General features: G+C 37.6%; 1 protein-coding gene and 1 non-coding gene across 2 annotated transcripts; one reads left to right on the top strand and one right to left on the bottom strand.

Moving 5' to 3' along the window:
- The first annotated feature begins 30,804 nt into the window (after positions 1-30,804).
- On the top strand, positions 30,805-62,985 carry DLEU7 (deleted in lymphocytic leukemia 7). The gene is made up of 2 exons (XM_049778849.1): positions 30,805-31,495; positions 62,400-62,985. The coding sequence occupies exons 1-2, from the start codon at positions 31,040-31,042 to the stop codon at positions 62,604-62,606; spliced, it is 663 nt and encodes a 220-aa protein (XP_049634806.1). The 5' UTR covers positions 30,805-31,039; the 3' UTR covers positions 62,607-62,985.
- Positions 34,956-35,062, bottom strand: LOC126016953 (U6 spliceosomal RNA). The gene has a single exon (XR_007498634.1). It is a non-coding gene; the product is annotated as a U6 spliceosomal RNA (small nuclear RNA).
- Positions 62,986-72,089: the final 9,104 nt, after the last annotated feature.

The raw sequence follows: 72,089 nt of genomic DNA, 5'->3' as shown, positions 1-72,089 counted from the left end.
AACATGAGACCTCTTTATAATGTCTATTGCTTTTCTGCATGGTGCTTTACCAGTTCTGATATTATCTCAGGAAATAAGTTCACTTCTCTGTTGCAGATCTTGCTTATGCACCTTAGTGCATTGTTGTTGCTAAGAGTTTACAATTGACTCTCACATAGCTATAGAATAATTTGTAGCATTTTCTCATCTCTGTAATATAAGTAGCCACAGTAAATGCCAATGTTAACCTACTAACTTATATCACTGAACCCCAAATTAAGAAAAGATATAAATAATGATGATGGAAGATCTATAAGTGACAATATACAACTGGTAATCCTCACCCCATAAGCCCAAAGTCTGAATGTTTTATCCCATATATGATAATAAAATTAAATTGCTTACTTTTCTAGAATAATCTCCCTCATCTGGACAGCAGTGATCTTTAAAAATCAACTCACTGATTTCTTTCTCATAGTCTTTTTAAATATCTCTGACAGTGTTGAGAAATTTCCTTTCCTTACATCAGCTTTCTTTGTTCGAGCTTTTACAGTAAAATTTACTAAATCTCATTTATTATTTTTCAACACTTTCTGTCATTAGATGATGAGTCTTTGAAAACCAATCGTTTTTTAAATTTATCTTTGTATTATTTGATCCTAACGTAATATAAATAGCATTCATGCTGGTGAATGATTAGTGCTGAGAACATCTATGATTTGAAGTGATCTTGACCTAATAATTCTTGTTATTCAGAGAAAACTACTGAATCAGAGTTTATTGAGAATCTATTTTTGTGCTCTCAACAGGATTAGCTATTATATGTGGATGTAACTTCAAAAATTCCATCATATAGATCTAAAATACTACATGATTCTACCTCTAGCCACCTATGAACCAACACAACTTATGTATAACTGGTAGATTTTTCTGGTGAACATAATTATATAATTCCAGTGTGTCTCACTTTTGCTCAGTGATTGGCACTCGACAATCCATAGACAAAAATAGCTTGCTATCTATCTTCTAAATAGTTTTATTGGAGCACAGCTATGCTCATGATTTATCTATTGCCTCAATGTTTCTCAAAAAAGATAGCCATGACCCTCCACAGCCCCTAGGGGGATAAAGGGGCACACGGGCACACTGTAATTTTTCCAGAGAGTGGTGGAAGCTTCTAGATTCCCTGGTAGTAGTGTTTTGTTTGTTTGTTTGTTTTGTTTTGTTCACTTAAAGATGGTAGATTTTCAAGGTGACACGGTGATTTTTTTCTTTTAAAAGGAGACAGTGACTCCAGAAAAATTTGATCAAATTATTTTTGTGCTACAGTAACAGAGAAGAGTAGTTGGAACAGACATTGTAAGGCTTTCAAAACTTAAACTACTATGTAGATCTTTAGAGAAAAGGTTTGTAGATCTTAATATAGTTGATAGGCTAAAATTTTGTAGATAAATATGGTTTCTTGAATTATGATATGATAGATTATTTTGGTTTAAAATTTGAACAATATTACCAAATAATGTCATTTAGTTTTCAGTGTCAGGTGTTTCAATGAAAGAAAATTCTATAACAGAATTCAGAATATTCCTATTTTTATATTAGTTCTTTACCTTCTGTTCTCAAACAAGTATACACAATACTCTTATAATTATAGATGATTAGTGCTGAGAACATCTATGCTTTGAAGTGATCTTGACCTAATAATTCTTGTTATTATATATTATTTTAGCTTTTATTAGTAATTATTGTTAAATTATACCAGATTGTTTATTGAGTGAATATTATAATCTACATTAAATCTGTCACCAGTGAAAATGTTACACACAGACAAGAGTGTAATCCCTTCATTAGCCAGGGACCCAGGGGCATTTCTGAATATGCACAAAGACCTCAATACTTACTTTTCCAATGATACTCTGACTTTACTGAAAGATGTCAGAAAGTGATGTAGTCAGGCAGTTCCCTGCTGACTGTACATCTGTACAGAACCCAGAAGCATTGTTTATTTCAGCAGAGAACTGGAATAAATTATCTTTAATAATTTGGCTTTTAAAATAGCTGTTGCAAATGATAAATTTGAAAATTGTCCGAGTGTTCACATCTAAATCACAATTCTTTAATTTTCCCTGAAGCCTACTAGATTGTAGGCTCTTTGGAAAAAGTGTCCTTTTTCTCTAAGCCCTGAAACAATTTTTAACACATATTGTGTACATTGTAAATATTTGCTGAAAATTATGGTCATTACATCATAAATGCAGAAGATTCTAGAGAGCATTTTTGAAAATCAAAGAAAATGTAAGTTCCTTCGCATTTAGTATGGATGCTTGGATGCTTTAAAGGATTGCACCATTTTGTTCCTTTAATTACCTTGTTATTTCATTTTTTATATATTTATGTGAGCACATATAGTTTTATTTCTATTTTTTACATTTTTTGGGAGTGTGACCTGTTCTGTTTTCTTCTTTTTCCACCCTCAAATGCACCGGCAATATAATGTAGCACCATTTCCCCCTGCAAAGACACACTAAAAAAAAAAAAAAAAAGGGAAATCTTACGTATAAAAACGAGCTCTTATCTACTAGGGATAAGAACTCATACTTGTTTACAATACAGGGACATCTCCCACCCTGAAAATATGTCACGTTGACCCAACTTAGACCCCAGGTGATTAGACGTCATCCATCCAGCCTTGAACCCTGGATCCCAGACATAGAAATGACACAGTTCTTCACAACAGCTACAGGAAACAAATCCCTTCTGGGACATTCTTAATACTGCTGGGACAACATCAAGTGCCAGCTCTAATATGATATCCTGACAATGAGGAAAATGGGAACAACTTGGCCTAAGAGCAGGTTATCCTACCCCACCAGCTAACGGTAAGACAAAATCAGAAGACTTGTCACCTTTTGGTCTGTCCAAAATCCAAGATTGCGATCTACAGATGACTGGCTGATAGAACCATGACCGGACTGTATGTATCCTGGGACCAATAAAAAAAAACCCTAGGCTAGAGTTTGAGGTATGGCCTACACAACAACCATGATCTCCAGTTGCAAAGGTCTGTCTGAGACAATTGCAATGGAATGGGTCTTCTGGAAACATCCTAGGATCAACGCAAAGACCAAGACTACCAACCATAGAAGATGGATTAAAATGACACTGAGGGAGCAGAACTTCTAGAATCACAAAGAAAGACTTCATCATAAGTTCCACCCCTTGACTTGTATAGATACCGAGATCTTTAGATACAGAGGTCTGATTTTATCACCAAGGATGGAGCAGAAGTCTTCCAAACAGCACAAAAGCACCAAGGGGAGAGTAAATGAACCTGTACGGAGTCTATAGTTAATCCCATGACAATATACTCCAAGGGTGGAGAAACCCTGTATCTCTTAGGCCAAGGGAATTCCTTTTTGAATGACCCCAATATTTACTGTGCCTGTGCAGGAGGGAAAAAAAAAGCACAAAACAATTTTTCTCCTTTTTTATTTATCTATCTAGTTTTTGTCGATTTATTTGTTTTGGTGTGGCTATTGAAGTTGTTGTCTACATTTATATTTATATATTTATTTTCTTCCTTTATTTTCTTTATGGGCTCTGCCATGTTTTTATCTCAAGATCATGGATTTTATGTGGTGCTTACCTTTATTGTTGGAGTGATCACTGGATATTTTATTTGACATTTCTTTTTGTATTGTTGGGGTGATTCACCTTTTTCCCCTTCATCTCTCAAACCGATGATGAGAGCCTCTAGAAGGACTCTGCCCATTTTTGGCGTATCTGATTTTTACCCCAGTTTATTACTTTTCTTCAAACAAAACCATGTAACTTGATTTATCTAGTCCCGCCTCCCAGTTACAGGAGGTAATAAGGGAGCTACCAAGACCAAACAGGTGTAAGACCACTAAGTAGCAAGTTAGGCACAGAGGAGACCACATATTCTTGCAGCCCCAGGGGTGAGGGAGGAAGATATGGGAGGTAGAATGGAAACGAAGGTGTAGAGAGAACAATTCGGTGATAAGAATCCTCCTGATACTAAGTTAACATGTACCTAAAATATTATTGTCAACAATATGTAAGCCACTGTGATCAAAATAAAAATTATATTATTAAAAAAAAGAAATATACCTATATAGTTGAGTATAAGCAGAATTTTTCTGGCACAAAATTTGTGCCCCAAAACCCGAACTCAGTTTATACTCTGGTCATAGTATGCACCAAATTAAATGTATGTAGTCTCCAGTCGTCTTCTGCCGTCTGCTGGAGGGGGTGGTGCATGCATCCCACCCTCTTTTACCCCTCGGGCTGCTAGTATAAGTGGTCCCCTCAGTGCCTAGCTTGTTGTAGATTGGGTATCTATTCTGTTATCATTGGCTTTAGATTTGGTGTTTAAGTCTGATCATTTTTTATTTCTACTTGATGTTCATACTACTGTTTGTTCTTGGTAGTCTCCATGATTTCCCTCTTAATTTATGAGGCAGAGAAAGGTGGTTCAAGTTATGTGGTTCTGTTTGAAGGAAGGAAAAAGATAAAATGGGGCAAAAATCAAACAAGCAAAAAATGGGAGGAGTTTTATAGGGAAAAAACTACCAAATTATTTAATTTTAGAAAAGATAAAATGCTTCCTAACTGAGTAGTTCATAGTGAATTGCATCCTGAAGGACATGCTGAAAGGATCATAGGCAGAAGGGAGAAGCCATATTTTCTTGGAACCAACATTCAGTGATCATTTATGGCACAACAGAGAAGAATCAAGGGCAACAGAGTAATAGAGCAATGAGTAACCACCCTGTGTCCAATCAAACTAAACTGAATTTATAGGAGTTGTATATAGAAAATTCCCCATGCAGGATTGCTGGGAAATAATCTTCAGAACTGAGAGAAATACCATCTGAGGTAAAGCAGGCCTTTATTGCATTGGTATAGCTGTCTATTGAACCCTGGGTAAGGGCACTGGAATGGAAAAATGTCCCAAACCTTTAACATGTGGAAGCAGAGTTGCTACAGCAAGCAAAAATACCACAAAGAAAATGCAAGCTACAAGGTTGGTGGAGGTTTCCCACAATTTGGAAAGTTGGGAACTGGGCTGTGAAGCTTGGAGAAATTTCCAGTCTTACTAACTCTAAGATTCCAAGACACACTGAAAGAAAAGTTCTGAAACCCACATTTAAAACTCACAAAACCTGCTCTGAACAGAATCTCAGTTACAGGCAACAAAGTTCATAACCAGTCTGACCATAGATCAGATAGACTAGTTCTTTAACCAAAGGAGTGTATATTAATTGCCTTCATCTCCATTGTTTTTTTAAGCTATATGGCCAGTATACAACCACAAGAGAACAAAACACAACTGTGAAATAATATGAATAGTTGGACAAAGCAGCTCATTGCTAGTAAGAAAGAATATCATGAAAACAGATCCACAGATGGAGCAGATTTTAGCAATAAGGAAACTGACTATGGGGCATATGGAAATATATCATCTTTGCAACGTTTTGTAATCTAATGCTATTGTTTTTAAAAGACTTATTTCAAACCACTTGTGAAATAATAGCAAAGCATATCATAGTCTATTGCATTTGAGTAAAAGGAACAGAAGAAATATTTGGAAAAAATAATGGCCAAGAATGACCAAAATTGTTAAAAGACACCAATCCACAAATTTAATTTAATAAGCTCAGTGAATATCAGGTGGTGCTAATATAAAAAATATACCCAAAACAAAGCAGATCATATTTAAGCAATTTATAGTCAAACTGATGAGAACAAAGGCAAAAAAAGCAAAATCCTAAAATGTCTCAAAGAAAAAAATGCCCACACTCAGAACATTGATAAGAAAGATAGTTGATTTTCTTGATAAAATTTAAGGCCAGGGACGGAGTGGAGGCACAGTGGTAGGGCGTTTGCCTTTCACTTGACTGACCTAGGACTGACTGCGGTTCAATCCCATATGGTCCCCTGAGCCAGGAAAAATTTCTGAGTGCATGCCGGAGTAATCCCTGAACATCACCGGGTGTGGCCCAAAAAGCAAGCAAACAAACAAAAAATCAACAAAAATTTAAAGTCAAAAGAAAATGGATTAATATTTTTATAGAGTAAAAATAAAACAAAAGAAAAAATCAACTCAGAAATTGATATTTATCTCAATAGTATTTATCGTTTTAACAATGTTTAATGTATGTGTATATCCACTGTAAAAAATAAGTATTTCATTTCTGAAACCCTGCTCATAGATAAGTTATAAGATATGTCAGTTATCTCCAAATTGATCTATTTATCACAATTCCAATAAAATTATTAGAATCTTACTTTTTGTGGGATGTGACAATATAATTTTAAAATACATATAAGAATTCAAAGAATACACTTTACATGGATGCAACTTATTATATATAACTTGATTTTGTTTAAAAGTGGCCTTTTAAGGGATTGGAGCGATAGCACAGTAAGTAGGGCAGTTGCCTTGCATGTGACTCACCTAGGTTCGATTCCTGGCATCCCATATGGTTGGTCCCCAAGCATGCCAGGAGCAATTTCTGAGTGCAGAGTCATGATGTTGTCCCAAAACAAAAAACAAAGAAACACTAAAGACAAAAACAATTTAAAATGGCCTTTTTATGAATATATACAAATACATATGTTAGTTAACTAAGAATGGTTTAGAGGACTATTTATTTATAGGGAAGTTGACTGGGAACTTTGATTTTTATTCTATATGATTTCAGAGTTAAAATTTTATTACAAATATATGTGTTGCCCAACAACCAGAGTGACAATGTTAATGAGTGAGAAGTAGAATGCACATCTTGAATACAGGCAGGAGTGGGGGAGAATATGGGGGGGCATTGGTGGTAGGAATGTTACACTGGTGAAGGGGGTGTTCTGTTTATGACTGAAACCCAACTACAATCATGCTTGTAATCATGGTGCTTAAAGATTTTATATAAAAAACACAAATATATGTGTTGCAAATATAAAATTAAAATACAAATATTTATAGCAAAAATGGAGAAAATATAGAAGCCTTTAAGAAAAAAGTAAACTACTCATAACTCTATCACTCACAAATCATCTTAATATTTTGGTTTAATTTAAGCAGCATTATCAATATATATTCTTGTGTGTATGACTGTACGGATGTACATAAGATTGAGAGTACTTTGTGAGTTTTATATTTGCATTTAAGTTGAATATTATAAGTATTTCCAAATATCTCTAGGTATTTTTAAAATGTTTTCATTTTTTTTGTTTTGTTTTGTTTTATGATCACACCTGCCTGTGCTCAGTACTTATTCCTGGTTCTATGCTCAAGGGATTGTATGTTGTACTAGGAATTAAATCTAACTCAGCAGTGTATAAAGCAGTACCTTACCCCTGCATTATCTTTCCAGTCCCAAAATGTATTTATTTTGAAAATTTACAGTTATACTATATGGAAGTAATATGATTTCCTTAACCAAATTCTTGTGGGATATGTAAACTATAAGAAAGACTCTCTAAATATGTTTTTATATTAATCCTTTTATGCATTTCTGTTTATTATCACAAAAAAATTCTGGGGGTGGAATTATCAAATCTAAATTACACAGACACTCTTCATTTTGCATGGTTGTTCTAAGTCTGAGTTTCAGTTAAACAGGGCCCCCTGCAAAGATAGCTGAGTATATTTTTAAGGTTATTGGTACATACAGTCATATATATTGCCAAAAATAGTGCCTGTTTTTATTTCTATTAGAAACTCATAATACATATCAGATAAAAATCTTTGATGATTTGAAAGTCAAAAAATATGACAACTAATATTTCTTTTTCTTGTGCTATGATGATGATTTTTTCTTGCCATATCTTTATTAGCCCTGCATTTCTTCTTTTGTAAACTGTCAGTGGCCTTAAATTATAAAACAAAATACTGAGCAAATTATTTATTTACTTTTGTTTATTTTTTAAGGGGGCATATCAAACTATACTCATAGGTTATTCCTAGCTCTGCACTTCAGAAAGTTTTTCTACTGGTGCTTTGAGTACCATCTGGGATGTAAGGGATTAAACCTGTGTCAGCTGCATACAAGGCAAATGTCCCACCCACTGAACTATCTCTGCAGAGTTATTGCTGACAGTTCTGGTGGTGGGGATGAGGTAGAGACCTATAGTGCCTAAGACTAAATTAAGGTTCTCACATATCTGAGGTCTATTCCTTGAAATATATCCCCAGCCTCCATTAAATTATTTTAAAGATTTATTTTATATTGATATACTATCCATTATACTTTATACCACCAAACATATTACAATGCATAGATATACTGCATTTCCCCCCCCCATCCCTTTTTGATAGACATTTGGTTAATCTCAACTTGGCATTAATATAAAATAAAGCTGCTATGAACAATGGTTCACAAGTCTTTATGTGGACAGTTTTCTTTTTAGGACAAACTCCTATGTGTGAAATTGTTGGGTTATGTGGGTAATATATATTTAACTTTATATGAAGCTGCCAAACAACTCTGTAAATTAGGTATTACTATTTTAGACTTTTACTAGCAAAACAAATGAATTCTAGTTGTTCCACATCTCTGCCAGCAACTATTGTCAGTAATTTTAAATTTTAGTGATTCTAGTAGGCATATCATGGTGTCATGTTATTTTGGTTTTTGGTGGAGATATAGAGTATAACAAATTATGACAATTGTACAGACCATGCAATCACCAAAAACAACACACAAAAAAATTCTATTATCCTAGAAATTTTCCTGTGCCCCTCTTAATTTTCTCTGATAGATAACTATTTTCTGATCACTATCATCATAGATTAACTATGCTTTTTCTGTTATTACAATAGATGGAATTATACAGAATGCTAGTTTTCTACTTCTTTTTAAAGTGCAACAAACTTAGAAACTTTGACAATAATTTCTTACAATTTCTTTAAACAAAAAATCTGGCAAAGCATGGTCCAATTCTCTGCTCCTGGTTTCTTATGCTAAAATAATGCATTAGTTAAAAAGAGTTTCTCCACCACCACCACCACCACCACCACCACCACCACCACCACCACCACCACCACCACCACCACCACCATCACCACCACCACCACCACCACCACCACCACCATAGAAAACCACCAAGAAACAAAGAAAAAAAAGGTTTTTTATCTGGGGCTCAGGGTCATCTTCCAACTGTTTTTGGCAAAGTCCATTTCCTTTCCATAGTTTCTGCATGATCTTCTACATCTTGAAGCTCTCTCACTTTTCTTTCAGGTTCTTTTTCTAAAGTTGAATCTGACTAATTGGACTTCCCAGGATAATCCTGATATTCTTCATTTATTTTGTTTGTTTTTGTTTTTGGGCCACACGTGGTGAATTCAGGGGTTACTCCTGGCTATGCGCTCAGAAATGGCTCCTGGCTTGGGGGACCATATGGGACACTGGTGCTGGAACAGAGATCTGTCCTGGATCTGCCGCGTGAAAGGCAAACTCCTTACCACTGCGCTATTGCTCAGGCCCCTATTCTTCATATTTTAAAGCAAATAGATGCGTAAATTGATTTACACGTGAGAAGTTCATTTTGTCAGGAAATGTGAAATATCACAGTCATAACAACATGCAGAAGGTCATGGGTCAAATCATGCAGTGGTCCTCAAACTATGGCCTGTGGGCCATATATTGTATTTGTATCTATTTTGTTTCTTCTTTGCAAAATAAGATATATGCAGTGTGCATAAGAATTCGTTCATAAGTTTTGTTTTTACTATAGTCAGACCCTCCAATGGTCTGAGGGACAGAGAACTGGACCCCTGTTTAAAAAGTTTTGCTACATTTAAATAAATATCTGTAAGATTCAAGCAGTATTTGCCATTATCATTAGTTTTAAACTCTTTTTATTTTGAGAGACCTTTGCTCTATAAAAGAATCATAGTTTCATAGTTTGTTTATCTACTTTTAGTTGACTGATGAATGTTTTTTCAGTTTTTGTCTATTAGGAATAAGAATGCTATGAATATTCGTTTACAATTTCTCTGTTAACATATGTTTGCATTTCACTTTTTAAGGACCTAGAAATATAATAGCTGAGTCATAGTGGTCATTTCTATTTACTTTTATTAACTGCCAAACAGTTTTCCAAGCTGCTTATGCCAGTTCTTACATTTTTACCATATATATATATATATATATATATATATATATATGTTTTAATTCCTCCATAGCATTGCTATATTTGCTATTGCCAATCTTTTTCCTTTTTAAATCCTTGTAGTGAGTATGAAATTTTATAACATTGTGGTTTGAATTTGTGATTTCCAGAAACTAATAATGTTCAGCTTCACTTTTCTTATGTTACTTGACTGTTCATAAATATCTCTTTTGGTAAAATGTTATTTAAGTTTTGTGCCTATTTTGAAAATAAGATCTTGAAGTTAGGAATATATTATAATATAATATAGGGTCGCCTTATAATGCGACCAGCCTCTGCTTGAATGTTGGTACTATGCTACAGATGGCCCTGAATACTGCCAGGAATAGCCCTTGGACCCTGCTAGGTTTGACGTCAAAAGTCCCACCATAAATAAGTAAAATAAACATTAACAAGGATTTCAATTATTAATTTATATATTAGGATATAGTTCTTTGTCCTAATTATTGCCAATTCATTTTCTCAACAATTTTTTACATTATTTTTTTCTTACTCAGACACCATGTTTAACAAAGTTGTTAGTAGCAGGTTATCAGATGTATAGTGTTCCCATATCCAATTCCTCCACCCTGCAACTCCATCTATCCACCAATGAATCATTTTCCTTAAACAGCAAAAAAATTTAATTTTGATCAAGTTTAACTTATTATTTTTTGCTTATTGTTTTAAGGGTCTTACTGAAGAATATCTATGCCACTTTCTTTTCTCTAGAATTTGTCTGGTTATACTTTCTTTTTATTTTGTAACCTATTTCCTTCTGTTGATACCCATCCTCAGTTTGTTCCCAGCTGTCTTCCCTATCCCTCAATTAAACTTAGTTCTTAGTGTCAGCTGAGTTGTTTATTTTTCAAACATCTTTATATGCCATTATCAATTTTATATTCTTTAGTTGCATAAAAAGGTGAAAGCATCTATTTTCCCTTTTATCCTGATTTATTTCATCTCTATAATCTTTAAAGATACAAAGATTCAAAAATCTTCCATTTTTCTGCAACTGGAAAAAATTAGATTTTTGTTATCATTTTTGTTACAGTTGTTGCATTGCTCAAAAGGCAAAATCTCACCATGTTCAGGAGGCAGTTCATTCTCTTGGTGGCATTCATGCACATTGCATTCCCAGGGATAAAACTCAGGGTCTTGTGCATTCAAGGCATATGATCTAAATTGTGAGGCACATCCTTTTAAATAGTTTAAATGTTGCACCTTCCTTTATCTAATAATCTGTCAATATGCAATTTCTTCACTTTTGCTATTCACTTCACTTCTTTGCTATTGAGAATAATGCTGCAATAAATAACACAATGGATGTTTAAGGCTGTGAAAATAGTTGCTGCATAAAATAAATTGGAAAAATTATATTTTCATTAGTTTTCTGGAAGAATTTGTATAAGATTGATATTGGATATTCCTTAGTGTTTGATAGAATATCTAAATTAAACCATTTGGGCAAAAATTTTTGTTTATAAAAATTTATAATCACGAAACTATGCCTGCCCAGTGGGGCCCGACTGTGAAAAATTGTGAGTGCTGCCTGTGTGTGTCTGTCTACTATTCTGTTGCATGAACCTCTTGGGAGTGGGCCAAAAAGAGGCTCCAGAAAACTCGCTCTCCCAGAGGCCAATGCTAGGGTGGGAATGCCAAGGAACTGCTCCATAACGGGAAAACAAGCTATTCTTTGCAGAAGCCAGGTCCCCTGTTAGTGACGTCAGGCTGGGAAAATCCACGAAACTATGCCTTTCCAGTGGGGCCCAACTGTGAAAAATTGTGAGTGCTGCCTGTGTGTGTCTGTCTACTATCTTGTTGCATAAACCTCTTGGGAGTGGGCCAAAAAGAGGCTCCAGAAAACTTGCTCTCCCAGAGGCCAATGCTAGGGCGGAACACCAAGGAACTGCTCCATAACATGAAAATTGGCTATACTTTGCAGAAGCCAGGTCCTCTGTTTGTGATGTCAGGCTGGGAAAATCCACAAAACTATGCCTGTCCAGTGGGGCCCGACTGTGAAAAATTGTGAGTGCTGCCTGTGTGTGTCTGTCTACTATTCTGTTGTGTGAACCTCTTGAGAGTGGGTGGAAAAGAAGCTCCAGAAAACTCGCTGTCCCAGATGCCAATGCTAGGGCGGGAACGCCAAGGAACTGCTCCATAACGTGAAAACTGGCTATACTTTGCAGAAGCCAGGTCCCCTGTTTGTGACGTCAGGCTTGGAAAATCCATGAAACTACACCTGTCCAGTGAGGCCCAACTGAAAAATTGTGAGTGCTGCCTGTGTGTGTCTATCTACTATCCTGTTGCGTGAACCTCTTGGGAGTGGGCCGAAAAGAGGCTCCAGAAGACCACTTTGGGTCTTAGCTATGCAGCCATGAGCTCTTTCTAAGAAAAGAACACCATCAAAACAATTCCATACAGCTGAAGAGATTGGAAAAAACCTTAAAGCAAATGAACAGACAATGGAAAAATTAGTCAAAGAATGGGAACAGATGAAAATAGAAGTCTATGATAAGCTCAACAGAAACAACTTAAGAATCATTGGAGTCCCAGAGACCCAGGAAGAAAATTTCCAGGAAGAATCAATGGTCAAGAACATCATTAAAGAGAAACTTCCAGAGCTAAAGAATACATGTGATCAAATCCTGTATGCTCGAAGAGTACCAACCAAAAGAGACCTTAGAAAAAATACCGCAAGACACATCCTAGTCACAATGACGAATCTCACAGATAGAGACAGAATTCTGAAAACAGCAAGATCAAAAGGGGAAATTACATTCAAGTGAGCATCCTAGAGATTTACAGCAGACCTGTCACCAGAAACACTCAATGCCAGAAAGCAGTGGTGGAATATTGTGACAAGACTGAATGAAATGGATGCTTCACCTAGAATACTGTACCCAGCAAAACTCACTTTCTGGTTTGACGGAAGAATACATAGTTTCACAGACAAAAAACAGCTCAGAAACTTTACAGACTCAAAACCAGAGTTTTTTTTCTTAAGAGAAAAACTGAAAGACCTAATTTAAGACAAGTCTAACCAAAAGACACACCAAATTTCAATATTAAGATGGCATTAAATCCCAGGACAATTCTTTCTCTCAATGTCAATGGACTAAATGCAACAGTTAAGAGACACAGAGTGGCTAAATGGATCACTACTGATACGACAGAGATTCAAAGGGTAATCGGAAACTACTTTGAGAAACTCTATGCCACTAACAATGAGAACCTGGAAGTAATGGATAAATTCTTGGACTCTTATAATCTGCCATGGTTGAAGCAAAAGGATGTAGCATATCTAAATACACCCATCACTATTAATGAAATTAAAATGGTAATCAAATGTTTGCCCAAAAACAAAAGCCCAGGCCCAGATGGATTCACTAATGAATTCTTTCAAACTTTCCAAGAGGAACTACTACCAATCTTGGCAAGACTCTTTCATGAAATTAAAGAAATGGAAACACTTCCAAATAGCTTTTATGAAGCAAACATCACCTTGATACATAAACCAGCCAGAAATGCTACGGAAAAAGAAAATTACAGACCAATATCGCTGATGAATACAGATGCAAAAATCCTCAACAAAATCCTGGCAAATAGTATTCAATGCCTCATTATGAAGATCATCCACTATGATCAAGTAGGTTTCATCCCAGGAATGCAAGGCTGGTTTAAGATCTGTAAATCTATCAACATAATACAAAACATCAACAACAAGAACAATAAAAACCACATGATCATATCAATAGATGCAGAGAAAGCATTTGATAAGGTCCAACACCCATTCTTGATCAAAACTCTCAGCAAGATGGGAATGGAAGAAACCTTTCTTCTGAGGAAACTGAGGACCTCAAGGGAGCCCTCTCCTGTGCTCTCTGTCTTTTCTGAATCCTTGAAGCTCTCCTCAGAGCCCTGGGAAGTGAACACCCAAAAAACTGAATTCTGAAGCTACTCAGCAAGCAAGTGAGTGAGTAAGAAAGAAATGGCTGACTGTGGGGACTGCCAGGTGAAGTGCTGATTGCTTCACCTGCAGAGTCTTCCCTCTGCTGTGCTTCTTCTGAGGAAACTGAGGACCTAAAGGGAGCCCTGTCCTGTGCTTCTCTGTCTTTTATGAATACTTGAAGCTCTCCTCAGAGCCCTGGGAAGGGAACCCCCCCAAAAAACTGCATTCTGAAGCTACCCAGCGAGCGAGTGAATGAGTAAGAAATGGCTGACTGTGGGGACTGCCAGGTGAAGTGCTGATTGCTTCACCTGCAGAGACTCCGCCCTGCTGTGCTTCTTCTGAGGAAACTGAGGAACTCAAGGGAGCCCTGTCCTGTGCTTCTCTGTCTTTTCTGAATACTTAAGATCTCCTCAGAACCCTGGGAAGCGAACCCCCCCAAAAACTACATTCTGAATCTACCCAGCGAGTGAGTGTGTAAAAAATGGCTGACTTTACATGCCCACAAAGGGGAAGCCGCTAAACTCTGCTGGAACTCAGATGCCAGCACCCCTCTCTGCCTGTCTTCTGTGCTGTGCTATATTTTAGGCCTGATTTCATCCTGTGTGTGGCTCATCTGTAGATGGCTCACCTTCCCTGGAACCTTCCCTGGAGGTGAGTTTACGAGCCCAGAAAGGGGAAGCCGCTGAACTCTGCTGGAACTCAGATGCCAGCACCCCTATCTGACTGTCTTCTGTGCTGTGCTCCATCTCGGCCTGATTTCATACTGTATGTGGCCCATCTGTGGACAGCTCACCTTCCCAGGAGTCTTTCCTGGAGGTGAGCTTACTAGCCCAGAAAGGGGAAACCACTGAACTCTGCTGGAACTCAGATGCCAACACCCCTATCTGCCTAACTTCTGTGCTGTGCTCCATTTTCAGCCTGATTTCATCCTGTGTGTGGCTCATCTGCAGAAGGCTCGCCTTCCCTGGAGCCTTTCCTGGAGGTGAGTTTACACACCAAATAAGGGTGGCACCAGAGGAGCACGGCCACTCCGCTTCGCTTCCTGGCTGTGCACATCATTTAACCAATGAATACAACCACAACACGTAGAAAAACCCACAATACAAGTGTGACAATGAGAAAACAATGCAGGCCAGTGCCAGACATAGAGAATGACAATGGCAATTCTGATGATTTGAACATGACCAAACAACTAGTCAGTCTCTCAGATAAGGAGTTTTGAGTCACAATAGGGAAGATGTTCAAAGACCTCAAAGAAAGTATAGAAGAGAACACTAATAAGAATCAAGAGAATATGAAGATAGAAATCAGAAAACTCCAAATTGAAATTTCAGGTCAAATAACAGGTTTGAAAAACTCAGTAGATGAATTGAAGAAAAACATGAATGAGCTTTCCCATGGGTTAACAGCAGCTGATGATAGAATTAGAACATTAAAGATGAGATGAATAACAATTCCATACAGCAGAAGAAATTGGAAAAAAGGCTTAAAGCAAACGATCAAACAATGGAAAACTTACTCAAAGGATGGGAACAGATGAAAATAGAAGTTTATGATAAGCTGAACAGAAACAACTTAAGAATCATTGGAGTCCCAGAGACCCAGGAAGAAAATCTCCAGGAAGAATCAACGGTCAAGAATATCATTAAAGAGAAACTACCAGAGCTAATGAATACATATGATCAAATTCTGCATGCGCGAAGGGTACCAACTAAAAGAGACCCCAGAAAAACAAACCAATACACATCCTACTCACAATGATGAATCCCACAGATAGAGACAGAATTCTGAAAGCAGCAAAATCAAAAATAGAAATTACATTCAAGAGAACATCCTTGAGATTTACTGCAGACCTGTCACCAGAAACACTCAAGGCCAGAAGGCAGTGATGGGACATAGTGACAAAACTCAATAAAATAAATGCTTCGCCTAGAATACTACACCCAGCAAAACTCTCTTTCAAATTGAAGGAACAATAAATGGTTTCACAGACAAATAAAAACTCATAAATTTTACAGACTCAAAACCATTCTTAAAAGAAAAACTGAAAGACCTACATTACGACAAGATTGACCAACAGACACACCAAACTTCGATATAAAGATGGCACTAACTCCCATGACAAATCTTTCTCTCAATGTAAATGGACTAATGCACCAGTTAAGAGACACAGAGTGGCTACATGGATCAAAAAACTCAATCCAACCTTCTGCTACAAGAAACGCACCTGAATAGTCAGAACAAACATAGACTCGAAATAAAAGGCTGGAGGATAATCATCCAAGAAAACAACGCCCATAAAAGAGCAGGAGTGGCCATACTAATATCAGATGGTGCAAACTTTATACTTAGAAAAGTAGTAAGGGACAAAGATGGACATTTTGTATTAATCAAGGAATACATGCAGCAGGAAGAAATAACTCTCATAAACATATATGTACCGAATGAGGGGCCAGCAAAATATTTTTTATAGATATTTCTGAAACTTGTGTTCTTTTTTTTTAAATTGATTTAAACACCTTAATTACATACATGATAGTGTTTGGGTTTCAGTCATGTAAAGAACACCACCCATCACCAGTGCAACATTCCCATCACCAATGTCCCAAGTCTCCCTTCGCCCCACCCGACCCCCGCCTGTACTCTAGACAGGCTCTCCATTTTCCTCATACATTCTCATTATTAGGACAGTTCAAAATGTAGTTATTTCCCTAACTAAATTCATCACTCTTAGTGGTGAGCTTCCTGAGGTGAGCTGGAACTTCCAGCTCTTTTCTCTTTTGTGTCTGAAAATTATTATTACAAGGGTGTCTTTCATTTTTCTTAATACCCATAGATGAGTGAGACCATTCTGCCTTTTTCTCTCTCTCTCTCTGACTTATTTCACTCAGCATAATAGATTCCGTGTACATCCATGTATAGGAAAATTTCATGACTTCATCTCTCCTGACAGCTGCATAATATTCCATTGTGTATATGTACCACAGTTTCTTTAGCCATTCGTCTGTTGAAGGGCATCTTGATTGTTTCCAGAGTCTTGCTATGGTAAATAGTGCTGCAATGAATATAGGTGTAAGGAAGGGGTTTTTGTATTGTATTTTTGTGTTCTTAGGGTATATTCTAGGAGTGGTATAGGTGGATCGTATGGGAGCTCGATTTCCAGTTTTTGAAGGAATCTCCATATCGCTTTCCATAAAGGTTGAACTAGACGGCATTCCTACCAGCAGTGGATAAGAGTTCCTTTCTCTCCACATCCCCGCCAACACTGTTTATTCTCATTCTTTGTGATGTGTGCCATTCTCTGGGGTGTGAGGTGGTATCTCATCGTTGTTTTGATTTGCATCTCCCTGATGATTAGTGATGTGGAACATTTTTTCATGTGTCTTTTGGCCATGTGTATTTCTTCTTTGTCAAAGTGTCTGTTCATTTCTTCTCCCCATTTTTTGATGGGGTTAGATGTTTTTTTCTTGTAAAGTTCTGTCAGTGCCTTGTATATTTTGGAGATTAGCCCCTTATCTGATGGGTATTGGGTGAATAGTTTCTCCCACTCAGTGGGGGGCTCTTGTATCCTGGGCACTATTTCCTTTGAGGTGCAGAAGCTTCTCAGCTTAATATATTCCCATCTGTTAATCTCTGCTTTCACTTGCTTGGAGAGTGCAGTTTCCTCTTTGAAGATGCCTGTAATGTCCTGGAGTGTTTTGCCTATGTGCTGTTCTATATATCTTATGGTTTGGGGGCTGATATCGAGGTCTTTAATCCATTTGGATTTTACCTTCGTACATGATGTTAGCTGGGGGTCTAAGTTCAATTTTTTGCAAGTGGCTATCCAATTGTGCCAACACCACTTGTTGAAGAGGCTTTCCCTGCTCCATTTAGGATTTCCTGCTCCTTTATCAAAAATTAGGTGGTTGTATGTCTGGGGAACATTTTCTGAGTATTCAAGCCTATTCCACTGATCTGAGGACCTATCCTTATTACAATACCATGCTGTTTTGATAACTGTTGCTTTGCAGTACAGTTTAAACTTGGGGAAAGTAATTCCTCCCATATTCTTTTTTCCCAATGTTTGCTTTAGCTATTCGAGGGTGTGTATTGTTCCAAATGAATTTCAAAAGTGTCTGATCCACTTCTTTGAAGAATGTCATGGGTATCTTTAGAGGGATGGCATTAAATCTGTATAATACCTTGGGGAGTATTGCCATTTTGATGATGTTAATCCTGCCAATCCATGAGCAGGGTATGCGTTTCCATTTCCGTGTGTCCTCTCTTATTTCTTGGAGCAGAGTTTTATAGTTTTCTTTGTATAGGTCCTTCACATATTTAGTCAAGTTGATTCCAAGATATTTGAGTTTGTGTGGCACTATTGTGAATGGGGTTGTTTTCTTAATGTCCGTTTCATCCTTATTACTATTGGTGTATAGAAAGGCCATTGATTTTTGTGTGTTAATTTTGTAGACTGCCACCTTGCTATATGAGTCTATTGTTTCTAGAAGCTTTTTGATAGAGTCTTTAGGGTTTTCTAAGTAAAGTATCATGTCATCTGCAAACAGTGAGAGCTTGACTTCTTCCTTTCCTATCTGGATTCCCTTGATATCCTTTTCTTGCCTAATCGCTATAGCAAGTACTTCCAGTGCTATGTTGAATAGGAGTGGTGAGAGAGGACAGCCTTGTCTTGTGCCAGAATTTAGAGGGAAGGCTTTCAGTTTTTCTCCATTGAGGATAATATTTGCCACTGGCTTGTGGTAGATGGCCTTCACTATATTGAGAAAGGTTCCTTCCATTCCCATCTTGCTGAGAGTTTTGATCAAGAATGGGTGTTGGACCTTATCAAATGCTTTCTCTGCATCTATTGATATGATCATGTGGTTTTTATTTTTCTGCTTATTGATGTTGTGTATTATGTTGATAGATTTACGGATGTTAAACCAGCCTTGCATTCCTGAGATGAAACCTACTTGATCGTAGTGGATGATCTTTTTAACGAGGCATTGAATCCTATTTGCCAGGATTTTGTTGAGGATCTTTGCATCTGCATTCATCAGTGATATTGGTCTGAAATTTTATTTTTGGTAGCGTTTCTGTCTGGTTTAGGTATCAAGGTGATGTTGGCTTCATAAAAGCTATTTGGAAGTGTTTCTGTTTGTTCAATGTCATGAAAGAGTCTTGCCAAGATTGGCAGTAGTTCCTCTTGGAAAGTTTGATAGAATTCATTAGTGAATCCATCTGGACCTGGGCTTTTGTTTTTCAACAGCCATTTGATTACTGTTTTAATTTCATCAATGGTGATGGGGCTGTTTATATATGCTACATCCTCTTCCTTCAACCTTGGAAGATTATAAGAGTCCAAGAATTTATCCATTTCTTCCAGGTTCTCATTTTTAGTGGCGTAGAGTTTTTCAAAGTAGTTTCTGATTACCCTTTGAATCCCTGTCATATCAGTAGTGATCTCTCCTTTTTCATTCCTGATACGAGTTATCAAGTTTCTCTCTCTCTCTTTCTTTGTTAGGTTTGCCAGTGGTCTATCAATCTTGTTTATTTTTTCAAAGAACCAACTTCTCCGTTCGTTGATCTTTTGGATTGTTTTTTGTGTTTCCACTTCGTTGATTTCTGCTCTCAGCTTTGTTATTTCCTTCTGTCTTCCTATTCTTGGGTCCTTTTGTTGAGCATTTTCTAGTTCTAATAGCTGTGTTATTACGCTACTCAGGTAAGCTCCTTCTTCCTTCCTGATGTGTGCTTGCAAAGCTATAAATTTTCCTCTCAGTACTGCTTTTGCTGTGTCCCATAAGTTCTGAGAGTTTGTGTCTTTATTGTCATTTATTTCCAGGAACCTTTTGATTTCCTTCTTGATTTCATGTCGGACCCACTGGTTATTGAGCATGAGGCTGTTTAACTTCCAGGTGTTAAAGTGTTTCTTCTGAGTCCCTTTGGAGTTCACAAAAAATTTCAGAGCCTTGTGGTCAGCGAAGGTAGTCTGCAAAATTTCTATCCTCTTGATCTTATGGAGGTATGTTTTCTGTGCCAGCATGTAGTCTATCCTGGAGAATGTCCCATGTACATTGGAGAAGAATGTGTATCCAGGTTTCTGGGGATGGAGTGTCCTATATATATCCACTAGGCCTCTTTCTTCCATTTATCTCCTCAGGTCTAGTATATTCTTGTTGGGTTTCAGTCTGGTTGACCTATCCAGTGTTGACAAAGCCGTGTTAATGTCCCCCACAATTATTGTGTTGTTGTTGATATTATTTTTCAGATTTGTCAATAGTTGTATTAAATATTTTGCTGGCCCCTCATTCGGTGCATATATGTTTAGGAGAGTGAATTCTTCCTGCTCTACATACCCCTTGATTAATATAAAATGTCCATCTTTGTCCCTTACAACCTTCCTGAGTATAAAGTTCGCATTATCTGATATTAGTATGGCCACTCCAGCTTTTTTATGGGTGTTGTTTGCTTGGATAATTTTTCTCCAGCCTTTTATTTTGAGTCTATGTTTGTTCTGACTATTCAGGTGCGTTTCTTGTAGGCAGCAGAAGGTTGGATTGAGTTTTTTGATCCATTTAGCCACTCTGTGTCTCTTAACTGGTGCATTTATTCCATTGACCTTGAGAGAAAGAATTGTCCTGGGATTTAACGCCATCTTTATTTCACAATTTGGTGTGTCTTTTGGGTAGTCTTGTCTTAGATTAGGTCTTTCAGTTTTTCTCTTAAGACTGGTTTTATGTCTGTGAAGTTTCTGAGCTGATTTTTTGTCTGTGAAGCCATGTATTCTTCCATCAAACCGGAAAGTGAGTTTTGCTGGGTATAGTATTCTGGGTGAAGCATTCATTTCATTCAGTCTTGTCACAATATCCCACCACTGCTTTCTGGCATTGAGTGTTTCTGGTGACAGGTCTGCTGTAAATCTCAGGGAAGCTTGCTTGAACGTGATTTCCCCTTTTGATCTTGCTGTTTTCAGAATTCTGTCTCTATCTGTGGGATTTGTCATTGTGACTAGGATGTGTCTTGGGGTGGTTTTTCTGGAGTCTCTATTGGTTGGTACTCTTCGGGCATGCAGGATTTGATCACATATATTCCTTAGCTCTGGAAGTTTCTCTTTAATGATGTTCTTGACCGTTGATTCTTCCTGGAAATTTTCTTCCTGGGTCTCTGGGACTTCAATGATTCTTAAGTTGTTTCTGTTGATCTTATAATAGACTTCTATTTTCATCTGTTCCCATTCTTTGACTAATTTTTCCATTGTCTGCTCATTTGCTTTAAGTTTTTTGTCCAATCTCTCCTGTTGTATGGAATTGTTATGTATCTCATCTTCCACAGCACCAAGTCTATTCTCAGCTTCTGATACCCTGTCCCAGAGCTTATCCATTTTGTCATTCACTTTGTTTACTGACTTTTTCAGTCCTGTTAGTTGACATGTTATTTTAGTTTGGAGTTTTGTGATTTCTGTCTTCATATTTTCTTGGTTCTTATTAGTGTTCTGTTCCACTCTATCCATGGTTTCTTGGAGTCCGTTGAGCATCTTCCATATTGCTAGTCTAAAGTCCTTATCTGAGAGGTTGATTAGTTGGTTGGCCATTATCTGGTCCTCAGAATTGTCATCTTCATTCTCTATGTTTGAGGCTGGCCTGCGTTGTTTCCCCATTGTCACACTTGTATTGTGGGTTTTTCTACGTGTTGTGGTGGTATTCATTGTCTATATGATGCAGGCAGCACACTCCTCTGGCTCCTCCCTTTCTGGATGGGCTGACTTGCCTCTAAGTGAGGGGAGTCCTCCGTGGATGAAGCCTCACACTGGGTCAAATCTTAGGCCCGAGCATGCAACAGAGAAGACAGTCCGGAGAGAAATGTTTGCTTCTATGATATAGCACCGTTCTTAGTGTGATTTTTTCTTCTTGTTGCAATGGAGTTCTTTCCTTAGAAAGAGTGCACGGCCGCATAGGAAGCGGAGCGTCCGTGCTCCGCTGGAGCCTCTTTTTGCCCCACTCGCAAGAGTTTCACGCAAGAGGACAGTAGACAGACATAGACAGGTCACACTCACAGTTTTTCACAGTTGGGCCCCACTGGGCCGGTGTACTTTCTAGGATTTTCCCCGCCTGATGTCACACACAGGGAGCCGGCTTTTGCAAAGCTTAGCCGGTTTTCATGCTTTGTAGTCCCTCCCTGAAAATGGCGTCTGGGCGAGCGAGGTTTCTGGAGCCTCTTTTTGCCCCACTCACAAGAGTTTCACGCAAGAGGACAGTAGACAGACATAGACAGGTCTCACTCACAGTTTTTCACAGTTGGGCCCCACTGGGCCAGTGTATTTTTGCGGATTTTCCCCGCCTGGTTTCACACACAGGGAGCCGGCTTTTGACCCAGCAAAATATTTAATAAAATTGTTGACAAATCTGAAAAATAATATCAATAACAACACAATAATTGTGGGGGACCTTAACACAGGTTTGTCAACACTGGATAGGTCAACCAGACTGAAACCCAACAAGAATATACTAGATCTGAAAAGTGAAATGGAAGAAAGAGACCTAGTACATATATACAGGACACTCCACCCCCAGAAGCCTGGATACACTTTCTTCTCTAATGTATATGGGACATTCTCCAGGATAGACTACATTCTAGCACATAAAACATACCTCTATATTATCAAGAGGATAAAAATTTTGCAGGCTACCTTCGCTGACAACAAGGCCCTGAAATTATATGTGAACCACAAAGGGACACAGAAGAAAACCATTAATACCTGGAAGTTAAACAGCCTCATACTGAATAACCAGTGGGTCCAAGATGAAATCAAAGAGGAAATCAAAACCTTCCTAGAAACAAATGACAATGGAGACACAAACTATCAGAACCTATGGGACACAGCAAAAGCAGTACTGAGAGGAAAATTTATAGCTGTGCAAGCACACATCAGTAAAGAAGAAGGTGCATACCTTAATAGCTTAATGATGCAGCTCATAGAATTAGAAAGTAGTAAACAAAAGGATTCAAAAATAGGGAGACAGAGGAAATAACTAAGCTGAGAGCAGAAAACAATAAAGTGGCAACCCAAAAAACAATCCAAAAGATCAACAAAAGCAGAAATTATTTCTTTGAAAAAATAAACAAGATTGATAGACCACTGGCAAAATTAACAAAGAAAGAGAGAGAGAGAAACTTGATAACTCTTATTAGGAATGAAAAAAGAGAGATCACTACTGATATGGTAGAGATCCAAAGGGTAATCAGAAACTACTTTGAGAATCTCTGTGCCACTAAAAATGAAAACCTGGTAGAAATGGATAAATTTTTGGACTCTTATAATCTTCCACGGTTGAAGGAAGAGGATGTTGCATATCTAAACATACCCATCACTATTGAGGAAATTAAGACAGTAATCAAATGTCTGCTCAAAAACAAAAGCCCAGGCCCAGATGGATTTACTAATGAATTCTTTCAAACATTTCAAGAGGAACTTCTGCCAATCCTGGTAAGACCCTTTCATGAAATCGAAAAAACAGGAACACTTTCAAATAGCTTTTATGAAGCCAACATCACCTTGATACCTAAACCAGACAGAAATGCTACGAAAAAAGAAAATTACAGACCAATATCGCTGATGAATACAGATGCAAAGATCCTCAACAAAATCCTGGCAAATAGAATTCAAGGCCTCATTAAGAAGATTATCCACTACGATCAAGTAGGTTTTATCACAGGAATGCAAGGCTGGTTTAACATCTGTAAATCTATCAACATAATACACAACATCAACAACAAGAAAAATAGAAATCACATGATTATATTAATAGATGCAGAGAAAGCATTTGATAAGGTCCAACACCCATTCTTGATCAAAACTCTCAGCAAGATGGGAATGGAAGGAACCTTTCTCAATATAGTTAAGACCATCTACCACAAGCCAGAGGCAAATATTGTCCTCAATGGAGAAAAACTGAAAGGCTTTGGGGCCGGCGAGGTGGCACTAGAGGTAAGGTGCCTGCCTTTCACGCGCTAGCCAAGGAAGGACCGCATTTTAATCCCCCGGTGTCCCATCTGGTCCCTCCAAGCCAGGGGCAATTTCTGAGCACTTAGCCAGAGCAACCTCTGAGCATCAAACGGGTGTGGCCAAAAAAAAAAAAACCTGAAAGCCTTTCCTCTAAATTCTGGTACAAGACAAGGCTGTTCTCTCTCACCACTCCTATTCAACATAGCACTGGAAGTCCTTGCTATAGCGATTAGGCAAGAAAAAGATATCAAGGGAATCCAGATAGGAAAGGACAAAGTCAAGCTCTCACTGTTTGCAGATGACATGACACTCTACTTAGAAAACCCTAACGTCTCTATGCAAAAGCTTCTAGAAACAATAAACTCATATAGGAAGATGGCAGGCTACAAAATTAACACAAAAAATTCAATGGCCTTTCTATACACCAATAGTAATAAGGAAGAAATGGACATTCAGAAAATAACCCCATTCACAATAGTGCCACACAAACTCAAATATCTTGGAATCAACTTGAGTAAAAATGTGAAGGACCTATACAAAGAAAACTATAAAACTCTGCTCCAAGAAATAAGAGAAGATACGTGGAAATGGAAGCATATACCCTGCTCATGGATTGGCAGGATTAACATCATTAAAATGGCAATACTCCCCAAAGCATTGTACAGATTTAATGCGATCCCTCTAAAGATACCCATGACATTCTTCAAAGAAGTGGATGAGGCACTTTTGAAATTCATTGGAAACAATAAACACCTTACAATAGCTAAAGCAATCATTGGGAAAAAGAATATGGGAGGAATTAGTTTCCCCAACTTTATACTTTACTACAAAGCAATAGTTATCAAAACAGCATGGTATTGCAATAAAGACAGGCCCTCCGATCAGTGGAATAGGCTTGAATACTCAGAGAATGTTCCCCAGACATACAACCACGTAATTTTTGATAAAGGAGCAAGAAATCCTAAATGGAGCAAAGAAAGCCTCTTTAACAAGTGGTATTGGCACAACTGGCTAGCCACTTGCAAAAAAATTGAACTTAGATTCCCAGCTAACATCATGTATGAAGGTTAAATCCAAATGGATGTAAGACCTCGATATCAGACCTGAAACCACAAGATATATAGAACAACACGTAGGTAAAACACTGCAAGACATTGAGACTAAAGGCATCTTCATGGAGGAAACTGCACTCTTCAAGCAAGTGAAAGCAGAGATTAACAGATTAACAGAATATATTACGCTGAGAAGCTTCTGCACCTCAAAAGAAATAGCGCCCAGGATACAAGAGCCACCCACTGAGTGGGAGAAACTATTCACCCAATACCATCAGATAAGGGGCTAATCTCCAAAATATACAAGGCACTGACAGAACTTTACAAGAAAAGAACATCTAATCCCATCAAAAAATGGGGAGAAGAAATGAACAGACACTTTGACAAAGAGGAAATACTAATGGCCAAAAGACACATGAAAAAATGCTCCACATAACTAATCATCAGCGAGATGCAAATCAAAACAACTATGAGGTACTACCTCACACCCCAGAGATTGATAGACATCACAAAGAATGAGAACAAGCAGTGTTGGCAAGGATGTGGAGAGAAAGGAACTCTTATCCACTGCTGGTGGGAATACCATGTAGTTCAATCTTTATGGAAAGCGATATGGAGATTCCTCCAAAAACTGGAAATTGAGCTCCTATACAACCCAGCTATACCACTCCTAGGAATATACCCTAGGATCACAAAAATACAATACAAAAACCCCTTCCTTACACGTATATTCATTGCAGCACTATTTACCATAGCAAGACTCTGGAAACAGCCAAGATACCCTTCAACAAAGGAATGGCTAAAGAAACAGGAATAATATGCAGCTGAAAGGAGAGATGAAGTCATGAAATTTTCCTATACATGGATGTACATGGGATCTATTATACTGAGTGAAATAAGTCAGAGAGAGAGAGAGAGAGAGAGAGAGAGAGAGAGAGAGAGAGAGAGAGAGAGAGAGAGATGCAGAATGGTCTTGCTCTACTATTAACCTAGATAAAGAATTGTTTTCTACCACAATGGAAGTACACCTTTAGAAATTGTGTAAGGAAAATCATGGAAAGTGATTAAATGGGTTTCATCATTTTCTCTAAGATTGAAGATCATGGCATTTAATTGCATTGAAAATGTTCTATGTTTATTTCTTTTTCATTTTCTTTTTATTTTTTCATTTATTTCTTCACTTATTTCTTCATTTTATTACAATCAGACCCTGCCATATTTTAGTATTATATACCATATACACAGATAAAAGAGCAAATGGTTGCTCTTCTGTTCGTTTTGGTTTGGGATCACATCTGATAGTGTTTATGGGGATCATATTTGTTGGCAGGAATAAAAGTCAGTTCATATGCAATACAATTTCATTTATCTACTGTGCCACCTTTTGGTCCAATCAAACAGTTTTAAATATTTTCACGACAAGAGGAAGGAAAATTTTCACGGATTGTATTTTGTAATTAGAAAAGGAGAAAAAAATGAAACAAAGTTGTTGAAACTATGGCAGAATGAGAATCTATAAACATTTTGTTACCCTTAAAAGCTAAATCATTTCCCAGAGCTACAAGTATTAGAAGAAATTCTATCTACTTGTTTTTTAAAATCACTTTTGTCTTTTACTGACATCGAGAATTCCTCCTGTAAATTTACTTGTTATTAAGATAACCCCCTCCAAAAGCTTTATGTGAAAGTTTTTGTATTTATTTATTTTTAGAAAGAATTGCATTTTATATTGAGGAGATGAATTGCATATTAGATCTTGCCTTTCATTTTATGTTTCTTATTTTTCCATATTAAATTTTCTTATGCTGTCCTTTTCTTCACCAGTTTAATATGATCTGGCCAGGAAGCTCATATATGATGTCCTGAAAACACTTTGTCATATGCAAACAATTGTTTTTGGCAACTCACAGGTTTGATGGCAGGATTGCATGAGAGTAAAATATTTAGGTCAAAGTTAGAATTGCATGTGCATTTTTATGACTTGGCATATTGCAATTTTGTTTAAAAAGGAAATTTGATCTTGTTTTGGCCATTTCTTCTCTGGACCCCCATCTTTTTTTAACTCTCTATTGTTTCATTTTTTATAGGACATTTTCCCACCTTGTATCTTTTCAGCATCTTTTATTGTCTTAATTATATTTTTATTTCAAGAATAATAATTCTTTGGCCTCTTTGGACCACTCATTTTTGACCTCGCCTATGAACTTCACCAGGGTGTGTTGAAAGGTTAACAGGTTCCATTTCTGGAATTCTCTTGGATCCCTTTTGGGAGTAAGTGCCAATGAATGTGAGGAGGATTCAATATATCTAGGCTCTGCCAAGTCCTTGGAGGAAGGTTCCACATAGCTATACTTTCTGCCAGCTCCTTTCTATTCTCTCTGTTCCTGGCTTCTTCATAATTGCACAGAAGAATTTGTATCTTTTTTTTTCATGTGAGGGAAATACCTTTGGATTAATGGAAAAATTAGAATATTTATTAGTCTAACATATTCATTAACAGATAGAATATTGCCTGTTGCTTTACTGAGTTTTCTAGCCTCTTTCCTAGCATCATAAATGCTTCCATTGCTTTTTTTCTAATACATATATCAATCATCAGCAATGACCAGTTTCTAAAAGAGCATCACACACAATTGTTGACTTAGGATAAAGAACAGAAGGGTGATGAAAACATTGCTGGAAATGGTGGGAAGGACCTTCTAGCAGCAGCTACTTAAGGAGTATTGGGCCACTCCATTGACTCCTCATGATTCTATAAAATATACCAAGCAGTGTGCTTTAATTGTGATGTTCTATCACAAAAAGTAAAAACCCAAAGTAACTGAAGCATCCGATATTTTAGCAAAGTATATAACTGAAAAACTCAGAACTAGGCTGTCTTCTATAACTACATGTGGGGTTCTGATCATTTAATGCTGCCACTGGTTTCTTTCTATAGTTCTCTTCTGACCAACTTAGTGTTTATTTAGTATTAGCTCATTCATAGGAAGGTTCTCTCCTCACATTTATAGGAAAGCTGTAGGAGTTCCAGGACGTTATATCTTCTCAGTTTTACAACCATAAGTTGTCTTTGCAGTCAACCATTTGATAATAGAAGGGTTAGCTGGATTCTAGCACATGACTGCATTGCCATTCCTGGAACTCTAGGGATTAACCAGGAGCTACGCTGTTGTTAAGACTTGTCATCTGAGAATAAAAACATATTCAAACTGATCAAGCTTTTAGAATATAAAAATAGTTTTCTTGTTAAAATGGAACTTATCTTTTTAGTGCTTTCACCTTTGTCATACACTAGTTCTATTCTTTTATACAATACATTCTGTTGGGACTTTCATAAAATACATTGCCTTTTGGCACTAGTAGGGTTGTATGCCCATTGCTCACTATTCACTATGGGAATATAATATGTAACTGACCTAGATATACTGCTCCAATTTTCTATGAAATCTTTTCTATGAAGGTTTATTTTACTTGACTACATTGATTGAGCATTGAAGAAGACGAAGACATACTGGAAATAGGTTATGCTTACCATAAAATATTGAAATAGATCATCCAAAGCAAAGATACCAAGTATCCAGAACTTTGCTCTTTTATTGTTTTGGTTTTATTGTTTTGCTTTGGGGCCACAACAGTGATGGTCAGGGGTCATTCCTGGCTTTGCACTTTGGAATTATTTCTGCTAGTATTAATTGTCGTGGGGATGAGGTGGAGGGTGGGGAGTGAGTATATGGGATGCCAGGGATTAAACCAGAGTCAGCCACCTAATAGGCAAGTGCCCTTTCTGCTTTTTTTTTTTTTTTTATCTCTCCAGACTTTGCCTTTTGGAACATGTTATTATTACATAGTAGCCTCAAATTTGGAGTGTAGTGAGTAGTATAGTGAGCAGCAAGTAGCAATCCCCTTGTAGGTAACTGGTAGTAAGCATAGATATTTGTTAGATGTATTTTATATCAAATAGATTCATCCTGCTATTAACTCTTCTCCAGAGACTATAAGCATTTTTTCCTCAGTATATTTTCATCTATAGAACACCAGCCATTTCAAGGTCTTGGCAAAGGTCCAGGTCTATGGCCAAGATAGACAAAGTCTTTAAACAACATGTCCCACCCCATTGGCGACATGCTTTTCTGACCCCCTTGTCCCATACCCCCTGAAGTTCATCTGGCAAGTCAGTATGCTATGCAGAATAGTGGAGCCTCAGGTCAGACTGTGTCTAGTGATTTCAGCTCTGCTAGGGGCTGGAATTCCATCTGTCAAGAAGATTTTGCAGCCAGTCATTTGATAGTGGAAGACTTTGTCCATGAAACTAGATTTCCTGACTATCTGGAAAGAGGAGCACCCCTGGAGATCTGACATGCTCTGTAAACATTAGAGGTTAGTTTGTGCTATTCCTGTTATGTCTCTGTAGAATTCAATGTTTTTCAACATTTGAGATTTCTCTCTCTCTCTCTCCCTCTCTCCCCCCCTCTCACATACACATTTTTTACACCATTTTTTTAAATTATGAACTTAAGTAACTTCATGAGCCTCTAATCAACATCAAACTATTTACTTCCCTGGAAAGCAATTACCTTTTTGTCAATGCAAACACATGCATTTTTACTTAGTTATAATTAGTGTGAACATACTCATTTTTTGTTTAAGAAAGGTTTTCTTTACCTTGGCATTCAGATTTGTTTTTATAGCAGAAGAAAATATGGGAGTAAGAACACTTCTTTGGAGGATGTGAGGACTGTATGCTTTCTACAGTCCCAGAATGAAAACAACAAGAACAACAAAACACCAGAAGGGACACAGAATCTCCCCTTTATCGCTGAGGCCCAAGGTTTATCCAAAGGGCTGGTTTCACTGGGTCAATTTCAAGGTCTGCCTCCACAAGCACCAAGAGGCCGCTCTTTCTAAAATGAAGTCCCAGCCTTCATCTCAATGGCTTTTCAGGCAGGAAGGAAGAGGAGTCCAGCCTCTCCAGGACAGGCCTCAGTAACATTCTCCTCAAGGATTTTTTTTTAAAAGGGTAATCACACACAAATACTTTCCAGTTTATGAAAGCACACATTTGCGGTCCTTTTCCCCAAGTCAAGGAAAGAGTGAAGGGAGGCTTAATTAAAACCAGCAACTATTTGCACAGCTGTCCTGAAGTTCTTGGCTTGTAAAGAGATTTTGCTCCAAGCTCTACTGCCTAAGTCCTCCGTGGGTTTCACAGATATTCACTGGGGCCCTGCAACTGGGCAATGCCAGGCTTGGCGTTCTGCATGGTTTCAGGAGTAGGCCTGCACCCCTGAAGCTACTTGGTGGTCATACAGTTCTGAGCCTACCTGACTGGAGTAAACTGACAAGAGCAGAAATTCAAATCCAGAGGCCCTGAAAGCTGTATCTCACGTAGTGGGGGAAGTGAGGGCAAAGGATATGCCTCATCCAGGCTTCCTTTTGCAGTCTTTCTCTACTTTCTAACATGTCTGCATCCAGGGGCTGGAGGTGAGGGGTTCTTTGCAAGCATTCTCCTCAGGGTCCCCAGTCTCCTAGGAGAATGTAGTGACAAGAAGGGGTGGGTATGGGGTTTCAGAGGCGGCGGGGGCGGGGCACTCTGCGGACCCATGCTCCACACACAGCGGCAGGTTTTCTGAGCAATGCCCAGGAGAGGAGGATGAACCAAGCTCAGCACTTGGCTGGTTTTCAAGTACTCACAGAGCAGTGCTTCCAGCAGCCTCGGGTCCCAACTATCCGATTTCGGTTTTATGCTAAGGCAGGGGTCGGAACGGGTTACCCAACTGCGGATCCTGGGGCGGGACCACCCTCACAAAGTCTGAGGGTGACCTAGGTGACCCCGAGTGCCCCCGCCTCGCTAGCTCGCTGCAACACCTGCCCGCGCAGTGCGCGGAACCTCGCGCGCAGGCGATGGCCAGCCCTGCTCCCTTAGTGGCCTCCATCAGCCACCAAATGGTGGCTCTGCAGACTCTGCAGCTCGTGCAGCAGGAGTGGGGTTGGGGGGATGGTCCGGGGACCCCAGGGAGCCTCTGCGATCCGGACCCCTTGTCTGCCGTCCCTGCGCGTTGCCCAGGCCCTCGGCGCCTCCGGCCAGGACCCGGGCGCGAGGAGGGAGGCGGGTTACGGGGCAGCAAGAATGCGGGATCTGGAGCGCCGGCGAGCTCCCCCGAGGTGGAGGTGCGAGGCGCCGAGGGGGGCGCGGAGCTGCTGCCCTTTCACCGCAGCCGGGGACCCTGTACCCTCGCCCGGATGGCGATGCGCAGCGCTCTGGCCCGCGTGGTGGACTCGACCTCAGAGCTGGTCAGCGTGGAGCAGACACTGCTGAGTCCCCTGCAGCAGGAGCGGCCCTTCCCCATCCACCTGAAGGTGAGTGTGGCTTCCAGCAAGCACCCCTGGGCTCCGAGTACCCCTGGGCGGGGCTGCAGGGCCGGATGGAGCCCGATTGTGACCCTAGTAGTACCGAGAGGCGACTGCCTACTGTGATCCTGGCTGTGGGGAGGAGGAACTAGAGACGCCAGGGCCACAACTTGGGATCCACCTGACAGGGAACAGAGACCGGGAGGCCTCCCTAAACCTCCTCTGCGGTTTTTTTGTTTGTTTGTTTGTTTTTTGTTTTTGTTTTTCCTACCCCAGAAATCCACTCCCTGCTGTCTCTGAGGCCCATTTCGCTGGTAAAGCTCCTAGAGTTGAGGACTTTTCCCCTTCCTTCCTCTAAATGGCCAACTCTTTCTTCTGACCATAAATAACCCAAGTCCTCTTTGTCATTTTTGGGGTGGGGTGGGGAGGACGGGACCTACCTTTATTTAAAGTTCATTCACATTTACGAGTCGCAGTTTTTTGTTTGTGTTTTTGCATAAATAAAAATCCCATGACACCTCCCAGCGCCCACTGATTTCTACTACATTCTTAGGTCTCATGGGTGAAATCGAGGTGAGTTTGAGGTGTTGAAGGATGATCACTGTTACTAAACTCTGGACAAGTCTCCAATGTGTGGCTCACCTCTGTAGGCACATTTTCCTTTCATTTGCATCCCAGGTTGAATGGTGTGGCAGAAATCTGGGTTCTAATCTTGGCCACTGACTAACCTAGTACGTTTAAGGTCAGAAATCTTTATGAGATCTGTTGCTGTGAAGAGCATTTCTCCTCCTTGGGGGCTCTAATACTGGCAGTAGAAATGGGGCGAGGAGGAAAGCTTAGAGCACTTAGTTACTTTTTTCTTTTTAAAAATTAAAGTAGTTTTATTAAGAAAGATACAGAGAGACAGGTGATTGAATCAGTACCATAAAGAAAAGGAAGAGAAATTATGTACCTCAAACTTAGATGTGAGCAAGTCCAGATAGAATTATTTTTGTCCTCTAAACCAAGGGGAAAATTGCTATTATCAGGTTGCTCTGTATATTATAAAAAGGTTTATTACTTAAAGCCAAAAATAAAGCATATCATATCCTGGAATAAGTTACTCAATGCATGGATTTCTCAACTCCAGTGCTTTGACATGTTGGGTTAGACAATTGCGAGCTATGTGTATTTTGTGAGACATTTCAAAGCATCCGTGGCTACTGCCTCCAAGATACCCGCTGCATACCTACCCACTGTCCACAGTTCATACACTATTACCAGGTATGTGGAGGAAAAGAAAACCACTACCAGATTCAAAACACTGTTCCATTTGACTTAGAAATTTACAAATTAAGCTGATTCTTTCAATAGTACCCAAAACTAAAAAATCCTTCCAATTATGTCAGAGCTCTGACTGTAATATAAAACATCTTTATTTTAGAGATTTTTTAAAATGTGAAAATATATTCATTTTAGGAACTGATGGAGTTTGAAATGCTTTATGATGTTAGTTGTATATACAAGGTATGATTAGGTTAGCAAAAGAAGGAAGTGCTCAATTTTACCTAAGGTGATCTTAGGAGGCTTCTTGGTGGAAGTATCTTAAAATTAAAAAAGAATAATTACTTTCCATTCATAAAAGAGAGAAAGCATATCAGAGGAGTTGTGTGATCAAATAATAAAAGCAAGGAAAGGACTTGGGAGAAACTAAAATAAATTTACTGCAATACAATGCAAAAGTGATGTAGGAGACATAAATAGGTAGATTAGGATCTTGCATTATCTTTCACAGCAAAGCCACAGGAGATGAGCATGGGGTTTGGGAGTCTAACCAAAGGACCTGGTACAGCTGAAGCAATGATTTCTTTAGATCTGGAAGCATTCCCTACAAATCAGGACATTTAAAATGAGCCTGTTATTTACTAGCTTTTACTTGGTGATACTTTCAACTCTATCATTTTTGTTAATTTTATTTTTGGGTCACACCTAGCAGCGCTCAGGGGTTACTCCTGACTTTGTGCTCAAAAGTTACTTCTGGCAGGTTAGGGGGACAATACAGAGTACTGGGGATCGAACCTGGGTAATTTGCATGGTAGGTAAACACCCTACCTGCTGTATTATTGCTCTGATCCCCCTATTTGGCTTTTTAATCCTAAATATCCACCTCCATCCAAATATCTCACTTTTTTTTTTTGATGAGTATATTTTTTCCTGAGGTTTAAAAGATTGCATCTCCATTTGTTTTCTTTTTAATAAATTTTCCTTAAATCTTTTCATTGTAATTTGTCCTTGTATTTATCAATTTCACAATCTCATTTCTATTGGTACCTGGCAATTTCTCTCAGTTTATTTATACACACCCAGACTTCTTTTCTTCTTCAGCCCTGTGAGTAATAATTCTTTCCTTTCTCTCTCAGGACCAAGATATCTGAGATAGAATGATAATACAGCAGATAGGTCACTTGCTTTGCATGTGGCCAACCACATTTGATCCTGGCACCCACTTCTGTCCTCTGAGTCAGCCAAAATTGATCCCTGAGTGCAGGAACAGGACTATGCATTGAGCACTGTCCTCTAAACCCCTAAAAGAATCTGAATGTGTGTTCATTAAGAACGAGTCTGGTAGATAACCAGAACATGCAGCCACGCCCTTAAGGTCTCTTGAATACATCTGGGTTTGATCCCAGTGACACCCAGCACTGCTTTGCCCATGAAAAACTGCATAATAGGCTCTAGAAATGAACCGTTAGGCCTGCATAACTGGTTCAAATGGTGGTCCCAAGACTTCTGATCACTACCTTTACTACTCACAAATAATTAAATTAAAATTTAATAAAAGAACAGAGGTATTCAACTTTTTAAATTGCTATTTATTGTCAAGGGAGGAATGAATTTCAAAGTTTCTGAGAATAGCCAGTATTTCCAGAATAGAGAGGATCAGGGAAGGATTCTATGGACAATATTCCTTCTGAAGATTTTGTTTGAAAATATAATATCACTATATATCATATAATATATAATATTATAATATATTAGTATTATATAATAACATAATATGATATATAATATATAATGAAATATTTTAATATATTATATTGTATATAATATAGTTATATATAATTAGAAAATATAATATCACCATTTTGATTTATAGAGTAATTATCACAAAGCATTGAGAGACAACAGTCTTTGGGAAAGCACTTATGTACATGGACTTGGTTTCATCAATACTAGAGCTAATTAAAACACATTGGGGTTGCTAGAGAGATAGTACAACAGTAGGGTGCTTATAGCCTTATTGGTTGTATAGCCATCCCAGGTTTAATCCTTGGCATCATATACAACGAGCCATGCCATGAATGACCCCTGAACACAGAGCCAGGAGTAATCAATCCCTGAACACTGCCAGAGTTATCCCAAAAGCCAAACTAAATTTAAAACCAGAAAAACACTGGGTATGTGTTTTCTTTTTTTTTTTTTCTTTTCTTTAAATATGGAACGCTTCACGAATTTGCATGTCATCCTTGCGCAGGAGCCATGCTAATCTTCTCTGTATCATTCCAATTTTAGTATATGTGCTGCCGAAGCAAGCACTGGGTATGTGTTTTCTATATTTTTAACGAATTTGTATAGTTTTTAACAATATTTTTTTAACCAAGGTGTGAATTTTAAAGACAGGAATTATTCACAAAGATTTATGCTAATGGAAATAACTCATCTCACATGGAAAATGTCTGAAAAAGTCTATTCCATAGTGTAACATACCACAGAGAAGAGCAATTAAGCTGTGACTCAAATGGTAGGCATTAAAGACCTTGAGATAACACAGGATAGCAACAAGGTACCCCTGGAACATTTTAAAGATATGCTATCACATTTTCCCTTGGGTAAGTTATTAACTTTCCTGTGCCTCTGTCTCCTGACCTGCAATGTGAAAAAAGTGGAATGTAGCTTTTGAGTTAATGAGATAATGTATGCAAAGTTTTGGCTAGTGACTATCCATAGAAAGCCACAATATCTTTGTTCTGTTATTATACTTATAACTGTTATTAACATGTTGATGCCTCATGGGTTCTTATTGGATGTTATTCTGGAGTCCTTTCTTGATATTAATGGATTTGACTCATGGATTTTGTTTTTGTTTACATCTAAGGATATTGACAACAGAACAACTAGAAAAAAGTCAATGACCACCTTAGCCTCTGTCTGCTGACTGAGACAGATGCTATCATTTTTGTGATTCAATGATCAAACCACCACAGATTGAAGAATCATCTCATAGGGAAAAGTGTTAATAGATATTTCATAGCATTTTGCTTTTATTGAAATCCACACTTAACGTTCTTTTGAATTTTTAGGGGCCAGAGAGATAATACAGAAGGTAAAGCACTTATTTTGGGGCCATACATGTCTTACTCTTAGCTCCGCACTTAGGGATCACTCTTGGAAGGTGCAAAAGATTATATGGATGCTGTAGATCAAACCTGGGTCAGCTTTGTGCAAGGCAAGCTCCCTAACTGCTGTACTGTTACTGGCCCCAATAAGAAGTCTTTGATGCTAGCAGCATGTTTGAGAATTCAGCTTAGTTCTTATTCTTCTTAGTTCTTATTCAGCATCAGATTGAAATTCCATAGACTCTACCAGGATCATCTTCACATACCATTGCAAATTCAGACCTTTTCTTTCTGACCAAGCTGATATAGGTAGTATTGCATAAAAGCTCTTGGATGGGGCTGGATGGTGATGGAGGGATGAGAGGCTTTCTCCTCCAGCCCAGGACATGCCTACAATCCCATCCACGCAGCATGGGCAGGGAAAAATTCCACAGCAGTCAAGTTCCAGGAGATAACAGCTTTATTCATGCCACTACATGTGTGGCATACAATCTTAAACCTATTTAAGCATGCTCTTTTCAGCTTGCCCTGCTTCCTCCATCTCTCTTGCTGAATTCCCCTCAGTCCCCTCCGGCTAAACGTTTTGTTACCTACCAAAGACCCCTCCCAGAAATGGGCATGTCTTATTAGCAGGTAAGGTTACAGGAAGAATGAGGGATGGGCCATCAGGTAGGATATCTCTAAATTTTCTACCCTGTTTTAGTTTTCTAGAGTGGTGCACAGAACTCAATAACTTGGTTATCTACTAGAGAATGAATATATTATAGAGAATATTACTTATTATCCTTTGGATGGAAGAGTATTGGGGAAAGGTGCGACATATAAAATTTCTTTCCAGGCATACAATTCTTTCCATATCTTCACCAACTCAGAAGTCCTCCTTTGAGGTTTTTGGAGACTTTCTTACATAGGCTTGAATGGACAAGCCATTGATAATCAACAATTCACTCAATTTCTAATCCCTTTCCCTTTAAAGGAAATCAGGGGGTAGAACTTGGTTTATATTGGTTTTCTTGGCAACCAGTCCACACCCTCAGTTGCTTCCTCAAATGTCACTTCATTAACACAAGAAGAGATAACTTGATCATTTTTAAGTTGGGGAAATTTCAAGTTTTTAGTAGCTATGAGCCAGGAATTGTGGATGAATACCACATAAATATACACATGTAGGCCACCTGAGTGATCAAGTATATGTGATTCTAGTAAATCAGCACAGTGTAAGATCTCTCCAAATAGTCACAATGATAGTTGTTTTCAACATACATGTTTTTATATAAAAGTTACTGATTTAGCTTTGGTCTAGATATCACATAATTACTGTAGTACAGCCTCACCTTGTGCATTGCATAAGTTTCATTGTACCAACACCAAATTCCTAATGTCATTGCTGTCAAAGTGGTCCCCTTACCATTTCTTCAACCCCCTTTCCCTTTACCACTGGTAACATGTATTTCAGTCTTATTTTTGTTGCAGTTATCAATTTGTTTGCTTTGGTTATTCATATTCCACATATGTATGAAACTATATATAGTAATTTTTAGTTTCTAACTAATTTTCAGTTTAATCACTTCAAATGCCACTCAAGTTGCACAAAGCATTTTTTTCATTTTATTTTAAAAATAGACGAGTAGTTTTCCATTGAGAATGTATAGTACAATTTTTTGAATCCACCCATCTATCGATGAACATTTAGGTTGATCTGATGTTTGCTATTGTATTAATGCTGCTATCAAAATAGACATTTTGAGGGAAAACCCTTCAGTTCATATTACTGGTTGATTTGTGAGCTGCCTTACCAGTGATAAAAAGTACCAGGTAAATGTAGGAAGTCGTAAGCAAACTGGCAATGCTAGTATGCATGCTTTATATACTTGTCACTGAATGGGAACACCAAAATATGTTCAGGACTTCAGGACTGACTCTCCTCTTCTTTTATCTTCTTCAGCTTCCTTAAATTCCTTTTTTTCTTTTTTTTTCCATATTCTAATTTTCTTCCTCCTTCTCCTCCTCTGCCTCCTCCTTCTTCTTCTGTACTAAGGCTTTACTTCTGGCTCAAGGACCACTCTAAGTAGTGCTTGGGGGACCATATGTAGTGCCATAATTGAAACAGGCTCTTTTGTGTGCAAGACACACACACACACACACACACACACACACACACACCTCTGTACTATCTCTTCAGTCCTCTTGCTTTTTCTTTTGAGAATTTCAAAAAAATTTAAAGTTTCCAAGGTGTTTTTTTTTTTTCCCCCGGAAGCAAGTTTGATGGAAACTCTCTTTGGTGCCAACCTTTGGAAGCAGAAGAACTTTGCTGCCATTGCAGATTAAATTTATTGTGAGCTCATCTGTTTCACTGATCTAATTCTGGTAACCAATTATTCCATCAGATTGCTAATTTTCCTATTTTTCAGAGCAAAGCCAACAGTTATAAAACTGTTGACTTTGGCTTCTTAATCATTTCTAATGTTTTTGCAAATTGTAAGTGTTAATATTGGGTTACTCAGAAGTAGACTTTGATGATGAAAGATTTTTTTCACCCATTAACTTTAGTTGGGACTCCTGTATCTGCAAAATTGAAAATGGTGTAATTAAAAATTACTACTATGCCATTAAAATGCTCTGGGTTATATGACTAGTAGGTAGAGCCAGGGGATTTTCCTTAATTTGAGACAAAATTGTGCACTTATATTAGTGACTGCTTTAGCTCTGTCAGTTTTTGTAATGTAAATGGTATGTAGATAAGAACTTAAAAACTCTGCAATGAAAAATTGGTATAAGATATTACAGGGAGGCTTTAAAACAAAACTACTTATGTTTAAAATATTGGTTGAATTTTATTTTGCCATTGTGGGATTTGCCACATGAGCACACCTGAATCAGTACACTGTGTTCATCATAAAGTGCTTTTCACTGAACTTTTCTGATTAAAATGGTACCATACTTAAATCAAGCACATAAGGAATAGAAGTTACCTGTGAGCATTTACACTGGGTCACCACAAGTAAAAATGTTTAATTTCCTGTGATGATAGACTTTTTTTATGGTTACTGTCAGGGATTTTGGTGCTTCACTGGGTATCTTATTATAGCAATCATATAACTATTTGAGACTGGCTTTGGGTTCAGACAACTCGTAACTACTGTGGGCCCTATGAATTGTAGTTCAAAGCCAGATGTGGATGTTCCAATTGAAGGTTGGGCCAATTTGTATAAACAGTATCCTGATAGCATGGTTTTCACAATATCCCTCTAAAATATAGCAAAGACATTTCCATTTATATATACATACAGTGTGGGAGCTTCTCATTAACCCTGGAGAGAAATTTATGTCCTTTTATAGGATCCTGCATTGGCAGCCTTAGCGGAGAGCCATGTGCTGATTAGACTAAAATTCACTAAAGCCCACTAGTCCTTTCTGGAAAAGCTGAGGCAAAGCCCTTTTCTTTTTCTTTTCTTTCTGGTTTTGGACTACCTGACTGTGCTGAGGGCTTACTCCATACTTTGTTTTTAGGAATCATTTCTAATGTTGCTCAGGGGACCATAGTGGTGCCCTAAAAAGAGTCAAGTTCCATTAAATGCAAGACTGCTGTACTATATCTGGCCCCTCAAAACTCTTTTTTTTTTTCATTAATGTTATCTCGAGGGGACACCACACAGTTTGAGTGTGTGAGAGGGAGAAATATGTGATGAAAAGTTTGTGGAGGTTATTAAAAGAGAATACTGCTCAAGACTGTGACTGCTTTGAATAGAAATAAGTTATCTTAAGTCAATGATTAAGAGAATGTGAACTAACTTATACTTTGTATAGAAGTAGAAGTGACTTTGAAGGTGATGTGGTGGGGAAAAATTCAAAACTTTTGTTAAAGGTTGTTTAAAAGTTATTTTCAGTTTTAGAGCCTGTAAGTCATATAACTTGTATTTTTGACTTTATTATTCATGGTATTCACTTCAGAAAATAAGTTTTGAAGCTAACTCCTGTTGTCAGTTTTGATGGCATATATTTTCAGTAAGAAAGTAAAAAAAAATAAAACAAAACAAAACTGGTGTCTTCTACTCTAGTACATTGCAGGTGGATTTTCAGTTATTCAATGATTCCAGATGTGCATATTGCTAGTAAACACAATGGATAATGCAGAAGTTTGCACAAGACAGGTTTTCTTTTTTTTATTTTGATTTTATAATAGATTTTATTTAACTCCAAAATAAATAAACTGTTATTTCAACATGTAGTCAATATTATTCTTTTAATTTTTTATTTTTTATTAAATATAATTTTTATTTTAATCATAGTGGCTTACATATCATTGACAATAATATTTTTAGGTACATATTAACATAAAATCAGGGGAATTCCCATCACCGAATTGCCCTCCCTCCACCTCTGTTTCTGTCCTTCTTCCCATAACCTCTTCCCTTACTCCCGGGGCTGCTAGAATAAGTGGTCCCCTCTGTGCCTATCTTACTACTTAGTGGTCTTACACCTATTTGGTCTTGGAACCTCCCTTATTTCCTCGCCCAATTGGGAGGCGGGACTAGATAGTTCAAGTTATGTGGTTTTGTTTGAAGAAAAGTAATAACCTGGAGAAAAAAAAGAAAAAAAGAATCAGATACTCTGGAAATGGGCGGAGTCCTTCTCCTCAAACTATGGCCCGCAGGCCACATATTGTATGTGTTAATCTGTTTTGTTTCTTCATTGCAAAATAAGATATATGCAGTATGCATAAGAATTCGTTCATAAGTTTTGTTTTTACTATAGTCAAACCCTCCAATGGTCTGAGGGACAGTGAACTGGCCCCCTGTTTAAAAAGTTTGAGGACCCCTGTTCTAGAGGCTTTCATCCTTGGTTTGAGAGATGAAGGGGAAGAAGGTGAAACACCACAACAGTACATAAAGAACTGTCAAATAAAATATCCAGTGAGCATTCCAAAACAAACAAACAAACAAAACAAAACAAAACAAAAGGGTAAGCACCATATAAAAGCCATGGTATAGAGATAAAAAAATTGTGGCAGAGCACATAAGAAAAGAAAAGAAGAAAACAAATAAATAAATAAATAAATGGAGACATCCACTTCAATAGCCAAACCACACAATGAAATCAACAAAAAATAGATAAGTAAATAATAATAAAAAATTGTTTTCTGCTTTTTTCCCCCCTCCTGCAGATGCACAGTAAATATTGGGGCCATTCGAAAAGGCATTTCCTTTGTCTAAGAGATACAGGGCTTCTCCACCCTTGAAGTATATTGTAATGAGATTAACTATAGACTCCTTTCAGGTTCATTTACTCATCCCTTGGTGCTTTTGTGGAGTATGGAAGACTTCTGCTCTGTCCTGGGTGATAACATTAGACCTCTGTATCTGCACGAGTCAAGGAGTTGAACTTATGATTATGTCTTTCTTTGTGGTCTAGAAGTTCTGTTCCCTCAGTGTCATTTTAATCCTTCTTGGTTGGCGGTCCTGGTCTTTGCACTGATCCTAGGATGGGCCTGGGATAGCGTCTTCCATTATGTTTCCAGAGGTCCCCTTCCGTTGCAATAGTCTCAGACAGACCTCTGGAACTAGGGATCATAGTTGTTTTGCAGGTCGTAGTTCACACCCTAGACTAGGGCTTTTTTTTATTGGTTCCAGGATACATACAGTCTGGCCATGGTTCTGTCAGCCGGTCATCTGTAAATCGCGATCTTGACATTTGACAGACCAAAGAGTGACAAGTTTTCTGATTTTGTCTTATCGTTAGCTGGTGAGGTAGGGTAACTTAATCTTAGGTCAAGTTGTTCCCATTTTTCTCGTTGTCAGGGTATCATATTAGGGCTGGCACTTACTTGTTGGTGTCCGAGCACTATTAAGGATGTCCCGGTTGGGATTTGTTTCCTGTGGCTGTTGTGAAGAAATGTGTCGTTTCTATGTCTGTGGTATAGGGTTCAAGGCTGGACGGTTGGTGTCTAATCACCTGGGGTCTAAGTTGGGTCCACGTGACATATTTTCAAGGTGGGAGATGCCTCTGTATTGTAAACAAGAATGAGTTCTTATACCTAATAAATAAGAGCTCCTTTTTATATGTAAGATTTCCCCCCTTTTTTTAGTATGCCTTTGCAGGGAGAAATGGTGCTACATTATATTGCCAGTACATTTGAGGGTGGAGAGAGAAGAAAACAAAAACATGTCACACACCCAAAAAAGACAAAAATAGAAATAAAAATATGAGCTCACGTATATATGACAAGAAAAAAGATTTTTAAGAAGTGAAGAAAAAATTAATTAAAGGAACAAGGTGATGCAAGAAAGTATCTTGCATTTGGGGAAAAGCAGGTAAAGAGGTAATGTAATACAGGTCTTATACTTATGATGGTAGTATAGGTTTCCCCATTGTCTTTTGAGACTTTTTTTGTGGTGTGTGGGTTCCCGGCCACCTTTTCATCTCCCAACCTGACCTTCTTGAGATTGACAAAAGATTTGTGGTAGGGAGGACTTGTGAAGAGTTCATGCATTGGGGGATACTTGTAGAGCTAAGTCCAGTTTCAAGTAACAGTCCACGTTAGGAAGGGTTGGTAAGGAGGACCACGCAGCATGAGTCAGCAGGGGAGTTGGTTGCCTTTTCTTGTAGGGGGCAAGGTGTGGGTTTGACTGGTTGTCCCTTCGCTTGGGTGCTGGGTACTGGTTCGCTGGGGTAGGAGGTCATTCTTGATGCCTAATGGAACAGGAACTGAGGGTGAAGAGTGTTAATGTGGGGAATTTGGATGGGATTGCGGGGTGAAGGGATAGTTGAATTTTCAAAGGGGTGAAAGGGGAAAGTATATGGAAGGGGCAGGAAAGAAAAGAGAAAATAAAAAGAAAAGGAGAGAAAAAGAAAAAAAAAGAAAAAAAGAAAAAGAAAAAAAACAGTAGTGAGAAGAGTAGAGAAAAGAGTGAGGGAATGATAGTTTGTTTGAGTATGTTCGATGAGTAGGTCCTGTAATATATGTCTATAGGTCACAGTTGCTGCTTCGGTGGTTTGGGTGGTCACATGCTTCAAGTTCTAAATGAAGGTATTACCTAGGGATAAAGGGAATGTTAAAGAGTTTTATCGGGACATTCTCGTAGTGCAAGCTAGGTATGGTATCTCGTGTGATTGAGCCCCGAGGTGCAATCTTAGTTTGTCCACCCTTTGTATCCAAGAACACCTGTAGACAGAAAAGCTGAAAGGTTATTTTAAGTATAGAAAGATTAAGGCATTAAAACATATTTTTATGGCATGCTTCCATTGAAGTCAGTGGTTTCCCATGGTATCCTTTACCTGTAATCCTGTATAAGATCCCTAAAGGCTTATTATGGGCCTTCGTAGTAGAAGACCGATTACTTACCTGGTCTTTCTATGCTGCTGTTTCTGCTGTTGCTGGTTTTTTTGTGGTATAGTGTGTAGTCAAGCGTTTGTGTTGCTCCTCTTTTATGTGTTTTGGGCACTGCTCTCCAGTATATGTTGACTGTTACAGTGTTTGGTGTTTCTACCCTGTTAAACCCTGTTATTTGATTGTTGAGTATTAGTTGTATATAAGGTATATGTTCTAGGTGCTTCAGAATAGTGCTATCATTCTGTGTTTATCTTTCATCTTCTGGCTTACTTCATTTAACATAATATGTTCTAGGTCCATCCACGTTGCTGCAAAGTCTGTGATTGTATCATGTCTGACTGCCATGTAGTAGTCCATTGTGTATAGATACCACATCTTAATGATCCATTTATCTGTTGTTGAACATTGAGGTTGGTTCCAAGACTTGGCTATTATACTGAGTGCTGCAATAAATAGGGGGGTGCACACATACTTTGGAATGAATGTTCTTCCAACTTGGGGGTAGATACCTAGGAGAGGAATTGCTGGGTCAAATGGTAGCTCAATTCTGAGTTCTTTGAGCACTCTCCAGACTGTTCTCCATAGGTGTTGGACTAGGGGGCATTCCCACCAGCAGTGGATGAGAGTGCCTTTCATGCTGCATCCCCGCCAACATAAATTGTTCCTATTATTTTTGATGTGAGCCATCCTCACTGGTGTAAGGTGGTACCTCATTGTTGTCTTTATTTGGATTTCCCTAATGATGAGTGAAGGTGAGCATGTTTTCATGTGTCTGTTGCCCATTTTTCGGTCTTCCTCAGAGAAGTGTCTATTCATTTCATCTTCTCATTTTTTATGGCTTTATTTGGTTTTGGGGGGCTCAGCTTTCTGAGTGTTTTGTATATTCTGGATATCAGCCCTTTATCTGATATGATGGGTGAACAGATTTTTTCCCAGTCAGTTAACTGTCTTCTTGTGTTAAGTAGGGTTTCTTTTGCCATGCAGAAGCTTTTTAGTTTGATGTAGTCCCATTTTTTATGTTTGACGCTAAAGTTCTTGCCATTGGTGCTCCATCCTCGAAGACCTTTTTGATATTTAGGTCTTCGAGTGTTCTACCTATTTTCTTCTCTATAAACTTTATAGATTCGGGTCTGATTTCGAGGTCTTTGATACATTTTGAATTGATTTTTGTATAGGGAGTGAGGTATGGGTCAATTTTGAATTTCTTGCATGTGGTTTTCCAGTTGTACCAACACCATTTGTTGAAAAGACTTTCTTTGTCTCATTTCAATTTCCTGACTCTTTTGTCAAATATAAGTTGACTGTATATCTGGGGGCTATGTCTGGAAATTCTGTTCTAACCCATTGGTCTGAGGCTCTGTCTTTGTACCAGTACCATGCTGTTTTGATCACTATGGCTTTATAGTATAGCTTCAGGTTAGGTAAGGAGATGCTACCCAGCTTCCGGTTTTTTAGTATGTGTTTGGCTAACCTGGGTCTTCTGTGGTTCCAGATAAATTTTATGATTGATTGTTCTAAGTCTTTAAAGAATGATGTCTGAATTTAGATGGGGATTGCGTTAAATCAATATAGGAGTTTGGGTAGGATGGTCATTTTGACTATGTTGATTCTACCCCATGAGCATGGGATGTTCTTCCATTTCCCAAGATCCTCTTCAATTTCTTTCTGAAGTGTTTTGAAGTTTTCCAGGTATAAGTGCTTCACTTCCCTGGTAAGGTTGTTTCCTAGGTACTTGATGTTTTTTGATACTATTTTAAATGAAGTTGTATTCTTAATCTCTTTCTCTTCTACTTCGTTTTTTGTATAGGGAAATGCTACTATCTTTTGTGTATTGACTTTGTAACCAACCACTTTGCTGTATTGGTTTATTGTTTCTAGGAGTTTTACTGTGGACTCTTTAGGGTTTTCCATGTATATCATCATGTCATCTGATATATATATTGAGAGAGAGAGAGAGAGAGAGAGAGAGATTTAATTCCTCTTTCCCTATTTGAATTCCTTTGATTCCCTTCTCTTGTCTGATTGCTATTGCTAGGACTTCTAAGACTATGTTGAATAAGAGTGGAGAGAGTGGACATCCTTGCCTAGTTCCTGACCTTAGTGGAATTGCTTTCAGTTTTTCACCATTAAGGATAATGTTAGCTGTGGGCTTTTTCATAGATAGCTGTAACTATCTTGAGAAAGGTTCCTTCCAGACTTATTTTGCTTAGTGTTTTCAACATGAGTGGGTGTTGAATTTTGTCCAATGCCTTCTCTGCATTGATTGATATGATCATGTGGTTTTTGCCTTTTTTATTATTGATGTGGTGTATGATGTTGATTGATTTGCATATGTTGAACCAGCCTTGCATCCCTGGGAAGAAACCCACTTGGTCATGGTGTATAATCTTTTTGATGTAGTGCTGAATCCGGTTCGCTAAGATTTTGTTGAGTATTTTTGCATCTATGTTCATTAGTGACATTGATCTGTAGTTTTCTTTCTTGGTGATGTCTTTGCCCTCTTTGGGAATCAGAGTGATATTGGCCTCATAAAAGGAATTGGGGAGGGTTCCTGTCTTTTCAATGGTTTGGAAGAGCCTGTGGATCAGTGGAAGTAATTCTTGGAATGTTTGATAGAATTCACCTGTAAAACCATCTGAGCCTGGACTTTTGTTCTCGGGGAGTTTCTTAATTACTGTTTCAATTTCCTCTGACGTGATTGGCCTATTTAGGCTTTCTAAATCCTCCTTTTCTAGTCTTGGAAGCTGGTATTTTTCCAAGAATCTATCACTTTCTTCTGGGTTCTCTAGCCTAACTGAGTATAGTTGTTCATAATATGTCCTCATGATGTGTTGGATTTCTTGGGGTTCTGTTGTAATCTCTCCCCTTTCATTTGTGATCCTGCTTATTTGGGTGTTTTCCCTCTTTTTCTTTTTGGTGAATCTTGCCAGTGGTTTGTCTATCTTGTTCATTCTTTCAAAAAACCTACTCCTGGTCTCATTGATTTTCTGTATTGTTTTCTTAGTTTCTATGTTGTTTATTTCTGCTCTGTGTTTTTTATTATTTCGTGTCTTCTGGTTGTGTTTGGGTTTCTTTTTTGCTGTTGTTCCAGCTTCTAAAGATGGTCCTTTAAGCTGCTAATTTTGTTGTTTTCCTCTTTCCTGGCATAGGATTGTATTGCTATGATTTTCCCCCTGATTACTGCTTTTGTTGTGCCCCACAAGTTTTGACAAGTTGTTTTTTCATTGTCGTTTGTCTCAAGGAATCTTTTTATTTCTTCCTTGAGTATCTCTTTGATCCAGCTGTTTTTGAGCAGCATGTTGTTTAATCTCCAGGTGTTAGATTTTCTCCATTGTTTCTTTTTACAGTCAATTTTGACTTCTATTGCATAGTGATCTGATAGGGTGCTTCTAATGATCCTTACCTTTGTGATTTTATGCAGGTTAGATTTGTATCCTAAGGCATGGTCTATTCTGGAGAAGATTCCATGTGGACTTGAGAAGAATGTGTATTCTGCTTTCTGGGCGTGGAGGGCCCTATATAAGTCTATGAGCCCTAGTTCTTCTAATTTTTTATTTAGGGTCTTCTGGTGGATCTGTTCAGTGGTGATAGTGGAATATTAAGGTTTTCCACTACTATCACATTTCCCTTCATGTGTTTCTCCAGTTTTGCAAGCATTTGCCGTACATATTTTGCTGGCTCTGCATTAGATGCATAGATGTTAACTAGCATTAGCACTTCTTGGTCTAGTGTTCCCCTGATCAGTAAGTAGTGACTCTCTTTGTCTCTGATCACTTTTTGAGGTTGAATGCAATTTGGTCTGATATAAGAATGGCCGTCCCTGCTTTTTTGTTTTTGTTTTTTTGTTTGTTTGTTTTTGGGCCACACCTGGCAGTGCTCAGGGGTTACTCCTGGCTGTCTGCTCAGAAATAGCTCCTGGCAGGCACGGGGGACCATATGGGACACCAGGATTTGAACCAACCACCTTTGGTCCTGGATCAGCTGCTTGCAAGGCAAACACCGCTGTGCTATCTCTCCGGGCCCCCGTCCCTGCTTTTTTAAAATTTCCATTGGCCTGGATAATTGATTTCCATCCTTTTATTCTAAGCCTGTGCCTATCTTGTACTTGTAGGTGTGTTTCTTGTAGGCAGCAAAAATCTGGTTTATGTTTTCTAATCCAGTTCTCTATTATGTGTCTTTTAATGGGAGAGTTTAGTCCATTAACATTTAATGAGATTATTGACAGAGAGGGCTGTTGTGCAGTTGTGTTGTTTAGGGTGGTTGTTATGATCAGGGGTTTGGAGATTGTATAATTCATCTCTGAGTAGGTCATTTAGGGTCTGTTTTATTTGCGCAAATACTGCAAGTTCATTTTTGTTTGAGAATGATTTTAGTCTTCCCTCCCATATGAATGAAAGTTTCACTGGATAGTGGACTCCAGGTTGAAAATTTCTTTCATTCAGTTGTTTAAATATGTCATTTCACTGTCTTCTTGCTTGAAGTATTTTATATGGGAGATCTGGTTTGATTCTAATATTCCTTCCTTTGTATGTGAGGGTTTTTTTCTCCCTTACTGCTTTAAGTAGGTTGCCTTTCTCTGTTTCTTACCATTTGAATTACTATGTGTCTTGGAGTTGGTTTTTTAGGGTCAATTTTGTTGGGGACTCTTTTAACCTCCTGGATTTGCTCAGATGTGTCTTTTCAGAGGGTGGAAAAATTTTCCGCTATTATCTCCCTGACTAATTGTTCTTCCCCTTTTCCCGTTTCCTCCCCTTCTGGTATACCTACAATTCTTAGATTGTTTCTTTTGTCTTTGTTCATTAAATACTGGACTTTTACTTCCAGTGCTTTTCCTTGTATTTCTTTGTTGGCTTTTTTGTTATCTTTTGATTGCAGTTTATCTTTGAGTTGTTCTATGTGATTCTCAAGCTGTGCAATTCTGCTCTTATGGCTTTCTATGGTTTTACATATTTCATTTAATTCTTTCATATTTTGGAGTCTTTCATATTTTGTAGGAGTTCTTGTTTAAATTGGTTCATTTGTTCATCTATTGATTTATTTGAGTCTCTGGCCAGTGCGTCTTGCATCTCTTCGAGCATGGCTTGGAATTCTATTCTCATGGCTGCTTTTAGGTCTTCCTTTCTTGGGTCTGCGCGTTTTAGTGGACCTGGGAACTTGTTCTGATTTCTCTCCATCTATCCTGTTGTTAATGTTTTCCTTGGTTTACCCATCTTTCTTTGCATTTATTGGCTTGGCTTGGAGTGCAGTGCCTTCAGGTTTCAGCCCGCTTTTGCCACCTGTGGTGTGGGGCTGGGTCTCTTCTCGGGATATGGCTCTACGTGAGTATGTTGGGTGATGTCGCTGAGTTTTGGACCTTCCCTCGTCCTCAGTCCAGCCTGACCAATCATCACTCCCTTCAAGCCAGACAGTGCAGGTTCACTTTCTGGCCTGTCCTTGTTCACTCTGGCCTGTTCCAGGAGCTCAAGGTTCCCTAGACTAGCCACTTTCCACCCGCCCTAGTCGGCTACCTCCTGCCCACACTCTGGCCTGTTCCGGAGCACCAGGTTCCCTTGACTGGCCACTTTCCACCCGCCCTATTCGGTGACCTCCTGCACCTACTCTGGCCTGTTCTGGGAGCTCAAGTTTCCCTGGAATGGCCACTTTTCACCTGCCCTAGTCAGAGACCTCCTGCACTCACTCTGGCCTGTTCTGGGAGCGCCAGGTTCCCTTGAATGGCCACTTTCCACTCGCTCCAGTCCGGACCTCACAAGACAGGTTTTCTAAGAGACCTGCCTTGGATAGGCAGTGTAAAAGAAGGGAGTATTCCAACTAGGAGGTCTCTGATTAGCTAGAGGTTGGCTCTCCATGAAGCATAGAAGGTTCCATGCTTTGAATATCTTCCAGATGACCAAATCCTTCCTATTATGTTGCAGGGAAGGATGGGCCAACAGGCCAGTCTTCAATTTGGATTTGACCAGAGCTAATTTGAGCTTCAAAACACTCATAGTTCTCAGTTCACTTCAATAAAAATAATGTGCATGTGGCCAAAAAGAAACATGAAGCAATTCACTTGTAGACATTTTTGTTCTATCCCAAAAATTGGTTTGGATTTTGTCCAACATACTTCCATAGTACTGGGGTTCATCCTACAGAGGCATGTACAACTCCCAAGCTCCTGTTCACCAGACAGTATATTCCCCACACAGGAATTTCACTTTGTTTGTTCTCTGAGTCACTATGGCACCTGGCCCTGTTCCTGATTTGGGGCAGGTCTTCAATAAACATTTGAGTTTTGAAAGAGAGCCTACAGACATGTCTTGGTTAGCAACTGTCAGAGAGAGAGAGAGAGAGAGAGAGAGAGAGAGAGAGGGAGGGGGAGGGAGGGAGAGAGAAAGGGATAGATAGAGATTGTGTATAGTGGTCCCAATAGGCTATATCATATAACCCATGTGTGTAACAGGATTATACCACTTAGGATAATATAATTATACTCTATGACATTCCCACAATGACACCATTGCTTTGACTTATCAGAACCTATCCACATTGTTAAATAACAAATGATTGAATTCTGGTTCTGTCACTCATTTGCTGTGCAATTGTTTTTATCTGAAGTTGATTATTATAAGGATTGAGTAAGACAAGGTGTGTAAATGCCCAATAGGAGCTCTGGTGTCTGTTGGTTTGCCATCTTATTTCCATTCTTAACAGTCCCCAATATTTTAATGTAGTATTCTTGGCTACACTAGCTTATATCTGTTTACAACAGAAACTTAAAAATTATTCTTTACAGACTGACCTTCCAGTCATAGTGTCTACTTAACTTCAGTCACAAACCCCACAACCTTTCATTCTAATTACAGGTTTTTCTCTTTCCCTATGAGTGAGATACTGCTTTCTGCAAACATATTTTATTGCAGATACACTGACCTTCCCATTGACCAGCTCTGATGGCTCCTTCAAACTGCTCATTTTTTTGCAAGCCAGCAGCACTCTAGTGGCTTCAACTTTTTGAAAATAAAAAAAAATTGTTTTCATTCTAGTGAAAAAATATCCTAACATAAAGTTTACAATTTTATGTGTACATATCAGTTATCTAAAGTGTATTGTTTTGAGATAATTTCTCTACTTTTTTTTTTTGCTTATAAATCTGAAACTCCATGCATGTAAACAACAAATTTCCTTTCTGTCTTTCCCACACAGTATCTGGCAAGTGCCATTCTACTTTCTGTTTCTCTGAGGTTTTTTTTGGGGGGGGACCCACACCCATTTGATGCTAAGGGGTTACTCCTGGCTAAGCACTCAGAAACTGCCCCTGGCTTGGGGGGACCATATGGGATGCCGGGGGATCAAACCGCGGTCCTTCCTTGGCTAGCGCTTGCAAGGCAGACACCTTACCTGTAGCACCACCTCACCGGCCCCTATTTCTCTGAGTTTGACTATTTTAGTTCCAGACATTTGTTTTTCTTCATCTGGTTTATTTCACTAAGCACCATGTCTTCAGAGTCCATCCATGTTGTAGCAAATGCCATAAATCCCTTTGGAAGGTTGAAGGCATTCAATTGTAGGTATAGATCGTATTGCTTTTATCCGTACATGCCTCATGGACACTAAGCTATCTCTTGGCTAATACTGGACTATATCATTGAACTATCTCTTGGTCATTGGAATAGTGCTATTATGTACATGGATCTGGAACTATTTCTTTGATATCCTGCTTTTGAGGAACAAAACTCAATAGTACAATCATTGAATTATCTGATAGTTACGTTTTTAATTTCTTTGAAGGAACTTGATACTATCTTTTAGTGTATTATCAATTTAAATTTCTACCTATGGTTTAATTTCTCAGCTTCTCCACATTATTATACTTGTTATTTTCATGTTCTTCTTAGTATTCATCCTAATAAATAGGAAGTGATCTTGTATAATTTTTTAGCTTTTTTTTGGGGGGGGTCATATCTAGCGGTACTCATGATGCTCAGGGATCACTCCTGGGGTGATCCAGGTTAGCGACATGCAAGGAAACACTCTACTCACTGTACTATCTCTCCAGAGCTTTAATCTTCTTTTGGGAGGAGGGGAGAGGGTACTCACTCAGCAATACTCAGGGATTTCTCTCTGATCTGAGATAAGGGCTTACTCGTCACCTGCTCAGGAATCACTACTGGCAGGTGCTCAGGGAATAATATACAGTGCATGGTATCAAACCAGGGTCTACCAGGTATAAGGCTAGTACCATATACTATCTCTTTGGCCTGGAGCTTTAATCTTATTGTGTATGACATCTCAACAGAATTGTCTCAAATAGGTTTCAACTACCAACAGAATTACAAGTTTCTAATAGAATGTCTTCTTATTTTCTCCCATTTATTTTCTTTTCTTACCTCCTGGTATCTCACACAATTTTATCCATAGCTCTAGATTAAAACCCACATAACTTCATGTATAACAATGAGCTAATTTGACCTTTACAACCTCTCCACATGGTAGCTATTATTGTTTTTATTTTATATGTGAGAAATCTGAATAACCCACTAATATAAGAAGTCTTCATAAACAAAGGAGCTGAATCAGGGCTCATAGTTAATTCAATACTCTTAAAGGAATGGGTTTCACTTTTTGGGTTTGTGTATTTGCTAGGAGGACTGCCTGTTTCAGTTCACATCTATATGATCTCCTTTTATCACATATGCTAAAATTTTACACCTAGCCTTAAGGGGTTGGTTATGGACATCTTTGAGAGACCATTATTTGTCTATGAAGAGGGTAACATATAGCTACAAATTAGGAAGAAATGTTCTAAAAATTAGAGCTCTAATGTGTTACTTCCTAAGCACCTTTGCTTCTGCAGTATAGCCAGCAAATTTTGGATAGCCACACTGCAGTTTCTATAGAAAAGATACATACATCAGCATGAACAGTGTCTGAACCCTATAACATGTCTAGATTATAAATTTATAAATGTCTGTTCTTTCAGAGGTTTGTGTTTTTTGCCGTAGCCCTCATCATACTTCACTGGATGTTAGGGTAAGCATTCATAACCCTAATAAGGTTCTAAGCTCTTTAGCAAACAAGTAGCTTACCATTGTGCCTTTTACCTAGTGTGCTAAGTCAAATAGTGGAGACTTGATAATGTTTGAAATAATCTTTGTTTCTTTGTTTAGGTTTTTTTATTTGTGCTGTCTTCTTAAAGTACAATAGGAGTACTATTCATCACATTCTATTTTAAAGTCATCTAATTTTACATATCAACTATTTCAATTCACTATCCAATAAATACACAGGTTTACAGGACTTATAAAGGAAATTTTAACTCACTTCCCATTAACTTATTAACGCTATGCTAGGGCTGAGAGATAATATAAGCAGGTAGGACAATTGCCTTGCACATGCCAACCTGGGTTCAATCCCCAGTATTGCTTATGGTCCCCCGGCCCCATCAGGAGTAACCCTTGAGTACACAGAACCAAGTGTTAGGTCTAGACAACACCGAATGTGACCCTAAAATAAACTAACCAAAAATAATTGTGCTAACAGTTTAGGGAGGAGAGTTGTAATCTCAAGTAGAGGTAAAATCATATACAATTATAGTACATAATCATATACAATCATGACATGAAATCAGGGTGACCACAGTGAAAAATATCTAACACATTTGTTTATACGTTAAGAAACATGTTTACTCTCATTAAACATTGCAGGAGAGATCAGGCTTTCTTGTATTTGTGCTGCTTTCTTGAAATAATTAGAAGCAACACTCACCACACTATCTTATAATGATTTAATCCTTCACATTTCTGAAATAAATAACTCATTTATTAAGTGAGTCAAACATGTCAGGATATTTTTGAGTTGTTTAATTAAGTCACCAGAGATTATCTCATTCACTTATTATATGTTGTTCTAAAAAGATGAAATCCTGTCACTTATAAGAACATGGATGCACCAACAAGATATTTATGTGAAGTAGAATACAAATATTATATGATTGGAAAAAGGCCAAGTATGTAATTGTCTATTTATTGTGGTATATAAAGAAGTAAAACAAAATAATGAAATAAATAAAATAAAACATTTAAACTTCACCACAAAATTGTTGATTAAAAGGTAAGGAAAGAGAGAGAAGAGTGGGTATATTGGATAAAGGGGGCCAGCTGTATAATAAAGGATAGTAGATATTTGATATTTGAAATTAATGTAGTATAATATGCATCGATTTATAAACTATGCCCATCTATGATCTTTTTATTGCATTATAATACATTTTAAAATAATGTTACTTGAATTTAAAAAATTTAAATGCTGGAGAGAGAGAGACTACAGCAAGTAGGGTGCTTGCCTTGCACATAGCTAACCCAAGTTTAATCCTTGGCACCTCATATGATCTCTGAACCCCACCAAGAGTGAAGAGTCAGAAATGATTTCTGTGTTCAGAACCAGAAGGAAGCCCTGAGAAAGTCAGGGTTGGTCCACCCTAAAGCAAAAACAAAACAATAGCAGAAAAGAACAAAACCCCAGCAGATTCATTAGTAAATTTTAAAAGGTTAAAATTATATTTCAATTTGAACCATTGTAGTAGCTAATATATTTCATGTCAAGAGTCCAAAATTGCATAAGGTTTAAAAACTTCCAGGATTTGTTTTTAAATTGCATGACCAAAGTATTCTAATTCTGATAAAATGCTCAAAGCACCATGTAGAATCATTTCTGGAAGCATTTGAGTCTTGCTAAATACAAGATACTGGGAAGATGCACTTTGTCATTAAATGAAAGCATTAAAAGTGAAATTACAGATATTAATCATTTGCATCTATCAGCAGCCCATGAGCCATTTTTTATGCTTTTTCTTTAAAGCTCTCTTTTGTGGCCTTAGGCATTAGAGAGAGGTTTGGTTGGAGACCATGATCTTTGTATCCAATCATCCATTATTAACCTTTCAGAAAGGAAGAGACGCAACCACCTGTTTTATTTTTTTCTTCCCTGACTTTAGAATCCCCTGGAAAGCCTATTTCTATTAATTTGTTTTCTTTGATTATTAATATATTTGAGAAAGGATTAAAAGGAAATACCATCCTAAAATAGTAAAATAGAGGCTTTGCAAAGCCTGCCAGAGATCTGAAGTTTACCCAAGGCCTCGGGGACCAGTACAGCCCAGCAGTGGAATTTTATTATAAGTATAATTTCCCAAGCATGGCTTCTTTGATTCTTTATAGTAAATTTGAAATTGATTTCAGTTTTTAGGCTCACAAATATGGTTTTAAAGGCATCTTAATCCTCTTTGGGTGATGAATACCATTGCAGATTGGCCAATAAGACTGTGTCAGCACACATTTCAATGGTTCCTTTGGGTTTAAATTTCCCTTTGCAAGTTGTCTTTGACCCTTTTGCTTTGTACTTGGAGTTGGATTATTTCTGTAATGCTAGTGGACAATTTCCTTAATGTGGATCTTGGGGCAGTAACCCAGAGTCATTTTCATTCTATTATCCAATTCTGAGCAATGTGCTCCAGCAATTTAAGGTACCCTTTAAAGCTATGGTATAGACAATCAAAGTAGCCTCCTGAATAGAAATGAGGACCACACAAAAGAGGGAAGCAGGACAATTCTAAAGGGAAAATAAAACCTCAAAGCATGGTAGCCTGTGACTGCTTGAGTTAAGAACTGTACTGTGTTCCTTTTATTTTTTAATCCTAGAACTCACTTATATAACTGAAGTAAATGAACAGAACATTTGCTTTACTTTTTAGGAGACATTGTCTAGCAAGCATTTTTGCTTAAAAAGCCAAGTACTTTTTACCAGGGGCCACACACCCCAGTTCTCAGGGGCTACTTTCTACTTCATGTTCTGGGTCACTTCCAGCAGTGCAAAATTAGGAAGACAAGTCTAGCTACTCACCAAGATTTAGTTGTTTTTAGTTCTCTGTTCATTCTCATGTTATAAATTTTTTAATTAAATCATTGTGAATTACAAAGTTGCAAAGTTGTTCATGATTAATTATAAGCATACAGTAGTACTTCAACACCAATGCCTTCACCAATGTCCAGTTCACTCCATCAATTTTTCCAGTTTTCCTTTAAGCACCCCCCACCACCCCAGCCTCCCTTTATGGCAAGCACTATTTTATTTTCTTTTTCCCCTTCCCTCCCTACCTTTTGAAAGCCACTGTGGTTTACAGTTTTATTACTGATCTTTTTGTTTTGTTCTCTCATAACTTACTGAGTTAGTTATTATCTTCTGTGATGCTTCTTCTTTTCCTTTTTGTGGGAAAGAGTGAATTGGAATAGCTAGTGTTCAGGGACTCCATGAACCATTTAGGAGTTCCTCAGTCGACTAGGACAGATTAGTACTTGGGTTCAATGGCACTGGAGGACACCAGAGTCACACCCAGAAATGCTTTGATGTATCCTAGGGATCAAACTAATCTGCATATATGCAAAGCATGTGCCTCTGACATGTGCCCGCCCTTTAGTAAATATTTACTGGTATTTATTTATACACTGTACACATTATGTCCACTATGTATGTACAAATATAATATTTTCATGATTTCTAGATTGACAGGTTGTTCATTATAAATTATTTTAAAATGACAGTTTTGTTTAATGATTTATGAATTATTTAGAAGATCTTGTTTTGTTTTGTTTTGGAACCATACCCAGCGGTGCTCAGGGGTCACTCCTGGCTCTGTGCCCAGAAATCACTCCTGGTAGGCTCGGGGACCATATAAATGCTGGGAATAAAACCCAGGTCTGTCCGGTCGGCCACTTGCAAGGCAAATGCCCTAATGCTGTGCTATCACTCCAGACCATATTTAGAAGTTGTTAAAGGCATGCATATTTTAGGAAGATTATCTTAGTTACTGATCTGTCTGTGTTGTGATTTGAATGATTTAAATTTCTGAATAGTTATTGATAATTAATTTGGTAACATATTATAATGTGGTTAGATTTAATGTATTCCATATTTAATAACATTCATTTGCTTGTTCCTTTGAACTGTGATTAATGTTTTAATCTCCTTTAACCACTGCTTTATTGTTTGATCTCTTAATTTCTGAGTAAGTTCAATTAAGATCAGTCATTAATTAAGTGTGTGGATTGATTGTAAATTAGACTATTATATTAGGCACCCATAAGTACAAATTATTATATATTCTCAAGAATTAGTTAATTATTTTAACCCCAGTAGGTACTTCTTTGCTTTATATTTAATGATCAGTTTTCCTTTATTTAAGTAACTTAATTATATTTTTATGCTTATTTCCTTTTAATTAACTAACTTAATTATATAGGTATATGCTTATGTATTTACTGTGTACTGAGCTCACACCGAGGGTCTCATACTTGCAAAAGAAGGTTCTCTATTGATGAACTACAGGCCTAACCTTATTTACTTTTATTTATTTATTTTTTATAATATCTTTATTTAAACATCTTGATTACAAACATGATTGTGTTTAGGTTTCAGTCATGTAAAGAACACCCCCTTCACCAGTGCAACATTCCCACCACCAATGTCCCAAATTTCCCTCCATCCCACCCCACCACCACCTGTACTCTAAACAGGCTTTCCAGTTCGCTCTTTCATTCACATGGTTATGATAATTCTCAGTGTAGTTATTTCTATAACTACACTCTCTACTCTTTGTGGTGAGCTTTATGAAGTGAGCTGGAAGTTCCAGCTCTCCTCTCTTTGTCTCTGAGGATTGTTGCAAAAATGTCTTTTATTTTTCTTAAAACCCATAGATGAGTGAAACTACTCTGCATCTATCTCTCTCTTTCTGACTTATTTCACTCAGCATGATAGATTCCATATACATCCATGTATAGGAAAATTTCATGACATCATCTCTCCTGACGGCTGCATAATATTCCATTGTGTATATGTACCACAGTTTCTTTAGCCATTCATCTGTTGAAGGGCATCTTAGTCATTTCCAGAGTCTGGCTATTGAGAATAGTGCTGCAATAAATATAGGTGTGAGGAAGGGATTTTTGTATTGTATTCTTGTGTTCCTAGGTATATCCCTAGGAGTGGGATAGCTGGGTCGAATGGGAGCTCAATTTCCAGTTTTTGGAGGAATCTCCATATCGCTTTCCATAAGGCTCTTGTATCCTGGGCACTATTTCTTTAGAGGTGCAGAAACTTCTCAGCTTAATGTATTCCCATCTGTTTGGAAAGTGCAGTTTCCACTTGTTTGGAAAGTGAAGTTTCCTCCTTGAAGATGCCTTTAGTCTCAATGTCATGGAGTGTTTTACCTACGTGTTGTTCTATATACCTTATGGTATCAGGTCTGATATCAAGGTCTTTAATCCATTTGGATTTTACCTTCGAATATATAGATGTTTTTCGTGATAAATGTAGTTGCTTGTAAACTGCACACACACATACACACACACACACACACACACACACACACACATGTCACACCCGGCAGCTCTCGGGGGCGGGGGTTCCTCCTGGCTCAGAAATCGCTCCCCCCGAGAGCTGCCGGGTGTGACATGTGTGTGTGTGTGTGTGTGTGTGTGTGTGTGTGTAGGTCCCACATCTGTTGTAATTTTGTTGGAACAATCAGTTATTTGCTTATTAGCTGTTTTGTTTGTTTCTCTGTTTATGGTAGCTTCTAGCATCTCATTTTTTTCCTTCTGAATTGAATTTCCTCTTCATGAATATCTTTTCATAGTTCTAAGATTGAGGGTCTATTTGTGGTAATTCATTTTTCCTTTTATTTAAAATTAAAAAAATTAAAACAGTTTTTATGGTTTGGTTTTCTTTGAACATAACCAGCAGTGCTCAGGAGTACTCCCTCATCTCAGTACTCTGAGGGAGCTACGTGGTGCTGAGTATCAAAAGCCAGTCCTCTAGAACTACGTTTCAGTCTTTTGAGCAATCTCTGTCTCTCCTTTCCTTTTTTTTATTCTTTTACATTAAAGTATTAGTTTGTTCAGATATTTAATTAATATTTTAGTTGGATTAAAAAGTAAACCTACTTTGACAGTTTTGAGGACAGTTTTGACAGTTACTTGAGAACATTACTATTTTATTTTCTGTCATTGATTATTCTTGCTTAAAAGATGGCTATCTTTCCTGTCATTATTTTTCTTTCTGGTTGCTCTTAAAAGCAGTTTTGCCTTGAGAGATAGCACAGCGGCGTTTGCCTTGCAAGCAGCCGATCCAGGACCAAAGGTGGTTGGTTCGAATCCCGGTGTCCCATATGGTCCCCAGTGCCTGCCAGGAGCTATTTCTGAGCAGACAGCCAGGAGTAACCCCTGAGCACTGCCGGGTGTGACCCAAAAACCAAAAACCAAAAAAAAAAAAAAAAAAAAGCAGTTTTGCCTTAATGAGGTTAGTTTTGGATCTTATTTAATTTATTCTGCTCAAGACTTGTTTTATTTTCGGCATCTCATAATCATGTTTTGGATCAATTTTGGATCATTCATTATTCTATGATTATTGCCTCTCCCATTCTTTCTTTTATTTATCCTAGAGATGCATTTGTTGGAATCCATGATTCTGCCGTTCATGCTGCTGAACTCGTCATTTATAGTTCTCCTGTCTTAAATAATTTTTCTCTTTCAACTGAGTAGTTTTTCTTTCTGTAACCTAGTTTGCCCTTCACTCTTTCATATGTACTTTTCCAGGTTTTTAAATTGTTGGTTTTGTCAAGATATCATTTGTTAAAGTTTTATTTGGTTATTTTTCAAGTTTATTTTCTTTTAAAATAATTTTACTGTTTATTTTATTTATTTAATCATTTCAAACATTGGAAAAAGTTTTTGGAGTTCAATCCTGTCCTGCATTATGATTACTGTTTTCTGGTAAATTGCATTTTGTTCCATGTTGTGCGTTTGTCTTTGACCATGTTTTATGGGAATATTACAGTGGGACTTAGGTTGTGGATATGTTCCCTTGGAATAGACTTTTGCTTGCTTTTGCCATGTGTCCATAGATATTTCAACCCTGATCCAATTTTAAGTTAATTTCTAGCATGAGTGTTCCCAGAGTAAACAGTGCAAAGGTAGCTTCAAATTTAAACTATTATGTGGTCATGTGTCTACAATTACACATTTGTGGGGCAACTTTACCTTCCGCCCAAATCCTGGGGCTTGGGAAGAGGGCAGAGGCACATATACAGTAAAGAGAGAGCAACTATCTTTTCTTGATGAGTATTGGCAAGTAGCTAAAGTAATCTACTTTTCTTATATTTATGGTCCTTGGGGCTTTCTATTACTTTATTGTAAATTAATAAAGATGTTTGTTCTGTTTTACTTAGAATTCAGTAGCAAGGGATTTGGGGGAATCTAAGTGTACCAGAAGTAGAAATTATTTCCATGTACTTAACAGTAAATAATATATTACAAATTATATTTGATGTAGAAGCATTTCAGTATATGTAAGCATATACGTCTTTATGTGGATTTTAGAATGTAACCTTTTAGAATAAATTTATTTACTTATTTATTAAATAAAAGTATTTAGTTATTTTATTTTTAAACTACCTTTAGATATATCATTCTAAATTGGCATCGGAAATTTCTTGACATCAGGGTCATTTAAAAGTATTTATTTTATTTATTATAGTTTAGGTTGGTAAAATAGAGTTAATGTTTGTGGTAATGATATATAAAATTACTGCACTTAACCACCATCAAAGTGCCCACCAACTTCATAATACCTCCAGTTTGGTTTTTTGCCCATGCGTAGTCCCCAAATTTGGTAATTTTTTTTTTAAAATAGTGGCAAGTATTATCATTTTTTAATACTGTCTATTCTCTTTTTTTTTTACAATTAAAAAATTTACTTAAAGAAAGTGCATTACAAGTTGACATTGTTGATCATACTACATTTTCAGATAAGTGAAAGTAAAGTTGTTGAATAAAGAAAAGTAAAACAAAAAACTCAAGGAAGAGAAGAAAGGAAGTTAAGAGAAAGAAAGAAAAAGAACAGTAGCAAGCACATTTGTGAAAATTATTGTATTGAAGTCATTAATACAATGAGAGAAAGTTTAGTAAGCTCTTCTTGTTAGCTGTCCATTCTGTTAAATTGGTGTGTTATTATAGAGATGACAGCATTAAACAAATGAAGTCCAGAGATTCACAGCAGTATTTCTGATAATACTATGAATTTCAGGGGTGTGAATCCAGCCACCAGGGCTCCTGAAATAAGGAAGATTTGGGGAGAGGTTACCTGAACTCATTCTAAAAAGTCCTAGTGATATTAGTCCTCAAATTGGTGTACCTAAAATTTGGTCAGATCGGTGTCCCTGAAGGGAATCGTAGAGGCTCAGTGATGAGGCAGGGTCATTGGGCAAACAGCGATTGTAGGTTAAGAGGCAGCAAGTGTGATTTAGGTGTAGAGGGGATGTGGCATGGCCTTCTCTCTTTTTCCAAAATATCCAGCTTTCTGCATATGGGTCAGTATACCCATGACCTCTCATGGCTCAGTTACATCTTGTTCAAGAAGAGTTAGTTTATGGAGCTGGCCCAGTTCAAACATCTATTCTCTTGTTTTATCTCTATATATTCATTCCACACACGAGTGAGATCATCTGGTATTTTTACATCTCACTCTAACTACTTTGTTTAACGTGATATACACAATTTACATCCATGTTGTAGAGAACCAAATGATTTCATACATTCCATTGAATATATCGATGTGTATATAGACGCATATACATTTGCCTCACCTTTCTTTTAATGAATTATTTAATTGATTCACCATGAGATACACAGTTACAAAGTTGTTCATGATTGATGTTTAGTAGTAACAATATGCAACACCCTTCACTATTTCCTACCACCAATGTCCAGACTTGCCCTCTTGCCTTCCCCCTGCCCTCTCTCCTGCCTCCCTTTGTTGCAGACATTTTTCTTCTCTCTCTCTCTCTCTCTCTCTCTCTCTCTCTCTCTCTCTCTCTCTCTCTCTCTCTCTCTCTCTCTCCCCCTTTCTCTTCTTTTAGGCATGTGGTTTGCAATACTGTTACTGAACAAATATTATGCTCATCACTTTACCTTCTTTCAGAGACCAGTTCTTGTCCAGAGTGATCATTGTCAAAATTTGCCTTATCTCATGATTCATTCATTTGTTGTTGTACATTTGGGCAGCAACACCCTGGTTATTGTACTTAGCTTTTCAGTGACCTTAAGTGTGCACATAGCCTTTCAAATTAATGTTTTTGTGTTTTGGGGGTAGCTACAAGATACAGAATCACTCAGTCATGTGGGAGTTATATTCTTATTCATTAGACTAATCTACATACTGATTTTCATAGAAGTTGAACCATGTGACATTCCCACCATCAGTGACTGGTGTGAAATGAAATATCATTATTGTTTTGATTTGCATTTCTATAATAATAAGTGATGATGGACACTTCTCCATGTCTTGTGGGAAAATATCATGGTTATTAAACACCAAATTCTATCTTATAATCTTAAAGACAGTGAATATGGACTAACAATAATGGAAGCTATTTGCATATTTGTCAAAGCTCTTTAAGGAATAAACAAAGGAAATGCAATTCCAAGTGACTTACTTTAAAGGACAAATTAAGATAGTTTAAATATCTTGGATTTATTGTTCAAGTACAGTTAGGTTAATATGTACAGAAAATGTCACTAGAAGTAATCTCTTGATCTTTTTTTTTTTTAGTTCTATCTAGGCTTCATTCTCATTTGACTTTTTCTCTCATAATAAAAAGGTAGCTAAAGACAGTTCTCTTTCTCAAGCTAACAACCATTCTGGGATGGCAATTTATTTACCTGTTAGAGTTCACCTGCCATTCTTATTTTGGGAGTGGGGCACACCCTGTGTCGCTCAGGGGTGACGCTCAGGGGTGATGCTCCTGGCTATGTGCTCAGAAATCTCTCCTGGCTTGGGGGATTGTATGGGACGCTGGAGGATAGAACCGCGGTCTGTCTAGGCTAGTGTGTGCGCCCTGTGCCACCCCTCCGGCCCCTAACCTGTCCATTCTTGACTAGGTCAAGTGGCCAAGTAATGAAGTGCTTTGATCAGCTTGGTCCCTGAAGTTTTGGAATGGGGTCATCTTTGGCTAGTTACCCAAGCTGAAAATGAAGGAAGTAATTCTCTGAGGAAACAAAAATCAAAGGGCTCTCCTCAAAAGAGATGAAAATGTAAGGTGGGGACACAGAAGCATAACAAATGTGTACCACCCCACTAATAATGTATTTAATTGCTTATTTGTGTTTGTTGTTTATTTTAGGACAGTGTTGAATTTAGAAATATCTGCAGTCATTTGGCTCTACAAATCGAAGGACAGCAATTTGACAGAGATTTGAATGCTGCCCATCAGTGTTTGAAGACAATAGTCAAGAAGCTGATTCAGTCACTTGCTAATCTTCCTTCAGATGCCCACGTGGTAGCCTGCGCTTCTTTGAGACAGATTTTACAGAATCTGCCAGACATATGAGTTCAAGTAAACCTGAAATAAAATAATTAGCCTATTGAGACTGGGTACTATTCTATTCCAACTGAATCTACATAAGATAAAGGTTTTTACTCCCAGTCTGGAGATGTGATAGCATAGAGAACTGTCTAACCAGTGCCATCTGTACCTTTCAGAATTAGGACATGTTGGTGACTTTTTAAAAGCATTATTTCCCATTTTAAGAATCTTGACATATTTGCTAACTTTTTAATTATGATATATTCTACTTGTAGAGCTGATTGTATTATATCATAATTATATTTATTCATATTAATATTTATTTGATTGAATCTATATTCATAGTAATGTCAGCCTGTAAGATTTAGTTTAGCAATTTATATGAATAAAGCTCATGATTCTTTTTTTTTTTTTTTTTTTTTTTTTTGGCTTTTGGGTCACACACGGCACTGCTCAGAGGTTATTCCTGGCTCCATGCTCAGAAATTGCTCCTGGCAGGCACGGGGGACCATATGGGACACCGGGATTCGAACTGATGACCTCCTGCATGAAAGGCAAATGCCTTACCTCCATGCTATCTCTCCGGCCCCAAAGCTCATGATTCTTAAATTGCCTTGATAAATTGGATATTTCCTAATTGATATGTTCTTACTAAGCACTTCATTTACTGCTATGGGAATGATCTTTAGTTGTTTGGGGACCTATATGTTAATAATTATGAGTGGTAATTCTTTTAATTAATAGCTGACAATTGAGCAGGATTAAACTGCTCCTAGACCTTATGCTTCTGTGTAATGATATGTACATTTAAAATATAATAAGATCTGAAGTATCAAGGATATATAAATATAAAATACAGTGTTATTTCTTATATGGAAATATTTAGTTCTTACAATTTATAAGTATTCTGATTGAAGTGGGATGTTATTGCTTGGTAAATGGAGGAGGGAGAGGATTAGCTGGCAGGTTTTGATAATATTTAAAAATAAGACAAGAAGGGGTGACATTTTGTGCAATAATGATTTGTACTTGCTAAGAAAAAAGCTAAATTTCTTTTGTTCAGTAATGACTATTAGAACCAAATATTGAGAACCATTCTGATTCTCCTTTAAAATTTTTATAGAAATGACATCATATTTAGACAAAAATGTCTGCATTGTATATATAGAGTATGCTTTTTTTAAAAAAATGAATTATATTCTAAGTCTGTTTGGTGAGAATATAGTTACTATTAAGAAATAAACTATTAATAGCAATCTAAGCCTTTTTATTTCTATATACTCTGATTCCAGTTGTTTCCAAATATTTCTTCCAGAATCTAATATAAATATATTGCCTTTCTTTACAAGTTACTCATTATTTCCCTAGGAGAAAACTAGATATAGGAGATGGAGTACTAAATAAAGGATGAAAAGTTTTTATGTGTGTTTGTATATGTATATCATGAAGGGAAAATTCATATGTGAGGACATAAAGGGCATGAACAAACATTTATTTCTTGAATACAACCTTTGACTTTCAGTTTTCTCATTCTTAGACAACTTAGTATTATGGGAGTCTCACTTGTTTTATCTTTCTAGGAAAAATAGTGGGCTCTTTCCTTAGACCTAAGATTATTAATAGGCTGACTTCTCCATTGTACTTATGTTACTTTTAATATGTATTATTTAAATTTTTCTAAATAATTTTTTTTGCTCTTTTCTTTGTTAGTATTCTTTTTCTTTCTCTGCAGTGTGTTTCCTATAGAATGCAAATGCCTTATTTATTCTTTAAGGCCTGGTGTATCTGCTATCCCATCTGTAGATCCACCTAGAACATCCTAAGGCATCTCCTCTGTTTCCTCTAAACTCATATAAATTATATTTTGTGCAATTACATTGGAATTTATAAACTTTATAAATTTAATATCATGTTGCATGACTAGTGATAGACCTGCTGTCAAGCCCACTTGCAGAGAGCTTACATGTGTAATAAAACTCCTTTCCATGTCAGTGGAAGTCATAGGAAAATTTCAGAGTTTAGAAAAATAGGTAGAGATAATTGCAGATAGAGCTAGAAGAAAGATCTTGAGATTACAATATTGAGTTCAGGCACAAAATGTGTCTAGTTACAGGAGAAAAGGGAAAAGTTACTAGTTTTATACTCAAGTTAGTCTTCACCCAAGATAGCAATTAGAGGAAAGTCCTATCAATAAACCCCTCTTCCTTCAAACACTTAAGGTCTTGAAAAGCAGACATTTTTATGAGTCACGGTGCCTTCTACTGAAAAAAACTAAATGCCCTCAAAAGATTAAATCCAGCAATATAATAGCAACCCAGCAATAGATTAGAAAGAATTCCTCAATAGTTAATATAAAAAACAAGCATGGAGAAATAAAACAAACAATGACTTTAAGATAAAGAAGTGTAATGTGTGGTGGAAAATTCACACCAACACAGAATGAAATGATATAAAACAGGAAATGCAGGAGCAGAGGGAATTCTTACTAACGTGACTAAAGCTGTAAAAACAATTTCAGAAATATTAAATATAAAACAAAATAATGAAATGGAAAAAAGTCTGAAAGCATAAAGATGTTTTCGGTATTGAAGAGGAAAACATAGTGTAATTGAAGCTAAAATTCAAGTAATGACTCAAATGGAAAAGAAGCACTAAATAAGATTTGGGACTAATGAAGAAGTCCTCTGAGAACAGTCAGACTTTGTTGGAGAAAAAAAAAAAAACACATGGAAAAGGGGTATTAGCAGCAAGAAAGCAAAAAAAAAAAATGCCTATTTTAAGAAATTATAACTGAAAACCTACCAAGCTTAGAATTGACCACAAAAACATAAAAATTGGTGAAACATTTTTAGAACAAATTTACAAATACAAATAACAGGCATCATTGTAAAGTCATACCAACTTAATGATAAAAAATATGAATGGTTTCAGGGAAAATATCATGAGATTCCTGAGCAGAAATCCCACAGATATAAAAAAATAGAACAAAATTTTCACAATTCTAAAAGTAAAAACTTCCAGTAAGTATGTTAGATTCAATACTTACAGAAACCATGACAGTCAAAACCACACATACAAATGTAGTTGCCATGTCTTCATTTGGCTAGCTCCATAGACTCATTCTGTTCTTGAAAGAGTTGTAAACCAAACTGTGAGAAATGATGGGTACACCGGTCATGAAACAGAAAGCTGGCAGGCTTGGATGGAGAGGGCAGGCCAAGTCTCCACATGCCAAAGCCAGGCCAGCTACACACATCATTCACAACCACTGCTTTGCTAGTGGCCCAACTTCACCACTTATCTATGATTATCTGCAAATAAATAAATCTGACCAAAACTCCAGGCATGCTGGTGTTTAGGATAACATTATCATGACTTTTCTGGAGTGAATGCAGGCACCCTTCTCCACTTCTTGAACTTTATGAAGCTCTGGCACCCAAAAACATACCCCACAAAAGCAGCAGTATTAACAATAGTACTTTTAATTTCTGCATTGTGTGGCCTTTCAACAATTCCATTTATTTAACACTGTCATTCCCTCATAAAAACGCACCAATTTAAAAGGAAATATGTATGTGAAGTAATCTAATGTTTAGAAACAAAAGAAGTAATAGAATGATCAATTAGCAACAAGAGCTTACTAAACTGATAATGATGTAATGATCTCACTGCAATATATAATAATTTTCACAAATTTTCTTGTTGCTATACAAAAAGAGTATATTCTTTAATTCTTTTTTATTTTTTTAATAATTTTGCTTCCACTTACCTGGAAAAATGTATTATGATCAAATATGTCAATTATGTGATGCATGGTCTTTAAATACATTTATATTGAAAAAAGAATGTTACACTCTGAATATTGTTCATATTTGGTGAGTATAAAGACTTAATATGGGCCCGGAGAGATAGCACAGCGGCGTTTGCCTTACAAGCAGCCGATCTAGGACCAAAGGTGGTTCGAATCCCGGTGTCCCATATGGTCCCCCGTGCCTGCCAGGAGCTATTTCTGAGCAGACAGCCAGGAATAACCCCTGACATCGCCGGGTGTGGCCCAAAAACCAAAAAAAAAAAAGACTTAATATGATAATTAAAATTAATGGAACATACTACTGTTAGGTATAAATGGCAAGAAGTGTTGAAAAAAGCGGTATTTTTTTTAGGAAAAGGAAAAAGCTAAAATGGGTAAAATATTTAAAATCTCTACAAAAAGAGATATTATAAAACAAGAATATAATGAAACAATAAAATAAAATCAGGTAGAAATTGATCTTAAGGTTGAGTTAATACCACAAGTCTGTTTAGGAAGTCCCAAGAATGGAATTAATTTTACTCCATAAGCCAGGACATATAAGTGATGAAATAGTACCTACAGCTTTTATCTTTTCTTAGATGATCCCTTTTCTTAGATGCCCTCTTTACTGCCTTCATTACATTTCTGAAATTTCCATGAACTCCCAATTCATCATGATCCACAACCATTTTATTACATATATTATACTAATATAGAAACAAACTTCAGGTAGCCTTGACTAGAATTCATTTTCTTTTGCTTCTTTAGAGTCACCTCTCTTTCTTCTTTTAGATGCTCCACTACTTTCCTGACAACAATTATTTCTAATGTGGATTCATTACCTTGATCTAAATGAAGGCCTTTGAAAGGTAGGAAATTTTTAGATTCAGTTTTTGAAATACAGAACTGAAAGAATCAAGCCTCTTAAGTCTACAAATTTTCTTCAAAGTGCTAGTTCGATTTTTTGTTATTTTTTATGCTCTAGTGCCAGATACTCATGACATAAATTTATCTCAGAGGAGGATGAATTCTTTGGATCCATGAGGATCAAGGCACATTTAATTCAGCAGAACTTCAAATAATATATGTTCTGTATAACACAATTTGGATATCCTTACTAAAGATCCCAGGGTTACGTCATACAGCCAAAAATTACCACACTCCTGACTTCACTTAGCTACACATCAGAACCAAAACTCTGGCTTGTTATATGCCTGGTGATTGTTACCAGAGAGCTTACCTTGGTTTGATCTCACTTGTTTACTGCTATGCTCAATAGAACTGATATTCGAAGCTGGCTGATAGTTTATAAATGGCTTCATTTTATTATTCCTCTACAAAAAGTATGAAATGTTTGTGGGGTATAAAAAGTGTCTGGTAGAAAAATTACTGCACAATGAGTTTAGAAAACATGTCACAGAAAATAGTATTTATTAACTTATTCTTGTACACCTCCTTTTCCTTCTTGAATGTGTCACTCTATTTATGAATATAATTTAACAATATAAGCTTTGTGTGTGTACATGTGTGTGTGTAGGCTAGAGTGATGGAGGATTAAAAATAAAGTATAAAGTACAACTGAGCCAGATGCTGTAATTTCAAATATGAAGAAGTAAAATGATTTGGAGAGTTAATGACCTTGGGAATAAATGCATATGTATAGTTTACTTTGAGAAGTTCATTAAATGAGTTCATTGACCTATTGATTTAATTAGATAAAATATAATGATTCTTATAATGAAGTTTTTATTTTATGTAAAGTTCTTATGTAGTAGTTATTTTATATATAATTTTCAATCCTCAAAGTATATATATAGTTTTGGTATCTAAACATTTTCTTGCCTGTGAGAGATTTGATTCCCACCATTAGTTTATGTGAAGTGGGGAAGAGAGGTAGCAGCCTTAAGAAAGAAATCAAGGAAAATCTACAAAACTACACCTGCCCAGTGGGGCCTGACTGTGAGAAATTGTGAGTGCTGCCTGTGTGTGTCTGTCTCCTGTCCTGTCGCTTGAACCTCTTGGGAGTGGGCCGAAAAGAGGCTCCAGCAGAGCATGGCCGCTCTGCTTCGCTATGCGGCTGTGCAGTCTTTCTAAGGAAAGAATGCCATTGAAACAAGAAGAAAAAAATCACACTAAGAACTGTGCTGGAGGCTGAACTCTGCTGGAACTCAGATGCCAGCACCCCTATCTACCTGTCTTATGTGCTTTGCTCCATTTTTGGCCTGATTTTATCCTGTGTGTAGCTCATCTGCGGACGGCTCACCTTACCTGGAGCCTTCCCTGGAGGTGAGTTTACAAGCCCAGAAAGGGGAAGCCGCTGAACTCTGCTGGAACTCAGATGCCAGCACCCTTATCTGCCTGTCTTCTGTACTGTGCTCCATTTTTGGCCTGATTTCATCCTGTGTGTGGCTCATCTGTGGATGGCTCACCTTCCCTGGAGCCTTCCCTGGAGGTGAGTTTACAAGCCCAGAAAGGGGAAACCACTGAACTCTGCTGGAACTCAGATGCCAGCACCCCTATCTGCCTGTCTTCTGTGGTGTGCTCCATTTTTGGCCTGATTTCATCCTCTGTGTGGCTCATTTGAGGATGGCTTGCCTTCCCCTGGAGCCTTCACTGGAGGTGAGTTTACAAGCCCAGAAAGGGTGGAGCCAGAGGAGCATAGCCACTCCGCTTCCTTCCCGGCCATGCACATCATTTAGCCAATGAATACACCCACAATACGTAGAAAAACCCACAATACAAGTGTGACAATGGGGAAACAATGCTGGCCATCACCAGACACAGAGAATGACGATGGCAACTCTGATGACTTGAACATGACCAACCAACTAGTCATCTCTCAGTTAAGGAGTTTAGAGTCACAATATGGAAGATGTTCAATGAATTCAAAGAAAGTATAGAAGAGAACACTAATAAGAAACAAGAGAATCTGAAGATAAAAATCAGAACTCTCCAAACTGAAATTCCAGGTCAAATAACAGGTCTGAAAAACTCAGTAGATGAATTGAAGAAAAACATGGTTGACATGGTTAACAGCAGCTGAGGATAGAATTAGTACACTGGAAGATGAGATTAATAACAATTCCATACAGCAGAAGAAATTAAAAAATAACCTTAAAGCAAATGATCAAACAATGAAAAAATTACTCAAAGAATGGGAACAGATGAAAATAGAAGTTTATGATAAGCTCAACAGAAACAATTTAAGAATCATTGGAGTCCCAGAGACCCAGGAAGAAAATCTCCAGGAAGAATCAACAGTCAACAACATCATTAAAGAGAAAGTACCAGAGCTAATGAATACATGCAATCAAATCCTGCATGCCCGAAGAGTACCAACTAAAAGAGACCCCAGAAAAACAACCCAAGACACATCCTAGTCACAATGACAAATCCCACAGATAGAGACAGATTTCTGAAAGCAGCAAGATTAAAAAGAGAAATTACATTCAAGGGAACATCCTTGAGATTTATTGCAGACCTGTCACTGGAAACACTCAAGGCCAGAAGGCAGTGGTGGGACATAGTGACAAAACTCAATGAAATAAATGCTTCGCCTAGAATACTGCACCCAGCAAAACTCACTTTCAGGTTTGAAGGAACAATAAATGGTTTCACAGACAAAAAACAGCTGGGAAACTTTACAGACTCAAAACCATTCTTAAAAGAAAAACTGAACAGCCTACTTTAAGACAAGACTGACCAACAGACACACCAAACTTCAATATAAAGATGGCACCAACTCCCAGGACAATTCTTTCTCTCAATGTCAATGGACTAATGCACCAGTTAAAAGACACAGAGTGGCTAAATGAATAAAAAAAACTCATTCCAACCTTCTGCTGCCTACAAGAAACGCACCTGAATAGTCAGAACAAATATAGACACAAAGTAAAAGGCTGGAGGAAAGCCATTCAAGCAAACAACACCCATAAAAAGCTGGAGTGGCCATACTAATATCAGATGGTGCAAACTTTATACTTAGGAAAGTTGTAAGGGGCAAAGATGGACGTTTTGAATTACTCAAGGGATATGTAAAGCAGGAAGAAATCACTCTCCTAAACATATATGCACTGAATGAGGGGCCAGCAAAATATTTAATACAATTGTTGACAAATCTGAAAAATAATATCAATAACAACACAATAATTGTGGGAGACCTCAACACGGCATTGTCAACACTTGACAGGACAACCAGACTGAAAACCAACAAGAATATACTAGACCTGAGAAGAGAAATGGAAGAAAGAGGCCTAGTACATATATACAGGACACTCCACCCCCAGAAACCTGGATACACATTCTTCTCTAATGTACTTGGGACATTCTCCAGGATAGACTACATGCTAGCACATAAAACATACCTCCATAATATCAAGAGGATAGAAATGTTGTAGGCTACCTTTGCAACCGCAAGACCCTGAAATTATATGTGAACTACAAAGGGACACAAAAGAAAAACTTTAATACCTGGAAGTTAAACAGCCTCATACTGAATAACCAGTAGGTCCGAGATGAAATCAAAGAGGAAATCAAAACCTTCCTAGAAACAAATGACAATGGAGACACAAACTATCAGAACCTATGGGACACAGCAAAAGTGGTACTGAGAGCAAAATTTATAGCTTTGCAAGCACACATCAGGAAAGAAGAAGGGGCATACCTGAATAGCTTAATGATGCAGCTCATAGAATTAGAAAGTACTCAACAAAAGGACCCAAAATTGGGAGACAGAAAGAAATAACAAGCTGAGAGCAAAAATCAATGAAGTGGAAACCAAAAAACAATCCAAAGATCAATGAAAGCAGAAGTTGGTTCTTTGAAAAAAATAAACAAGATTGATAGACCACTGGCAAAATTAACAAAGAGAGAGAGAGAAACTTGATAACTCGTATTAGGAATGAAAAAGGAGAGATCACTATTGATATGGTAGAGATCCAAAGGGTAATCAGAAACTACTTTGAGAAACTCTATGCAACTAAAAATGAAAATCTGGCAGAAATGAATAAATATTTGGACTCTTATAATCTTCCATGGTTGAAGGAAGAGGATGTAGCATATCTAAACACCCTCATCACTATTGAGGAAATTAAGACAGTAATCAAATGTCTGCCCCAAAACAAAAGCCCAGGCCCAGATGGATTTACCAATGAATTCTTTCAAACCTTTCAAGAGAAACTTCTGCCAATCCTGGCAAGACTCTTTTATGAAATCGAAAAAACAGGAACACTTCCAAATAGCTTTTATGAAGCCAACATCACCTTGATACCTAAACCAGACAGAAATGCTACCAAAAAAGAAAATGACAGACCAATATTGCTGATGAATACAGATGCAAAGATCCTCAACAAAATCCTGGCAAATAGGATTCAATGCCTCATTAAGAAGATTATCCACTACGATCAAGTAGGTTTCATCCCAGGAATGCAAGGCTGGTTTTACATCCGTAAATCTATCGACATAATACACAACATCAACAACAAGAAAAATAGAAATTACATGATCATATTAATAGATGCAGAGAAAGCATTTGATAAGGTCCAACACCCATTCTTGATCAAAACTCTCAGCAAGATGGGAATGGAAGGGACCTTTCTCAATATAGTTAAGGCCATCTACCATAAGCCAGAGGCAAATATTGTCCTCAATGGAAAAAAACTGAAAGCCTTTCCTCTAAATTCTGGCACAAGACAAGGCTGTTCTCTCTCACCACT

This window comes from Suncus etruscus, chromosome 8, assembly GCF_024139225.1.
Source record: "Suncus etruscus isolate mSunEtr1 chromosome 8, mSunEtr1.pri.cur, whole genome shotgun sequence".
In the NCBI taxonomy this organism is placed as follows: Eukaryota; Metazoa; Chordata; class Mammalia; order Eulipotyphla; family Soricidae; genus Suncus; species Suncus etruscus.
The sequence above is the reverse complement of the archived record's forward strand: the minus strand, read 5'-3'. Positions and strand labels throughout refer to the sequence as shown.

What these genes read in the sequence shown, in the direction of transcription:
- DLEU7 (XM_049778849.1), top strand. Translation starts at nt 31,040, where the DNA reads ATGGCCAGCCCTGCTCCCTTAGTGGCCTCCATCAGCCACCAAATGGTG. An exon ending in CCTTCCCCATCCACCTGAAG is followed by an intron (nt 31,496 to 62,399) that starts GTGAGTGTGGCT and finishes TGTTTATTTTAG; the next exon opens with GACAGTGTTGAATTTAGAAA.